This window comes from Mustelus asterias, chromosome 24, assembly GCF_964213995.1.
Source record: "Mustelus asterias chromosome 24, sMusAst1.hap1.1, whole genome shotgun sequence".
Lineage (NCBI taxonomy): Eukaryota > Metazoa > Chordata > Chondrichthyes > Carcharhiniformes > Triakidae > Mustelus > Mustelus asterias.
The window spans coordinates 25,313,595-25,374,542 of NC_135824.1; the positions used below are offsets into that span (position 1 = coordinate 25,313,595).

Below are 60,948 nucleotides of genomic sequence, written 5' to 3' on the forward strand. Positions count from 1 at the left end.
CGGAGGAAACCCACGCAGACACGGGGAGAATGTGCAAACTCCGCACAGACAGTGACCTGAGTCGGGAATCGAACCCAGGTCCCTGGAGCTGTGAAGCAGCAGTGCTAACCACTGTGCTACCGTGCCGCCCCACAGACTGTCAATTGGACTGTCAAAGCTGTCAAGGAGCTGCCAAGCTTTCAAATAACTCCAGAAATCATATAAACCCTATAGTGCAGAAGGAGGCCATTCGGCCCATTGAGTCTGCACTGACAATCCCACTCAGGCCCTATCCCCACAACCCTGCTAATCCCTCTAATTTATGTATCCCGCAACATTAAGGGGCAATTTAGCCGTCAAAAACTAGTTGGAACTGTCAAGACTCATTGGAACTGTCAAAAATGACAATGGATTTAACTCTGCTGAGCTTTAAATATTTTTTAAAAAACAGTCGAGTGAAAAAAAGTTCAAGGCTTGATATTTCATTCTATCTTGACATGAGCTTGAGGGATTGGTGTTGCAATGGCAGATTCTACAAACCAACATTATCAAAATAGGTGTCTGTTAGTGAACCATTTGATTATAGAATAACCACTGGTTATAGAATAGAAATATTTGTTTTCACAAGAGGTTACTTGAAGGAATTTCAATGCATTAAATGTTTTAATCAATGCGTGTTTTGTTGCTTAAAAGAGTAATGTCATCAAGTGACAAATACCTCTATCAGCATGGTTCCTGAGGTTTGCCCATGATGGATAGTAGAAGAGTTGGCATGGATTAGATAAGAGAAAAGGATGGTGGATGGGGAGCATGGTTTGGCATGAGTGGACACAGAGGCGAGAAAGGACCATGGGGATATGAGGGGCCATGGGGGTGGGTAGAGGGTACGAGTTGATGTAGGAGGTAGGAAGTACCATCAGGAGTGGACAGAGGGTCATATGGGTGATGAGGTGGGGCAGGAGGTGGCATAGGTTGGCATGTATGGGGCACGGGAAATTTGTAGGGAATTGCGGGTTTTAATATTTTTTAACTTAATTCCACAAAGTACCAAAGCACAGGGAAGACTTTCCACCCAAACAGAACTTGTTCCAGGGCCAGGGGGTCCAACTTCTAATTCAGTCTGCTGCTGCCCCTCCCCCCCCCCCCCAGCCCCCGGAACAAAGATAGGAACCGTGGGCTGCCATTTTTTAAAGGCCAGTTCACAGAATCATGAATTCTCTTGTCTCTGCACACCTGACCCAAGAGTGAAAGTCTGGGCCATTGTACTTAGTGCTTATTACTCGTCAAATATAGTCAGTGACATGGTCTGTAAAATGCATGCCAACATTACATGGTGCTGTGTAAGAACAGCCATTTAGAAATGCTGAGTGCCCTGCATTCTCTGGCAACACCTTTAAATTATTTAAATGAGTTGTCCTCGCATTGTATTGAGAAGTCAGCTTTTAATCCCACAAGCGTGGCCACAGGTCATTCAACAACCAGTGTGCTACCAAAGGAAAATGAATGGGTCCCAGGAATAAGAAGGGAAATCAGGTAGAATGTTGAAGGACTTGTACAATATGTCACTAGGGCAGACAATTAATGAGCATTGGTCAAAAGATAGATAAATCTGTTTTCACAGAAATAAGAGACAGAGATGTAATGAAAAGGCAGATGAGTAGGGTTGTGGATTGAGGTGGGCAGACGCTGAAATTGGCAGCCTGCTCCTCACATTTAACTGGATAATCAAGGGTCAAATAGGCTTTTTACCAAACCAATTGATCCTGATAATACATTGCCCCCTCCATAAAACCTGGGAAGTCTGGCAGGAGATGGCAGTCCAATTTTTAAAATGAAATTTTCAAAGGGCAGGTAGAAAGCGAGGGTTCTATTTTTGAGCGTTGCCCATTGCCAATCAGGGCGTGACTCCCCCAAGATAGAACCCATCCGAACCCTTAAACCCACTTCCCTACTAATGGGTTCCTGGTGCTGCTGGCACTGTTGAAGCTGCTGGAAATGGTCCAATGCTTGGCAGCTGCCAAGGGCGGGACTTCCCCTGAAGTCCCTCTTGGCCCTGGTTTTAGCCTGCTCACAGTGCATTACAGCTAATGGGCTGGCCAGCGTGAAGCAGGTTAGCTTCATGCCAACTTTGCTTCCGAGATTATGGGGTGCGAACTGTCCACCCCCTATAATATTCAACCCAATGTCACATAAAGAAACATCATCTGGCCATTATCATTGCTGTTTTTGGGAGCTTGTAAAACGCTAATTGGCTACTGTGTTTACTGCAACAGTGAATTTATTTCAAAATTACTTTCAATAAATCCTGTAGAGTGAAAGGCCCTGTGTAAAAACAAGTGTTTCTTTTTATTCTGTTGGGCCTAATGGACTTGTTTCTGAAAGATCTTATGTTCATTTTAATTGGTTTAGAATTCTAAATACTATTCACATTTATGTTGCTTTATGATGTAATCCACAAGTTACTGTGACATCAGAAAAGTAATCATGATATCATGAAGAAAGTGTGTGCAGTGAAGTACAATTCACTCAAAAACAACCTCATTTTACATATGGAAAGGATACTGACAGTGTGGTCGTTCAGAGACACCAATCAATATTCTACTTCTATCTGAGTGAAATTTGTTGTCAGGACATTGGTGAGCAGATAAAACAAAAACGACCTGAACCCTTACCTGTAAACCAAAAGAACCTAGTGTCAGGGAGATTATAATTCATAACTGATAAATAAACTGAATTCCTATCATCTGGCTTGCATGTGGATTATATATTTCTCACTTGCTTTTCTCCCCTCAACCCGAAAATATGAGTCGGGCTTTGTGGTCAGAGGCAGGAGAGCAGTGAGAGCTGCTGACCTTGAAGAAAGCACCCATAGAGTCATAGAAGTTTACAGCATGGAAACAGGCTCTTTGGTCCAACTTGTCCATGCCGCCCAGTTTTTAACCACTAAGCTCGTCCCAATTGCCCATATTTGGCCCATATCCCTCTATACCCATCTTACCATGTCACTGTCTAAATGTTTTTTAAAAGACAAAATTGTACTTGCCTCTACTACTACCTCTGGCAGCTTGTTCCAGACCCTCACCCCCGTCTGAGAGAAAAAACTGCCCCTCTGACCCTTTCATATCTCTCCCCTCTCACCTTAAACCTATGCCCTCTAGTTTTAGACTCTCCTACCTTTGGGTAATGATTTCTGTGGTATGGATTTCCCCTTGTCCAACTGCAGTTAAAAGTTGGTGCCAAGCCAAGGAGATTCTCAGGTGTCTGCAGGCAGGATAAGAAGCCAGCTACGTTGAAATATTTTTCCAGTGAGCAAACCAGCAAGTTAAAAGCACTAAATCCTTGCCTTTTAAATATCTGAAATATTTCAGATAATGAACTAAATGAGTAGGATTGGATTAAGATAAAAGCTAAAATGCCACAAGCAGATATTTTAAAAACGTATGGACTTTGTGTTTCATTATGGATAAATCTGCAAATATAAAGTTGGTCTTTTAGGGCCAGTGAAGCTGTTTAACGGTAATTATGAAATTATATTGGCATACCTTTGTCTTGGAAGATGATGGACTGTGACCTGGATGTGTATCACATCTGTACTGGACATTCCGCATTGTGTTGTAGAGCTTTAATGAAGGGTCATCCAGACTCGAAATGTTGGCTCTATTCTCTCTTCATAGATGCTGTCAGACCGGGTGAGATTTTCCAGCATTTTCTGTTTTTGTTTCTGATTCCACCATCTGAGTATTTTGCTTTTGTCTTACTGTCTCCGGGCACCCCGATCAGCAGCAAGAACTTCCCATGCATCCACTCCGCCCCCGCCTTCTTGAATTTTTGTTCGTAGGCATCCTTGCCTCATTGATGTGGGAAACCTGTTGGTCTCGTGCTGATAGCAAGCTTGCCAGAGAGCATGCCTGTGCAGGTGGGGCAATAACCTGTTTGGCTTACGTGACCCAGCCAATCGAGTCGCCACTGACTCGAAGGTAAACATGCTGGGCATCCCTGCATTCTGATGTACTTCCATATTCAACACTCTTATGACCCAATGCTCAATATTTGTCTGAGGCAGTGGAGGTGGAACCTGCTTAGCCATTTTTCTTAGCTTACAATGTTTGTCCGACTGTAATACTGTAAAGGAAGGTGCTGAGAACCCAACTTGGTACACACGGAACTCTGCATTTTTGGTGCTTTACTGTTGGTCCATACTCAACTTTCACTTGACAGCTGCTGCCATGGAAATCCTGGGGCTGATTTCTGCATCGAGGGACAGGCAGCTGGGAGTTGTTGATCCAAGGTATGAGAAAGTGTCAACAGCCTCCAGAGTGAGCTTGTCAGTGTTGATGAAAGGTGGAGTCTCTAAGTCCTACCAATGATTTTGGTCTTCCTGATGCTGATTGTCAGTCCAAACTCCTTGCAGGCTGTGAAAACAAGCTCTTGCAAGTGAACTTCATTATAGGATGCCAATGTGGCACCATCAGCAAACAGCAACTCACAAACTAGTTATGCGCTGTGATCGTGGCGTGCAGTCTTGCCAAGTTGAACAGTTTGTTGTCAGTTCTGGCATACAGGGAGACACTGGAGTACAAGGGTGAGGCACACACAGAGTTAATATGGGATTGAGTGCAGTACCCATCCACACAGTGACATAAAAAGACTCATGATCCAGACATTGGATTACATGCCAATAGCAAGCTTGCCAGAGATTATGCCTTTTCGGATGGGGCCATCATCCATTTGGCTTACATAACCCAAATTTAGAAGAATGAGGGGAGATCAAATTGAGGTATACAAGATGATAATAGGAATGGATAAAGTAGACGTGGAGCAGATGCTCCACGAGAGATCATAGTCTTAGGATAAGGGGTAGCAAATTTAAAACAGGAGAAACTATTTCTCCCAAAGGATTGTGAATCTGTGGATTTCGCTACCCCAAAGTGCGGTGAATGCTGGGACAGTGAGTAAATTTAAGGAGGAGTTAGACAGACTTTTAATTGGTAATGGGTTGAAGGGTTATGGGGAGAAGGCAGGAAAATGGGAATGAGGAGCATATCAGCCATGATCGAATGGCGGAGCAGACTCGATGGGCCGAATGGCCTAATTCTGCTCCTATATCTTATGAACCAAAAGAGGTTGTTTCTCCTTGTGGGAGAGACTAGGACCAGAGGGCATAATTTCAGAGTAAGGGATAGCCTCTTTCAGAACTGGCTCTTTGTCAATGATTATATGTGTGCCCCAAGATTATGACTTCAACAGGCTTTATTCACATTCCAATTGAGAATGGTTCTGATGAAATGAGAATTTCTTCCCTCAGACTGTGGTCAATCTGTGGAATCCTTTACCACGGAGAGCTGTAGCGGCTGGGCCATTAAGTATGTTCAAGGCTGAGACAGGCAGATTTTTAATCAGCATAGGAATCAAGGGTTGTGGGGATAGGGTGGGAAAGTGGAGTTGAGGATTATCATATCAGATCAGTCATGATCTCACCGAATGGTGGAGCAGACTCAATGGGCTGAATGGCCTACTTCTGCTCCTGCATCTTATGCTCCTATTGGATCAGTGTGCTGTTGAGCAGGGACATGATAAAACCTAGACAGAGAGATACCTCCTTGCTTGTACTCTTATTGCTTATAGTTGCAAGTAGTTGATAAAGGTTTGTTGTTAACGTACAAAAGACTATGAAGACTTCTTTAACAGACACTTCTTGTAACCAACACCATCACAACAGACACCCTCATTTGAGTTGTGAACTTGTAACACCAGTAAAAGTCCAGTTATTAAAATCCACTTCCCGGAACAAGGTGTAACTTTTTCAATAGTTTTTACAGTGAAATTAATAGTTTAAGAGTGGAAGTTCTCGTTGATTTTATAGATTTTCCATTAAATGCAGTTCAGGATTCTCAAACAGCGCAATATCTGGAGAAGCATAGAATCACTGACAGGAATATCTGGAATCCCACATTATTCAGCTTGCACTCGTGTAGACCCCGAGGAGGTGATCTTACCAAAAAATTTCTAAAACCAGGACTGGTGTGAAAACGGAAGAGTTTCAGATCCGTTTTTTGGTCGAGTTCAAATCTGCTATCTTATGCACTCAATGCATGAAGAAACAGCAGAAATGCTTTCTCACCTGTAGAGGGGGCGGGGCTTAACTCACCCAAACATCGGCCGAGAGCAGCAGAGGGCACCATTGCGCATGTGCAGGTCTCTAGCAGCAGAGATCTGTCACAGCCTCTGCTGGCCTCAGCCAGTCTCACACAAGGCATCCCACCCCCAACTACCAAGGGGGCCCGCGGCCAATTGCAAATCCCCATCCGCCTGGACCGATCCCAACTCCTTCCCCCCTCCTCCCCAGCAATAGGCCACCCAAAATCACCTGTGATTGGCCACCCAACACCCCCATGATTGCTGGTCCAAACCCCTGGCAATCAGCCGCCCGACCCCCCTGCAATCAGCAACCCGACCACCCTCCATGGCCAGCTCCAATCGTCCCCATCCCTTCCCCCACGATCCGTGATGCAAAGTGGCAATGGGCCCCCCTCCCTTCCCCCCCACCGATCCCTGATACAGAGTGGCAGCAGGTCCCCCACCTGCCCCTCACCAACCGGACACCTTCAGTCTGGCCCCGCCCCCCAGTAGGCCCACCCCCTCTGTCCCTGTCCCCTTGGCATGCCTGGTGGGCAGTGGCAGGTGCCTGGTGGGCAGTGGCAAGGTGTCAGGCTGACACTGCCAGGCTGGCACTGCCCAAGGGCCCTGACCTCCTGGAGGGCCTTAATGGCCTCTGGTTTTACCGGTGAGGCCATTACGACTGGTCCCCGTTGCTGGAGAAAACTTCTCCCCACGAGGTCACACAGGCAAGTGAGCCCGAGTGATAATGTCCCGGGCTCAATAAATCAATGTACATTCAGATTACAATATATTTAAATAAATTATTCAGCCTCGTGCCGGAAATGGTCACGAGCTGATCTTGCCAGATATCCGGTGATGGTAAGATCGTGAAAGGCGAGAAATCGGGCGCAAACATGATTTCTCGGCTCTCTCGTAATCTTACCGGCTCACACGGCCCATTGCCCACCAGAGCGCAAAGGTAAGATCAGCCCCCCTAAAGTTTTATCTGTATTGCCCAAACAGTTGGTTTTTAAATTGATGACAGTATAATAGAACATAGAAAAACTACAGCACAAACAGGCCCTTCGGCCCACAAGTTGTGCCGAACACATCCCTACCTTCTAGACCTACCCATAACCCCCCATCCTATTAAGCTCCATGTACTCATCCAGGAGTCCCTTAAAAGACCCTATCGAGTTTGCCTCCACCACCCCTGACGGCAGCCGATTCCACTCACCCACCACCCTCTGTGTGAAAAACTTACCCCTAACATCTCCCCTGTACCTACCCCCCAGCACCTTAAACCTGTGTCCTCTCGTAGCAGACATTTCCACCCTGGGAAAAAGCCTCTGAGAGTCCACCCGATCTATGCCGCTCAACATCTTATACACCTCTATTAGGTCTCCTCTCATCCTTCGTCTCTCCAAGGAGAAAAGACCGAGCTCCCTCAGCCTATCCTCATAAGGCATGCCACTCAATCCAGGCAACATCCTTGTAAATCTCCTCTGCACCCTTTCAATCTTTTCCACATCCTTCCTATAGTGAGGCGACCAGAACTGAGCACAGTACTCCAAGTGGGGTCTGACGAGGGTCTTATATAGCTGCATCATTATCCCCGGACTCCTAAACTCAATCCCTCTATTGATAAAGGCCAGCACACCATATGCCTTCTTAACCACCTCCTCCACCTGCGGGGCCGATTTCAGAGTCCTATGGACCCGGACCCCAAGGTCCTTCTGATCCTCTACCGTACTAAGAGTCTTTCCCGTTACATTGTACTCCTTCATCCCATTTGTCCTACCAAAATGGACCACGACGCATTTATCTGGGTTGAAGTCCATCTGCCACTTGTCCGCCCAGTCTTGCATCCTATCTATGTTCCTCTGTAACTTCTGACATCCCTCCAGACTATCCACAACCCCACCAACCTTCGTGTCGACGGCAAACTTACCAACCCATCCCTCTGCTTCCTCATCCAGGTCATTTATGAAAATGACAAACAGCAAGGGTCCCAGAACGATCCCTGGGGCACACCACTGGTGACCGAGCTCCATTTAGAAAAAGACCCATCTATACCCACTCTCTGCCTCCTTTGGGCAAGCCAGTTCTGGATCCACCAGGCAGCAGCCCCTTGGATCCCATGCCCCCTCACTTTTTCTAGAATGTATATTTCTCAATATTATCTTGCCTACATGGAATGCAGACTGCTTGTCATTGTAATTTGAAATGTTAATTAACAAAGAGGAATGTTGTAAACATTCACAAGCATTTCACATCATTATGATAAAATTATTTCTTGAAGATGCCACAATGGTCAGGCTGTGCCTCATTCCATGCACTCAACAGGGTGCTTTGCTGATATTTGGGTGCTCCTGACTCCCATCTCAAAGCGGAAACCTTTCAAATAAAATGATAACTTTATTAATGGTTAAGTGGCCAACACCTCCGAGCCTCATACGCTGATGGAGATGTCCTTTTTTTTTATCTCTCTGTTTTTCTCTTTTTGACATCAAGGCACGGAAATATCAAATACATTTCAATATAAAAATGTGTGAGGCAGTTTATTTTAGTGGGAGGAGTAAGGAGGCTGCACTCTTCTTGGCAAATAAATGCCAGGCAGAGAAACAAATCATAGAATTGTAGGATCCCTACAGTGCAGAAGGAGGCCATTCGGCCCAATAAGCCTGCGCTGACAACAATCCCACCCAGGCTCTATCCCCTTAACCCACATATTTACTCTGCTAGTCACCCTGATACTAAGGGGCAATTTAGCATGGTCAATTCACCTAACCCACACATTTTTGGACTGTGGGAGGAAACTGGAGCACCAGAAGGAAACCCATGCATACATGGGGATAACGTGCAAACTCCACACACTCACCTGAGGCCGGAATGGAACCTGGGTCCCTGGCGCTGAGGCAGCAGTGCTAATCACTGTACCACCATACCACCACTGCAAAAGATGGATCTAAGGGTACAGATTCACAAAACATTAAAAGTGGAAATACAGGTTAACAAGACCATAAAAGCACAACAAAGCACTGGAGTTCATTTTTTGCATCATGCATTTGCTGGACACAGCAAACTCTCACATGAAGGTCATTTTAAAACCCAAGAAGAATGATTCCTGATACAATTTTCAAGCTGCTAGTAGAAGAGCAATAGGTTCTACTGGTGTTCCAGTCAATGAGCAGAATTTATTGTTCGTGAAATGATTCTTGCTGGATGGAGAAGCAGAGGGAGCCCCATGTAGCCTCTATTGATGAACTGCCAAACTTAAGTGTCCTTTAGGCATTTAACTGGCCAGCGGCAGGCTTCCCACTCAGAGGCCAGCAACTCCCCATTGCCTATCAGCACTATCAGGAGCTCTAGCATCTTCTGGTAATGCCACCTTGGGATCTAGGCTGCAAATGAGTGAGTGCGGAATGGAGGTCACAGTGAGGGGTTGGTTGGCTATGGATGGGAGTGTGCAGTTGGAAGAAAGGGAAGGCGAGTGGCTCTGAGCAGGAAACTTCTTCCATGATGCCTGGCCCCTTGCTCAGGCAGTGAATGTCTTGCGGGACTTCCCTGGAAGCCCAAGTCAGGCTTCCCTCATGCCAATTCCCCTGTCCACCTCTGGTTCAATACCAGTGGTGGAGGGATGAAGCCTTTAATTGCCCACTTAAGGGTTTCAATTAGCATTTGTACAGATACGCAATCGGGCAGAAGTGAGAATGTGGCGGGGTCCCTACTTCACACTACCCATTAAATGGCTCCCGCCTCCAAACTCACTGGGTAGAAGAGCATCAAATTCTGCCCAATATTTCTTCATCAGAGCACGTTCATCATCTTTGTGGGACTTTGTAGAGTGAGGCTACTACCCACATAACAGCGAATGCACTTGGAAAAGTAATTAATTGGAGGTGAAGTATTTCAATGATAAGGCACAACATAATTGCAAGTTCTTTCTGTACTGATTCCTTGTTTTTGTGTTTCTTTTCAGCCTTCAAGCTACATGGAAACATTGTGATTTTTTGTTGATCTGACAAAAGAGAGTCACAAGTGATGTTGTTCTTTTACATTGGGTTATTTACCATCTAGTGATAATTTTTCATTAACTTATCGCAAGCAGGAGATTGCTGTTATTTGGTTAGTATTTACAACTTCCTAATATGGGTTTAACAGGATGGAAAATGTTAAACATCACTGGACTAAAGATTTAGTCAACCTTTAAGCAGAGGGACAGTCGAGGATTAACACTGGACATGATGTATCTTCTGAATAGTTATGGATACATTAGTGAAATGAAATTATCATGCCTCAATAGTACTGTACTTCTTAGGATCTGAAAAATAATATCTAATGCGGAATTCTCCAGTCCCACTCGCCACGGGAATCGTAGCGGGCGGGACATGAATCATGCAAAGGTTTGTTGACATTAGGTGGGATTTTGCAGCCTTCGGGCGAACGAGGCCGGAATATCCTGTCCCCTGCCTCAGATGCACATCAGAGTTAATCATTGAAAAGACACTTCTGCTTTGTCACTGTAACGCGAATAAACAGATGGATTTTCAGTCTTTGCTTGTTTTATTAGTTACAGATGTTTATTAGAGAACGCAAGGATATGTGTGTTTTTACAACAACAACTTGTATTTATGTAGCACTTTTAACATCACAAGGTGCTTCACAGGAGCATTATTAAACAAATTAACAGCAAGCCACATAAGGGAAGATTAGGATAGCGGCCAAATAAGTAGGGTTTAGGAAGTATCTTAAGGGAGGAGAGAGGTGGAGAGTTTTAAGGATGGAGTTCCAGAGTATACGGGAATGAAGGCAATGACAGAGCGATTAAAATCGGAGATGTAGAAGAGACCAAAATTAGAGGTTGGCAGATATTTTGGAGGATGGTGGGGCTGGAGAAAGTTACAGATTGAGAGCTGGCAGAATCAATTACACACTTTCTTTCAGGAACAGAAAATGCTGGAAAATCTCAGCAGATCTGACAGCATCTGTGGAGAAAGAATAGAGCCAACGTTTCGAATCTAGATAGAGACTGAAAACGTTGGTTCTATTCTCTCCCCACAAATGCTGTCAGACCTGCTGAGATTTTCCAACATTTTGTGTTTTTGTTTCAGATTCCAGCATGCGCAGTATTTTGCTTTTAACACACTTTCTTCCTATTGAATAGCTTTCTGACCAATGGATACTTTGAAAATAATTCAAGGTAGTAAAGGAGTCACCCAGATCCACTCAAAGGAAAATCCCCGGGCTGAAATCATCCGAACGAAACTCATTCAGGACTTTAATCTGTTGGATCATTTACAAGGATTGGTCATCAATGATCCCAAATATAACATGAATGATATTAAAGGTACTGTCGACTGACAACATTGACTTTATTTTTTTTTAAAACACAAAAACAAAAGAAAAATGCACAAACGTTTGCAATGTGAACAAAACACTTAGTTAAATGTCTTTTCAGCCAGACCAGAGTCGACACGTACAAAGTGCAAAGCACACATGTTTACCCATGCAATGCAAGCATAATATTACACAAGGTGGGTAAATACACTAAAGGAAACATCACCTTTCAATGCAGTTGTCTTTCTGGTTTTATTAATTTGAAATCAGAAATTGAATGCGGCCTCATTTTTGCAAGTGCGTACTTCTTTGAAATATATACTTAAATGGGGAGTTGACACTTAAATCTGGTTTGTTGAATTTTCCTCCATTGGGACATCTAACTGATGATATCGTGATTTGTGTCTGTTGAGTTTACTCATTCGGAATTACGACATACTGAATTGGAACATACCAGTGTGCTGGTATGTGCAAATATGCAGCTACATTCTACACCAAGGGTAACATGGTGGATCTAAATAGGCAGCAGAATTAACACAACTGTAAGCAACCTTCAAAATAGAAATAATGAAAGGGATATATATAAGGGCTACTGAAATTACCTGAAAGTAATTGGATTGAGATATTCAAATGATGAGGACAAAGCTTATATATTTTATAGCTATTATCAAACTTCAAGAGTAGATTCCCCCTCCTAGGGTTCCATGTCCTAAGAGGACATATTGGCAACCGTGGACTTCCACTGGACTAGTCCACGATTATGACTGGCAAAGTACTGCAGTGGTTTGCTGTTGCCTTCTGCAGTAAGATTGACCGGGAAACTCTCCCGTTCCTATTTGGGTGGCACAGTGCACAGTGGTTAACACTGCTGCCTCACAGGGCCAGGGACCGGGTTCAGTTCCAACCTTGGGTGACTGTGTGGAGTTTGCACATTCTCCCCATGTCTGCGTGGGTTTCCTCCGGGTGCTCCAGTTTCCTCTCACACTCCAAAGATGTGTGGGTTAGGTTGACTGGCCATGATAAATTTACCCTTAATGTCAGGGGCATTAGCAAGGTAAATGCATAGGGTTACAGGGATAGAGCTTGGATGGGATTGTTGTCAGTGCAGGCTCGATGGACCGAATGGCCTCCTTCGGCACTGTAGGAATTCTACAATTCTATGATTCTATTACCTGCCGTCAGGCATATTGGAAGGATATACAGGTTGATAATCAGTGCGGCCAGGTTATGAATGCAGCTTCCATGGTAATTAAGTCCTGAACTAGGACTTGAACCCAGAGGTAGGGATGCTACCACAAGACCTCTCACGAATAGATTAGCATCTAAAAATGATTGATATTGTTTTATGATGTATTGGGTGTTCTCAAAAGATGTTTGTATGGCTGTTAGCTTCCTCATTACCCTTTGCCGTCGGAAGCCTATTCAATGCTTCCAAACTTAGGCCCACTCAGTTTGGCTGGAGTCAAAATTATGCATAAACCTAAAGCTTTGTCATCACTCAATTTTGTTTTTTTACTTCATGAACGGTCAGCCTGGGATGGAAGCAGAGCCAGGCGGGATGGGATTAATGTAATCACACTTGATTTGTGTCATTTGACTAATTATAGGAGTATTACTATAGAACCATAAAAATATGTTCATATAAACAGAAGCGAGGAGGATTTCTTTGGTTGCAATGTGTTCCATGGAACTGGAAGATTTCCTCTAATCAGTATGATAGCAGAAGACATCTTCCTACCATGTTTATATTGCTAACACATCGCAGCCAGAGGAAACTCTATCTCAAGACTTTTATAGATACTGTGGAGTTGGGAGCACTGTTTATTTTGTTTTTTCCTTGTTTTTAAATTGGAGGCAAGCATCATAAGGTAATGGCTGGATACATCATGCAATTGGTAACTTGGTCCAAAAATCAGATCGATGTCTGATTTTTGTTTGCTCTGTAGTTTGTAAAATGTGAGATAGACCCCAGTAAGTATCCAAGAAGCTGGTTTTCTTGAACCTGAGCCTTTTAATTTGGAGGGATTGATTATTAAGTTTAAGAATTTCAGTGAATTTCCATGAACAAAACATGAATGAATTACTGTTCTTGTTGGAGTTTTGGACTTGGTCTAAAGATGACATTTTCTGGTAATTGTGAGTCTTGCTTGCTGCCTGAGTGTTAATCTGCGACTGGAGTAACGTAAGATCAGAAAATTACATAAGGTCAGGCGGTATGTTAACAATGTTAGCGCACGAATGTTTAATGGAATTATTTGATATTTCTCTTCTATATAAATAAAGGCAAAAGCCTTTACTCAGTAAGTTTTGCTTGAAAGTTGACCTCATTGAAATGTAGTTCCCAAATAAATCAAATGGCGCTTGTGGGAAGTGATATCAGGCAATTTGACTGCTGTATGGACTATCACAGTGTCCAGTGTTAGCCTCAGTCCTGTTCAGCGTATATATATAGATGACCTGTTAGCAATCACATCCCACAAGTTCACCTGTGATGGTGACCTCTGTTGTGCCACCCAGGCTCCATCTATCTGCACTCTGGACCAGATTCTTTGCAAAGTTGATAGTCTACTGCATAGCATGGCATCTCATGTTGAGTCCGTCTAACACAGGATTGCCCAATCTTTTCTCTTGGGATGAGTGCGGGGGTACATTTGCATTTTTTTCTCATTCGAGGGGCTGATGAACAAATTTCAAGTAAAAAAGTTAAGGAATTATGGACAGAAACAATTGCTGAGCAAAAGGAAACTGATGTCATAGCTAAAAATTAAGTTAAAAAAGAATAATTGATAAAAATGGACGGAGTGTTAGAGGGTCAGTGTATGTGTATCTGGCTCATTCCCAGTCTCGGTGCTCAGTCACTCACCCTCACCTGCTGTGAGTGGGTGCATGTGTATGTTGATGTGTGGTAGTGAGAGTGGGTGAGACACCTGAGACAGGGTGTAAAGCTGCCATTGACTCAATCACCCTCTTCCTCCCAATCCCCCCAAACCAAGCACACCCTCCCACCCACTCCTTCACTCTCGCCCCCTCATTCCCTCTCTCATTCCCCCCCACCCACCCACCCACTCAGTCCCTCACTCCCACCCTCACTCCCCCATCACCCCCACCAACTCACTCACATTCACACCCACATACTCCTTCTCTCCCTCCCACCCACTCCTTCCCTCCCTCCCATCCACCCATTCTATCTTACACCCACCTACTCACTCACTCTCTCACTTTCACCCTCTCACTTCCTCTCTCACTCTCACCCACTCACTCAATCTCTCATTCCTACAAACTCACTCAATCTCCCACTCCTGCACACTCACACAGCCCCACACTCTAACCCACGCACCCAGGACAAGCCTGCTCTAAAGCCATATCCAGTGGATTCCACCTCCACAATGCCAAAAAAAGAATTGCATAACTACATGGAAGGACAGAAATTAATGCATGATCTCAACCCAACATGTTTGGGAGTGGAATCCTGTTCTTTCAGGAACATTTAAAGAAAACAGCAGCAAAGGTCAAAAGCAGATATAACCTACTGGTCGAACTTGTTACTACGACAGCATGTCGTAGCTAAGCACCTGCCCTATCAAACTCCACAGCAGAGTACTGAGGACCTGTGGCATCACACACACACATATCTTGCTGACTCAATTGAATGTAACCACGTGCATCATAACTGGAACTCTCCATCCAAGGCCCCACATCTGGCTTCCTATCTTTGCAAACATCACTCCACCATACATCCACCAACTGACAAAAACCCAGAAGCTGGTTGAAACCATCCACCCTGCACTTCTATCACCATACCTTTACTCAGTAAGTTTTCCTTGAATGTTGACCTAAGGGCGACACGGTGGCACAGTGGTTAGCACTGCTGTCTCACAGTGCCAGGGACCCGGGTTCAATTCCTGGCTTGGGTCACTGTCCATGCAGAATCTGCACACTCTCCCCATGTCTGTGTGAGCTTCCTCCGGGAGCGCCCTTCCTGAGCAAGATCGACCAGCAGACATCCTTTGGATCAAGGAAATGGAAACACAGGAAGTCACAAACAAGTTCTTTGTGACACACCCTTAGCTTTTGAATGGCTAGCTTTGAAATCAATAGAATAGAATCATTGAATCCCTACGGCACAGAAGGAGGCCATTCGGCTCATCGATCCTGCACCAACAACAATCCCACCCTGGCCCTATCCCCGTAACCCCACACATTTACCCTACTAATCCCCCTAACACTGAGGAGTAATTTAGCATGACCAATCAACCTAATCGGCACATCTTTGGACTGTGGGAGGAAACCGGAACACCCGGAGGAAACCCATACAGACTCGGAGAGAACGTGCAAACGCCACACAGACAGTGACCCAAGCCGGGAATTGAACCCTGGTCCCTGTGAGGCAGCAGTGCTAATCACTGTGCCACTATGCCACCCCAAATGTCACAGTGCGGGTGGTCCTTGCTCTAAATAGGTTCAGGATAGCTGCGCAGTCACCGCTAAGATTTTAGTATAAACCCATTATGCACTTGTAAAAAGACACAAGGAGTGTCCCCTTACTGAGGAGTGTCTCTTCTACAGACTAAATGGCAGACTAATCATTTCAAACTCAACAAATGAGGAGGCTATTGCTTGGCTTCAGGGAGTGGTATTCAATAAATAACAACAATAGCTGCTTCACATGACAACGAACCTAGAGCAAGTTGTCTGAATGATGAGGCTCCACGGGTTAAAGTTAATCTTAATTATTACTCTTCCTTTTTAGTTCCTAATGAGTCACTTGCTGGACACCAACACTGTTTCATATCAGACATTGTGCTCCACATTGTGGGGCAGAATCTTCCCCTCTCCCCACAAGTTCCGTGTCAGGAAGTAGACCTGCTGCAGAATGGGACGGGCTTTTATGCACAATCTTGTGCACCCTGCCTCATTAGTTGTGCTAGCGTGCGCATTCTGTTTGAGTCTCGATGTGAGCCAGGCAGGAAGTCGGCTGCCCTGCCATCAGGTCCTGGTGCCCTGCCGGTGGGTCCTGGTGTCCTGCTGTCCCGGTTCTGGTGCCCTGTCATTGGGGAGTCTGTTTGGCAGCCAGCCAAGCATCATTCAATTGGGTCATGCGTCTTTTTGCTTTCCCATTGGCATGGAAAGGTAGTATGTCACAAAAGTGGATGTGTTGTCCAACTAATGGTTGAAGTGTGAGTACGAGTCATGTGTTCAAACCTTCAGGAATATTTTTAATCATTAGTGACATCCCATCCACCCCCCACAAGCCCCCACACTCACCTCCAATTTGCCTCCAGGACCTGGACACTTGGGACTGCTTGCTGTCCCAACAGTCGCCAGCACTTCGGTGGTGCTGTTGGGACTGAACATCTGCCATCCAGTCAGGTTGGCTAACAGCTCTCTGGAGCTGCTTTTCCTCCCATGTTCAGTTTAGAAATCCCACATCCAATTAATGAATGTTCATTGGCAAACCTCACCACCCATAAAATTGGAACATAGAACAGTACAGCACAGGAACAGGCCCTTTGGCCCATGATGCCGAACGTGATGTCAAATTAATCCCTTCTGCCTGCCCCTGGCCCATATCTCTCTATTCCTTGCATATTCCTATGCTTGTCTAAAAGCCCCTTAAACGCTCCTATCGTATCTGCCTGTTCCACCACCTCTGACAGCGTGTTCCAGACACCTACCACTCTCTGTGTAAAAAACTTGCCCCTCACATCTGCTTTGAACTTCCCCCCTCTCACCTTAGGTGCCTGCTCCCTAGTATTGGACATTTCAATTCTGGGAAAAACATTCTGACTGTCAACCTTATCTATGCCTCTCATAATTTTATAGACTTTTAAGAGGTCTCCCCTCAGCCCTCGCACTGTGCCGCCCTAAATGTCCAGAGAAAACAACCCTAGTTTGTCCAGCCTCTCCTTATAGCTCACACCCTCTAATCGAGGCAGCATCCTGGTAAACCTCTGCTGCACCCTCTCCAAAGCTTCCACATCCTTCCTGTAATGTGGCGACCAGAAGTGAATGCAATTCTGCCCTTGTATACTGTCACCACCAAAGCATTACGGTACACATCTTGTAGCGTACACTTATTACCTGAAATATGACTTTATAATTAGAAAGTGACAAATTTAAAATAATGGAAACACATTTATTGAAAACATATATAAAAACTCAAAAGAAATAATGGAATCAATACAAAAAGATTTATAGTGATCCTCACTCATTGTTCCTTAGATCCAAAGAAGTTGAACAAGTTGATGATTGAAGATCCCCTGCAGTTGGTCCGCTTTGATTTTAATCCAGTTCGAAATATAAATGTCTCCTCAAGCCACAGACAGAGAAACTGCCTTCAGAATCGCTATGTCAAGTACCCACCACTCAACATGTGGGCACAATGGATCCTGGATAGTATCCTTATCAAATCGATAGTCTATCAATTCTATAATATTCTTTAAAAAATAATTTAATTAACATTGGCTTTTGTTTTTGCAAAGGAAAGTTAATATTGCCTCGTATGATCCATGCAGCATGTTCAGAAAATAAAACCTCAGCAGGCCACATAGGATCTCAAGTTTTCCTACCTTCACATTGCTACTTGAGCTAATCATTGGGTCTCTATGTGAGGGAGGACAAGGCATTGTATTGAAGTTTTACCCGAAGGACAGCACCTCCATCAGCATTACACTCTCGTCTGAAGTGTCAGCCTAGATTAAGAAGGAATTTTCCCATCCCACCCCTGAGGATTGGAGGATAGCGAATGTGGTCCCGTTGTTTAAGAAGGGTAGCAGGGATAACCCAGGAAATTATAGGCCGGTGAGCTTGACGTCCGTGGTAGGGAAGTTGTTGGAGAGGATTCTTAGAGACAGGATGTATGTGCATTTAGAACGGAACAATCTCATTAGTGACAGACAGCATGGTTTTGTAAGAGGGAGGTCGTGCCTTACAAATTTGGTGGAGTTTTTTGAGGAAGTGACAAAAACGGTTGATGAAGGAAGGGCCGTGGATGTCGTCTATATGGATTTCAGTAAGGCATTTGACAAAGTCCCACATGGCAGGTTGGTTAAGAAGGTTAAGGCTCATGGGATACAAGGAGAAGTGGCTAGATGGGTGGAGAACTGGCTTGGCCATAGGAGACAGAGGGTAGTGGTCGAAGGGTCTTTTTCCGGCTGGAGGTCTGTGACCAGTGGTGTTCCGCAGGGCTCTGTACTGGGACCTCTGCTATTTGTGATATATATAAATGATTTGGAAGAAGGTGTAACTGGTGTAATCAGCAAGTTTGCGGATGACACAAAGATGGCTGGAATTGCGGATAGCGAAGAGCATTGTCGGGCAATACAGCAGGATATAGATAGGCTGGAAAATTGGGCGGAGAGGTGGCAGATGGAATTTAATCCGGATAAATGCGAAGTGATGCATTTTGGAAGAAATAATGTAGGGAGGAGTTATGCAATAAATTGCAGAGTCATCAGGAGTATAGAAACACAGAGGGACCTAGGTGTGCAAGTCCACAAATCCTTGAAGGTGGCAACACAGGTGGAGAAGGTGGTGAAGAAGGCATATGGTATGCTTGCCTTTATAGGACGGGGTATAGAGTATAAAAGCTGGAGTCTGATGATGCAGCTGTATAGAACGCTGGTTAGGCCGCATTTGGAGTACTGCGTCCAGTTCTGGTCGCTGCACTACCAGAAGGACGTGGAGGCATTGGAGAGAGTGCAGAGAAGGTTTACCAGGATGTTGCCTGGTATGGAGGGTCTTAGCTATGAGGAGAGATTGGGTAGACTGGGGTTGTTCTCCTTGGAAAGACGGAGAATGAGGGGAGGTCTAATAGAGGTATACAAGATTATGAAGGGTATAGATAGGGTGAACAGTGGGAAGCTTTTTCCCAGGTCGGAGGTGACGATCACGAGGGGTCACGGGCTCAAGCTGAGAGGGGCGAAGTATAACTCAGACATCAGAGGGACGTTTTTTACACAGAGGGTGGTGGGGGCCTGGAATGCGCTGCCAAGTTGGGTGGTGGAGGCAGGCACGCTGACATCGTTTAAGACTTACCTGGATAGTCACATGAGCAGCCTGGGAATGGAGGGATACAAACGATTGGTCTAGTTGGACCAAGGAGCGGCACAGGCTTGGAGGGCCGAAGGGCCTGTTTCCTGTGCTGTACTGTTCTTTGTTCTTTGTTCTTTGTCTGCCACAGGAATCGTGGCAAACCTGGCAAAGGTCTAATGACAGGGCAAAAGAGTAACTAGGGGGAGAATAGTGCGTCTTAAGGATCAACAGGGTCATCAATGCACGGATCCATAAGAGATGGGTGATAAATGAATATTTCTCATCAGTATTCATTGATGAGAAAGGCATAGATGTTCGGGAACTTGGGGAAATAAATAGTGAAGTCTTAAGGAGTGTACATATTACAGAGAAGGAGATGCTGGAAGCCTTAAAGCGCATCAAGGTAGATAAATCCCCGGGACCTGATAAGGTGTATCCCAGGACGCTGTGGGAGGCTAGGGAGGAAATTGAGAGTCCCCTAGCAGAGATATTTGAATCATCGACAGCCACAGGTGAGGTGCCTGAAGATTGGAGGGTGGCAAATGTTGTGCCTTTGTTTAAGAAGGGCTGCAGGGAAAAGCTTGAGAACTACAGGCCATTGAGCCTAACATCTGTAGTGGGTAAGTTGTTAGAACCATAGAACCATAGAAAATTACAGCTCAGAAACAGGCCTTTTGGCCCTTCTTGTCTGTGCCGAACCATTTTATGCCTAGTCCCACTGACCTGCACTTGGACCATATCCCTCCACACCCCTCTCATCCATGAACCCGTCCAAGTTTTTCTTAAATGTTAAAAGTGACCCCGCATTACCACTTTATCCGGCAGCTCATTCCACACTCCCACCACTCTCTGCGTGAAGAAGCCCCCCCTAATATTCCCTTTAAACTTTTCTCCTTTCACCCTTAACCCATGCCCTCTGGTTTTTTTTCTCCCCTCGCCTCAGCGGAAAAAGCCTGCTTGCATTCACTCTATCTATACCCATCAAAATCTTATACACCTCTATCAAATCTCCCCTCAATCTTCTACGCTCCAGGGAATAAAGTCCCAACCTATTCAATCTCTCTCTGTAACTTAGCTTCTCAAGTCCCGGCAACATTCTTGTGAACCTTCTCTGCACTCTTTCAATCTTATTTACATCCTTCCTGTAACTAGGTGACCAAAACTGTACACAATACTCCAAATTCAGCCTCACCAATGCCTTATATAACCTTACCATAACACTCCAACTTTTATACTCGATACTCCGATTTATAAAGGCCAATGTACCAAAGGCACTCTTTACGACCCTATCCACCTGTGACGTCACTTTTAGGGAACTCTGTACCTGTATTCCCAGATCCCTCTGTTCAACTGCACTCTTCAGAGTCCTACCATTTACCCTGTACGTTCTTCTTTGGTTTGTCCTTCCAAAGTGCAATATCTCACACTTGTCTGCGTTAAATTCCATTTGCCATTTTTCAGCCCATTTTTCTAGTTGGTCCAAATCCCTCTGCAAGCTTTGAAAACCTTCCTCACTGTCCACTACACCTCCAATCTTTGTATCATCAGCAAATTTGCTGATCCAATTTACCACATTATCATCCAGATCATTGATATAGATGACAAACAACAATGGACCCAACACCGATCCCTGTAGCACACCACTAGTCACAGGCCTCCACTCAGAGAAGCAATCCTCCACAACCACTCTCTGGCTTCTTCCATTGAGCCAGTGTCTTATCCAATTTACTACCTCCCCATGTATACCCAGCGACTGAACCTTCCTAACTAACCTCCCATGAGGGACCTTGTCAAAGGCCTTGCTGAAATCCAGGTAGACAACATCCACCGCCTTCCCTTCATCCACTTTCCTGGTAACCTCCTCGAAAAACTCTAATAGATTGGTCAAACATGACCTACCATGCACAAAGCCATGTTGACTCTCCCTAATAAGTCCCTGTCTATCCAAATATTTGTAGATCCTATCCCTTATCACACCTTCCAATAACTTGCCCACCACCGACGTCAAACTTACTGGCCGATAATTTCCCGGATTTCTTTTGGAACCTTTTTTAAACAACGGAACAACATGAGCCACCCTCCAATCATCCGGCACCTCCCCCGTGAATACTGACATTTTAAATATGTCTGCCAGGGCCCCTGCAAGTTCAACACTAGCTTCCCTCAAGGTCCGTGGGAATACCCTGTCCGGTCCCGGGGATTTATCCACTCTGATTTGCCTCAAGACAGCGAGCACCTCCTCCCCTTTAATCTGTAAATGTTCCATGGCCTCCCTACCAGTTTGCCCTATTTCCGTAGACTCCATGCCCGTTTCCTCAGTAAATACAGATGCAAAAAAACCATTTAGTATCTCCCCCATCTCTTTTGATTCCATACACAGTGTACCACTCTGGTCTTCAAGAGGACCAATTTTATCCCTCACTATCCTTTTGCTCCTAACATACCTATAGAAGCTCTTTGGATTTTCCTTCACTCTGTCTGCCAAAGCAACCTCATGTCTTCTTTTAGCCCTCCTGATTTCCCTCTTAAGTAGCTTCTTGCACTTTTTATACTCCTCGAGCATCTGATGTGTTCCTTGCTGCCTGTACATTTCATACAACTCTCTCTTCCTCTTAATCAGTGTTACAATCTCCCTCGAGAACCAAGGTTCCTTATTCCTATTTACTTTGCCTTTAATCCTGACAGGAACATGCAAACTCTGCACTCTCAAAATTTCTCCTTTGAAGGCCTCCCACTTTCCATTTACATCCTTACCAGAGAACAGCCTGTGCCAATCCACACTTCCCAGATCCCTTCTCATTTCATCAAATTTGGCCTTTTTCCAGTTCAGAACTTCAACCCGAGGTCCAGATCTATCCTTATCCACGATCAGGTTGAAACTAATGGCACTATAATCACTGGATCCAAAGTGTTCCCTCACACTCACATCCATCACCTGCCCTAACTCATTTCCCAATAGGAGATCCAATATCGCATCCTCTCTAGTTGGCACCTCTATATACTGATGTAGAAAATTCTCCTGAACACATTTTACAAACTCTACCCCGTCTAAACCTTTAACAGTATGCGAGTCCCAATCTATATGTGGAAAATTAAAATCCCCTACTATCACAACTTTGTGTTTCTTGCAGTTGTCAGCTATCTCTCTGCTGATTTGCTCCTCCAGTTCTCGCTGACTATTGGGTGGTCTATAATACAAGCCCATTAATGTGGTCATACCTTTCCTGTTTCTCAGCTCCACCCATAGGGCCTCTGTAGACAAGCTCTCTAATCTATCCTGCCTGAGTACCGCTGTAACATTTTCCCTGACCAACAATGCCACCCCCCCACCTTTTATCCCTCTGCCTCTATCCTGCCTGAAACATTGGAACCCTGGAACATTGAGCTGCCAGTCCTGCCCCTCCTTTAGCCAAGTTTCACTAATGGCTATAATGTCATATTTCCACGTGTCTATCCACGCCTTCAGCTCATCTGCCTTCCCTACAATACTCCTGGCATTGAAATAGACACACCTCAAAAAATTATTTCCACCACACTCTACCCTTCCATTTGTATACATGGGGAGGTAGTAAATTGGAAGGTATTCTGAGAGAGACAGGATCTACAGGCATTTAGAGACACAAGGACTGATTAGGGATAGTCAGCATGGCTTTGTGAGTGGAAAATCATGTCTCACAAATTTGATTGAGTTTTTTGAAGGGGTAAGAAGGGAAATGAGAGCAGTGCAGTTGATGTTGTCTACATGGACTTTAGCAAGGCCTTTGACAAGGTACTGCATGGTAGGTTGTTGCATAAGGGTTAAATCTCATGGGATCCTGGGTGAGATAGCCAAATGGATACAAAATTGACTTGATGACAGAAGACAGAGGGTGGTTGTAGAGGGTTGTTTTTCAAACTGGAGCCCTGTGACCAGTGGAGTGCCTCAGGGATCGGTGCTGGGTCCACTGTTATTGTCATTTATATTAATGATTTGGATGAGAATTTAGGAGGCATGGTTAGCAAGTTTGCAGATGACACCAAGGTTGGTGGCATTGTGGACAATGAAGAAGGTTATCTAGGATTGCAATGGGATCTTGATTAATTGGGCCAGTGGATTGAAGAATGGCAGATGGAGTTTAATTTAGATAAATGCGAAGTGATGCATTTTGGTCGATCGAACCAAGGTAGGACTTACTCAGTTAATGGTAGGGTGTTAGGGAGTGTCATAGAACAAAGAGATCTACAGGTACAGGTTCATAGCTCCTTGAAAATGGAGTCACAGGTGGACAGAGTAGTGAAGAAGGCATTCGGCATGCTTGGTTTCATTGGAGAGAACATTGAATACAGGAGTTGGGACGTCTTGTTGAAATTGTACAGGACATTGGTAAGGCCACATTTGGAATACTGTGTACAGTTCTGCTCACCCTATTATAGAAAGGATATCATTAAACTAGAAAGAGTGCAGAAAAGATTTACCAGGATGCTACCAGGACTTGATGGTTTGAGTTATAAGGAAAGGCTGGATGGACTGGGACTTTTCTCTGGAGCGTAGGAGACTAGGAGTGATCTTATAGAAGTCTATAAAATAATGAGGGGCATAGATCAACTAGATAGTCAACATCTTTTCCCAAAGTAGGGGAGTCTAAAACGAGAGGGCATAGGTTTAAGATGCGAGGGGAGAGATACAAAAGGATCCAGAGGGGCAGTTGTTTCACACAGAGGGTGGTGAGTGTCTGGAACGAGCTGCCAGAGGTAGTAGTAGAGGAGGATATAATTTTGTCTTTTAAAAAGCATTTAGACAGTTACATGGGTAAGATGGGTATAGAGGGATTTGGGCCAAACATGGGCAATTGGGATTAGCTTAATGGTTAAAAAAAAGGGCGGCATGGACAAGTTGGGTAGAAGGGCCTGTTTCCATGCTGCAAACCTCTATGACTCTCTACCCTCGCGCGGGATTTTCTGGTTTTGGGACGAGCACGGGTGGAAAATCCCACCCTAAGTATTTAAGTCTCTGGAGTAAGATTCAGACCCATAACTTTCTAAGTATTGCCAGATGATATCAGATACGGTGGGTGGTCCAGTAGCACAGTGGTTAGCAAACCTGCATCATAGTGCCAGGGACCTGGGTTCAATTCCGGCCTTGGGTCACTGTCTGTGTGGAGTTTCCCCGTGCCTGTGTGGATTTCCTCCGGGTGCTCCGGTTTCCTCCCACAGTCCAAAGATCTGTGGGTTGGGTTGATTGGCCATGCTAAATTGTCCCTTACTGTCAGGGAGACTAGCAGGATAAATACTTTGGATTACGGGGATAGGGCCTGGGTGGGATTGTTATCGGTGCAGGCTCGATGGGCCGATTGGCCTCTTTCTGCACTGTAGGGATTCTATGATTCTATGATATTGGACATGTTGTGGTTACTGAATACTGCTGCGACTACCAGGGCACACCTAAAGAATGAGAAGAGGAGCCTACATTAGATTGTTGTCATATTGACAATCTTGAAACAATAGCATACAACTGAATAACTCAGATGGTTTGGTGGTGTTTCAGCATATACATATGCTGGAGAATAAACAGTTCTCCGAGCCTGTACATGTTTCCTCTGCAATGCTTATATTTGATGCACCTTCGGCACACACTGTATCCGAGGTTGCGAAAAAAGTTAAGGATGAGCATTCCTTCAGAATTCAGATAATTGCTTTCGCTTTCTGTTCTGTGTATTTCCTCTGTCCAGGAAGATCTTGATTGGAAGATGACCCCTTCCAATCCCAGATCAAGTAAGATCATCCTTCTGTCAAGGATATTGGGGCTTGAAAGCTACATCAGTAAAGCACCTTTGAGTTGTTGCATCCATTCTGCTTTCCCAATAATAGCTTTAAAGGTGGCCAGAAGCCCCTTAAATGCTGTTGACATTGGTGAGCCTATCCATTGATCCCAATGCATCCAATACATCATCTAATGTGTCCCAGGGGCACCTCAATTTTATGTTAATAAACTATTACACAATAGTGAATGGTCAAAGAAAACAATGTTGTCAAAACTGCAACACAAAACACACTGAAACACAAGAAATAGAAGCAGGAGTAGGCCACAGGCCCTTCAAGCCTACCCCGCCATTCAGTACAATCACAATTGCAAAGTCACACCCATAATCGGGAATGTTTCCAATATGTTTGGTACATGAAATATTTGCTTCACCTTCCCAGTGTATTAGAGATTTTATTCAGAAAGACGTGTTGCTTTTGAACATGTTTCTTTAGTAAGGTTTTAATGAATGATAATATGGAAAAATGTAACCTCTACAAGTAGTCAGTAATGAAAAGCTGGGCTGATTTCAATTATAGAATCATAGAATCCCTACAGTGGGGAAGGAAGCCATTCGGGGCCATCGGGTCTGCACCAACAACAATCCCACCCAGGATCTTTCCCCATAATCACACGTCTTTGCCCTGCTAGTCTCCCTGACACTAAGGGACAATTCAGCATTGCCAATCAACCTAACCCGCATATCTTTGGACTGTGGGAGGAAACCGGAGCACCCGGAGGAAACCCATGCAGACACGGGGAGAACGTGCAAGCTCCACACAGTGACCCAAGGCTGGAATTGAACCCTCACTCTGGGGCTGTGAGGCAGCAGTGCTAACCACTGTGCCATTGAGTAGTAAGGTTGGAACATATTCATCTTTTTACTTCTTCAGCCCCATTATTTTAACATTTTCTTAAATATTTGTTTCCTGAAAATGGTTTTGATATTGTGATGGAATTCAATTGATTAATGGATTTGACAAAAATATGCTGTAAATTTTCCTGATCAGTCAAACAGGTTCATTTTTCAGAAACCTAATTCTGTATCTCATTATCCTCAACACTATTGTATTTGGTGTTTTAGTAGGTAAGAGAAAAAGCAATTTCCCCTCCTTCAATTTATGTTAGATTTAGACAATCCAAATACAAAATTAATGAAACAGGTTGATAACAATGAGGTTACAATTGGGAGCAATTGCTCCTTCCAAATGCAGTGAGGTGCAGTAATACCGACGATAATCACCTCGGGAATATAAAATAGATAATTGGCTAAATCACCTGATGAGTAGCAATCACCATTGGATTGCTGCTCCACTCTGCTCCTCCCTTCCTGTATCATGAAGAGGGGGGGGGGGGGCAGTGGGGGGCAGTGGGGGGGGGGGGGGGGGGGGGGTGGGGGGGGGGGGCGGTGGGGGGTGGGGGGGTGGGGAGGGGTTGGGGGGGTGGGGGGTGGGGTGGGGGGGAGTTGGGGGGTGGGGGGGGAGTTGGGGGGTGGGGGGGTGGGGGGGGGAGTAGGGGGGAGGGGGGTGGGGGGACGGGTGGGGAGAGGGGGGAGGGGTGGGGGGGGGCTTCAATGGCCTCTGGTCATCACGTCAGGTCCCAGTTGGTGGGGACTATACGTGATCCTCACCGGTGAGGACCTTGATCGATGAGCAGGAGAGGGGCATACTAATTTCAAAGTGTTGATTGTTATATTTTATCAGCAGGCCACTTTCTTCCAAAGGTATCTATCATTTTGAGAGATTTAAAAATATCAGCTTTGTGTTAAACCCTCACAGCAAATAGCGATGATAGAAATTAATGGAAAATTTTGAAACTTTTAAAATTCTGGTTTACTACATGTATTGTGAAATAAGTAAAACATTATAATCTTGTAGCATTTTAGATAGAGTGTAGACCCGTACCCATTTTTCTCTCTGATAACTTTTTATAACGCGATGATACATGATACTTTCTCAGATGTCGCTAACAAACAAGGGCCAAAATTCCATGCCATAAGGACTATGTTAATGATCATCGAATGGTGCATTCTTTCAGTTTTGACATGTGAAATCATACTCAGGTGGCTGCACGACTTTGTAAATTTTTGGAAAAGTGGCTGGAATGTGTTTGACTTGATTACTCTAATTACGGTAAGATTTTGTGATTCAGTGGACTTCATTAGAATTATTTAATTCTCCTTCCTCCTTCACTTAAATAGAGGCTTCACTTATTTAATGTTCTTGTGATGCCCTGTATAGCTTGAGAAATAAAATTGCCAATATGGCCTTCTCAGCCAGTAGCAGTCCCCTGTCAGTGATAGCGTCAGGATCAACTCTCTCAATGTAAAAGCAAATTACTGCGGATGCTGGAATCTGAAACAAAAACAGAAAATGCTGGTCTGACAGTATCCGTGGAGAAGAGAACAACAGAGCCAATATTTTAAGATAGGATGATTCTTCGTCAGAGCGAAGAAAAGGTCAGCACCTGCTGAATATCTAGTGAGGAGGGGAGTCCCGGAGAGAATGCTAGCAATTGACATGGTAATATATTAAAATGAGCTTCCTGGGGTCCTGTGGCATACTTCACGCTACTCTGCCGGCGAGGAGATTGGAAGATCAGAACTCGAAAACTCGCTGGCACAATTTACATTTTCTGAGTCTCTCCGGAGTTTGAGCATGTGCTGCCATTCCTATGGACAAAGAGAGCTGGCTCAAAATTGCCTCCCTGAATGAACTGGGTGGCACGGTGGCCCAGTGGTTAACACTGCTGCCTCACAGCTCCAGGGACCTAGGTTTGATTCCCAGCTTGGGTCACTATCTGTGTGGGCTTTGCACGTTCTCCCCGTATCTGTGTGGGTTTCCTCCGGGTACTCTGGTTTCCTCTCACAGTCCAAAGATGTGCGAGTTAGATACATTGGCCATGCAAAATTGCCCCTTAGTGTCCCGGGATACGTAGGTTAAAGGGATTAGCGGGTTAAATATGTAGTGATAAGGCCTAGGTGGGATTGTTGTCAGTGCAGACTCGATGGGCCGAATGGTCTCCTTCTGCACAGTAGGGATTTTATGAACACAGGACCAACATATATTTTATCCATCACATTCTGCAAACTCCAAACTGCCTCTTCCAATTTTACTGAACCTGCTCTTTTGACCACTTTGCATTGAGTTTCTGAAACGCGGTCATTTATAAAAATTAGGAAAAATGGTGCCCCCAACACTAAGCCTTGGCTACACTCCTCAATAATTAACCCCACCCTGACATGATGCTAATAATGAGTCCTAATTGTTTTCTACCCTTTGGCCAAATTCTTATCTATTCACAGGGACCCCACTCCTTTAAATTAAACTTCTGTATGAAATTTGCCCAATAGATCTGGAAATTTAGGTATTCTATTGAGCTCCAATCCCACAGTCCATTTTGCTTTTCAATTCCATAGGAAGCGAGGACATTTCTCAGGCGGGTTCTTCCTGTCCTAAATCTGTGTGATGGATTGTTTACTGGGATACAATTGGACAGATATTCCCTCAGTTTTACATGGAATGAAAATAAGACCAGTGGATCTGTAGTTTCCTGTGTCTGTTTTGTTCCCCTTTTTTGCATATGGGCACTATATCCAATCTGATTCCAATCTACGGATTCCTCACCTATGTCTAGTAATTCCTTAGGGTTATCAGATTCCTACAAATCTCCTCCTTGTCCTCTCTCAGTATCCTAGGATAAGTAGGACACCACAGTGGCACAGTGGTTAACACTGCTGCCTCACAGCGCCAGGGACCCAGGTTCGATTCCCGGCTTGGGTCACTGTCTGTGTGGAGTTTGCACATTCTCCCTGTGTCTGTGTGGGCTTCCTCCGAGTGCTCTGGTTTCCAGTACAAAAATGTGTGGATTAGGTTGATTGGCCATGCCAAATTGACCTTAGTTTCGGGGGGATTAGCAGGGTAAATATGTGGGGTTACGGGGTTAGGGTAGGATTGTTGTCAGTGCTGCTCGATAGACTGAATGGCCTCTTTCTGTACTGTAGGAATTCTATGATTCTATAATATCATCTATCCAAGGATACTTATTTGTAATGAGGTCTTTTAAACCGTTTTAATACTTCCATCTTACTTGTTTCATTAAAGTTGGTTATTTTGTTTAGGTTATCACTGTTTTGGGCAGCTTGATGCTCCGTTCCTCCCTGAGTAAATATATGCAGGAAGCACTAATTCATCATAATTACCATTTTGTGTTCATGCTCCATTTAAACCCTGTTTACATTCTTATAGTTTTCTCACCTTAGAATAGTTTAATAAAAGCAAAATACTGCAGATGCTGGTAAACTGAAATAAAAACAGAAAATGCTGGACAAACTCTGCAGGTCTGGCAATATCTGTGGAGAGAGAGAAACAGATGTGACGATACTGTGCCTTAAGAAATTTATTTTAATCATGTTTCTCTGCAGCTTTTTAAAAACAGGCCCTTATGTTATTGTTGCCACGATGTCTGAGCCAGTGTCCTCCAATTGTTGCTAAAGCAATATAATAGGCATCTTGTTTATTTTTATCTGGGCTAATATAGTGTCCTGGAGTTTTCTGACCCTTTTGAAATTGTTGGGTGGAGCATGGTCAGGTGCTGGCTTTGGACAGTGTTTTTCCCACAGGAGAAATCCAAGGTTTTAGTTTCACTTTGTCAAAAGCTGTTTGGACTGCAGACTGAAAGTAAAGTTTCTTTCCTCTCTCTCTCTGGAGTGAAAATTCTGCTGTCGGTGAGTTGCTAGCTAGAAGCTAAAATCAAGCAGCGTCTCTATCTCTCTCTCTCTCAAGGACTGCTTAAAGTTCCAGGACTGGGAAGTCAGAGTTTCATTTCAACATCCAAAGGGCCAATTCACAGCAGGTGTTAAAAAGCTACAATATCCAGCATCACATGAGCATACTTGCTTTCTGTGCCAAGCCTAGAACGGGGGTGCATGTTTGTGGAGGTTGTTTGATTTGGAACAGTATACTTCGCTGTTAATGTTTACAAAATATCATGGGGCTTTTTTTTGTAATTGGTAAAAGTTATGCTAATTTTCTTATTATATGTTAACTGTTTGCTTAAATAAATTTTGTTTGATAAAAGCTTCCTAGTGGGACACTTGAATCATACCTGGAGTGAAACATCTAATGCTCGTCCATGCCAAAATCAAAGTTGAAAACCTATGGTCTAGATTGACTTCATAAAACCCTTGGAGTTTCTGACCTGGGTCAGAACAGAGTTAACATTTCAACCCATATGATCCCTCTGCAGAAGTTCTGTAGAAGGGTCATATGGACTCACAACGTTAATTGTGTTTTTCTCTCCACAGATGCTGTCAGGCCTGCTGGGTTTGTCCAGCATTTTCTGTTAGAATAATTAAATATTGTTTAACTTTTGCTGCCATGATTCTTTTGCAGTGCCTCTTTTTTTAAAATTCATTTCTGGGATGCCGGCATCACCATCAAGGCCAGCATTTATTGTACATCCATAACTGTGATTGAGAAGGTGGTGTTGAGCTGCTTTCTTGAATTCCGTGTAATGTAGGTATAACCAAAGTGCTTCAGGGGAGGGAGTTTCGGGAATTTGACACAGCAATGATGAAAGAATGACAATATATTTCCAAGTCAGGAAGGTGGGTCACTTGGAGGAAAAGTTGCAGCTGGTGGCAGTATTTCCATGACTGTTGCTCTTTTTCTTCAGTGGTAGAGGTCGTGGGTTTGGAGGATGCCATTGAAGAAATCTTGGCGATTTTGCACTTTGCCTGCTGACCATTCTTTAACGTTTTCTTCATTTTCTTAGGGTCATCCCAGTGAACCTCTTCCTTTTTTCCTTCCTGTATTTGTAGCAGTTGTTTTTCATCTGTATATCAATTATTTTATATATATTCTCAGGATCACACTTATTTAGCCTCATCTTATTTGTGCTAAGGTTGCATTTATCCTTTGAATGGATTATGTTTGTTTCTACTGAGACTATTGAGCATCTATTTCCAATTTATTTGCTTTGGCTGTTCTGTTGTTTCCTGGAATTTAGCCCTGTTCAATGTATATACTTGATTTCTGGTCTTGGGTATCAGCAGGATCCATATCAGTCGGTGAAGTCAAAACTAAGACATAGGGTGGGATTTTACAGCCTCGCTCATCCTGAAACCGTAAAAGCCCGCCCGTGGTCAACAGACCTTTCCATGGTCCGCCCCTCGTCCGCTCCAATTCCCATGGCAGGCAGGGTGGTAAAATTCCAGCCATAGAGCTTTTCCATGTGAGAGAGTTTATTGACTTTGTTCACTCATTAATAATGCCATTCGTGGAAATTTCTTGGTGCAAAGATCCATGAAATTTAGGGAAAAAGGCCTGTTGGGGTTAAATTCAATCAAAAGAATAGGCCTCTTATAGCACTTCACCTCCGCCCAGTGTCTCAGCCACTTTCCTGGTTTCTGGAACTTTCTATTCTTTAGCTTACAACTGATTTTCTGTCCTTGTGTGTTGTCCCATCTGTTCCAGCTGTTTCTGTGGAATGTTTTTTGTCTATGGGTTATCTGGTTCCAAACTGAAATCCAAGTGCTTCCACTTTTCGGGTGGACCTCTGGTTGCTAAGCTTTTTTTTGTACCCTGTGTTTGCTTTAGGGATATGAAACCTTACAATGATGCAGGCAAAGATCAAAGGAAAACTAAAACTGAAATTATTAACCCTTTCTTAGCACACAAAGACAGAAACACAAAATTAAGCTCACTTAAACTTGTATCTTATTCCTAACACACACAATACAAATATAAATTACTTAAACTATCTCTATTTCCCAATACAATGTCTTATTAATTACATTATTCTGGTTTAATGGCAATTACATGTGATGAGTATTTATACACCTACAAATGGGGATAACTGGAAGATTGGAAGGATGGAGGAGTGTTGACTGTGAACTAAGTCTATATACACTCTCCAGCAATGAAAATAGCTTGGTCTTTATTTTAATTTCACCAAATGGTGTGGATCCAGTTAATAACATATAGAACAACTATGGCTCTAATTCTCCGATCTCGTTCACCCCTTCACTGCCAGCGTGAACAGAGAATTTGTCGCTCAGCCAAATTTTCATTGACTGACTGCAGGAGGACCGGAGAATCCCAGCCACAGGCGAGGTCGGAAAATTCCAGCCAATGTTCACATAAATCTGCTCCACCAAACTCTCAAGTGCACTGAAGGAAACTGCAATGTTTATAAAACTCATGAATATTTCTGATTCTCTTTTGAAACCAGTCTCTCGTCCCAGAGCTCGTCAAAGGAACTCATCTGAAAACTAGCATTGAACTTCACTTCTTAAAAGTTATTCGAATCTTCAGAGCTTTACGTTCTTTGAAAATGATGAGAAGATTTCATCAAGTGCGGTTGATTTTATTGGCTATGACAAAAGCGTTCAGGGTAAAGTTACATTAATTGCCTACAAATGTGGGTAAAGTGAATGTACGTGGGCAGCACAAATCTTACATTTGCAATTTAAAGCTGACATAATTAGTTAAAGTTCCATTGACAGAGTCTGTTAGAATCTTGGAATCCTGTTTAGCTCTGAGGTGTAAACTTCAAATCCTGACCATCACCAAGACCACTTATTGTGATCGCCCCAAAATTTTATGTTTCCACCTGTAAATGAATCCTTCTGCCAATTAAGCACTCCCAAACTTTAATGTTCAACTGCTCCCTGCTAGCCTCTCAACTCAACCCTTCTGAAATTCAGTTGCACATACCCTATCCTACTTTAAATCTGTTTATCCATCACATCTGTCCTCTCCGACTTCCCATTTTCCCCAATTTTCCCATCCCGCTGCAGTGAATGGAGATTTGGCTTGTCACCAAAATCTCCATCTTTACTGCAGCGGGAGCTTGGCGTGAGTGGGCAGTAAGATCGCGCCCAATATCTTTGGGCTAAAAATTTGATATCCATCCAATCATGATGTACAATTAACCTGTGTCCATTCAAACATGGGAAGAAGCCACACTTGAATTGAATTGACTTATTATTGTTACATGTATTATACATATATACAGTAAAAAGTATTGTTTCTTTCATGCTATACACACAAAACATACTGTTCATAGAGTACATGGGGGGAAGGGAAGGGTAGTGTGCAGAATATAGTGTTGCAGTTACTGATAGGGTGAAGAGAAGGATCAGCTTAATGTGTCAAAAATCCGATGGCAGCAGGGAAGAAGCTGTTCTTGAGTCTGTTGGTACATGTTTTCAGACTTTTATATCTATTTCCCGGCGGAAGAAGGTGGAAGAGAGTATGTCCAGGATGTGTGGGGTCCTTGACTCTGTTGGCTCTTTTCCCAAGGCAGCGGGAAGTGTAGATGAAGTCAATAGAGAGGAGGCTGGGTTGCGGATGGACTAGGCTACATTGATACTGGCTACATGAGCTGTAGGGGTGGCGGGGGTGGGGTGGGAGGGGGAGGTGGCAGGTTTGTGTGAAGCTAGCACTATTTAAAATTAGCTTGCTTGACCTTAAGCCAGCCCGTACCTCTTAAAGGTCAAGGTGCATTCTGGTTGCAGCAAGGACTGGAAGCAGGTGGTGGAAGAGTGTCTGATCTACAGTAAGCGTGAAGATGCCATAAAATGGCAGAAAGCAGGCACACAAAGTTTGATGCAGTACTTGAGGCCTTAGTACAGGAAGTGAAAAGTAATAGAGATGTCCTGTATTCACACAAAGCCAGGGGGCCGTCCAGACAAGCATTAGAAAGGAATGAGAGCAGATAGCCACAGATGTCATGGAGAACCCTGAGAACACATAAAGTTTAATGATCTCATGTGAAATGTCAAGATCAGTAAATTTATCTTCCAATGCCATATTCTACCAACTGAACCACTAGCCTGACATACTAAGGCTATGTATGGCCATATGTACCATACCACTTCACTCACCTACCAGCATTTTCTATCAAACATGCTCATTATCCACGTCCATAGCTTCACCTCACTATCACGTATTTAGCATTGCTTGAAGCCTCACACCGACACCACACAGCATGCACACACTGCCTGCTATTCAAACATGGCAACCGAATCACCCACGCACATTGCACCACACTCACTGATATACTTCCCTCTTGTCAGACAAGGTGGAACATATCTTTCCAGCAGGAGACAGGCAGAGTGAAAGGCCCTTGTACCATATCGGAGACAGTAGTCGCCATAATTGGAACAGTTGTCATTAGGCCTTGGACAGCAGTGGCCCTGAGAGCATAAAAGATGACCGCACATTCCGACCAAATCTTATCTCCTCATATTTCACTTTCTTCTCCTCACACAGCCTCTACATGATGCAGATAGTGTCAGCATGCATTTTTTATCTTCACCATCATCCTCCCCCTCATTCCAACCCTGCCCTGTGCCTTTCTCTTTTCAGATATTCAAGAACTGCCACCTGACCAGGTAGTAATGCAGAAGGCTAAAGGCCAAAAGGAGTGTGAAATGGCATGGGCCTGTCGGGGTCGGCAGGGATAGGATACAAAGAACAAAGAAAATTACAGCACAGGAACAGGCCCTTCGGCCCTCCAAGCCTGCACCAACCATGCTGCCCAACTTAACTAAAACCCTATACTCTTCTGGGGACCATATCCCTCTATTCCCATCCTATTCATGTACTTGTCAAGACGCCCCTTAAAAGTCACTACCATATCCACTTCCACTACCTCCCCCGGCAACGAGTTCCAGGCACCCACTACTCTCTGTGTAAAAAATCTGCCTTGTACATCTCCTTTAAACCTTGTCCCTCGCACCTTAAATCTATGCCCCCTAGTAATTGACTCTTCCACCCTGGGAAAAAGCTTCTGACTATCCACTCTGTCCATGCCTCTCATAATCTTGTAGACTTCTATCAGATCTCCCCTCAATCTCTGTCGCTCCAGTGAGAACAAACCAAGTTTCTCCAACCTCTCCTCATAGCTGCCCTCCATACCAGGCAACATCCTGGTAAATCTTTTCTGTACCCTCTCCAAAGCCTCCACATCCTTCTGGCAGTGTGGCGACCAGAATTGAACACTATATTCCAAGTGTAGCCTAACTAAGGTTCTATAAAGCTGCAACATGACTTGCCAATTTTTAAACTCAATACCCCGGCCGATGAAGGCAAGCATGCCATATGCCTTCTTGACTACCTTCTCCACCTGCATTGCCACTTTCAGTGACCTGTGTACCTTTACACCCAGACCCCTTTGCCTATCAATACTCTTAAGGGTTCTGCCATTTACTGTATATTTCCTATCTGTATTAGACCTTCCAAAATGCATTCCCTCACATTTGTCCGGATTAAACTCCATCTGCCATCTCTCCGCCCAAGTCTCCAACTGATCTATATCCTGCTGTATCCTCTGATGGTCCTCATCGCTATCTGCAAATCCACCAACCTTTGTGTCGTCCGCAAACTTACCAATCAATCCAGTTACATTTTCCTCCAAACCATTTATATATATTACAAACAGCAAAAGTCCCAGCACTGATCCCTGAGGAGTACCACTTGTCACAGCCCTCCATTCAGAAACGCACCCTTCCACTGCTACCTTCTGTCTTCATTGACCGAGCCAGTTTTGTATCCACCTTACCAGCTCACCTCTGATCCCATGCGACTTCACCTTCTGCACCAGTCTGCCATGAGGGACCTTGTCAAAGGCCTTACTGAAGTCCATGTAGACAACATCCACTGCCCTACCCTCATCAATCATCTTCGTCACTTCCTCGAAAAACTCGATCAGGTTCGTGAGACACGACCTCCCCTTCACAAAACCATATTGCCTCTCACTAATACGTCCACTTAATTCCAAGTGGGAATAAATCCTGTCTCGAAGAATCCTCTCCAATAATTTCCCTACCACTGATGTAAGGCTCACCGGCCTGTAATTACCTGGATTATTCTTGCTACCCTTCTTAAACAAAGGAACAACATTGGCTATTCTCCAATCCTCTGGGACCTCCCCTGTAGCCAGTGTGGATACAAAGATTTCTCTCCAGGCCCCAGCAATTTCCTCCCTTGCCTCTCTCAGTATTCTGGGGTATATCCCATCAGGCCCTGGGGACTTGTCTACCTTAATGTTTCTGAAGAACCCCAATACCTCCTCCCTTTTGATCTCAACATGACTCAAACTATCTACACATCCTTTCCTAGACTCATCATCCACCAAGTCCTTCTCTTTGGTGAATACTGACACAAAGTACTCATTTAATACCTCTCCCATTTCCTCTGGCTCCACACATAGATTCCCTCCCTTGTCCTTGAGTGGGCCAACCCTCTCCCTGGCTACCCTCTTGCTCTTTATATATATATAAAAAGCCTTGGGATTTTCCTTAATCCTGCTGGCCAATGCTTTTTCATGACCCCTTTTAGCCCTTCTTACTCCTTGCTTAAGTTTCTTTCAACTTTCCTTGTATTCTACACTTGCTTCATGTGTTCCCAGCCTCCTAGCTTTGACAAATGCTTCCTTTTTCTCTTTGACTAGGCTCATAATATCTCTCGTTATCCAAGGTTCCCAAACATTGCCATACTTATCCTTCATCCTTACAGGAATGTGCCAGTTCTAAATCCCTATCAACTCACACTTGAAAGCCTCCCACATGCCAGATGTTGATTTGCCCTCCAAGCATCTGCCCCCTATCTACATTCTTCAGTTCCTGCCTAATATTGTTGTAATTAGCCTTACCCCAATTTAGCACCTTAACCTGAGGACTACACTTATCTTTATCCTTTAGTACCTTAAAGCTTACTGAATTGTGGTCACTGTTCCCGAACTGCTCCCCCACTGAAACGTTGGCCACCTGGCCAGGCTCATTCCCCAATACCAGGTCTAGTATGGCCCCTTCCCTAGTTGGACTATCTACATACTGTTTTAAGAAGCCCTCCTGGATGTTCCTTACAAACTCTGTCCATCCACACTGCTAGCACTAAGTGAGTCCCAGTCAATATCGGGGAAGTTAAAATCTCCCACCACAACAACCCTGTTACTTTTACACCCTGCCAAAATCTGCCTACATATCTGTTCCTCTATTTCCCGCTGGCTATTGGGAGGCCTGTAGCAAACCCACAAAATTGTGACTACACCCTTCCTATTCCTGAGCTCTACCCCATATTACCTCACTGTATGAGCCCTCCGAGGTGTCCTCCCGCAGTACAGCTGTGATATTCTCCTCAACCAGTGTGTTCATAACGCAGTCAAATAGATTGAGTGTCAACCTGCAAAATATTGTTGTAATATGTATGGACTCTTGGGATGGCGGGCGCCGGGTGCTCACGATCCTGAAAATTCAGGCCCAGAAGTTATGGGTTAAATTATGAAAGAAGTTTGAATAACTTTAGTTTGCATTGCCTGTAGAGTTTAGAAGGTTGAATGTGATCAATATGTATTTAAAATGATAAAGGGAATTGATTGGGGAGATGCAACAAAGTTATTATCTCTGGGAGGGATCCAGAACAAGAGGGTATAATATGACCTAGAGCTAGGTTATGTAAGAATGAAATCAGCCGAAAGGGCAGTGGAAATAGGTAAAATATCCTTCTTGAAAGGCTGTGGTTGCTAGGTCAGTTGCAACTTTCAACACTGAGATGGCTACCTTTTTGTTTTGTGTTGGTATAAAGGACATGGAGCAAAGAATGCAAATGGAATTGCGGTACTGCTCCTGCTCCTGTTCCTATTCTATGATGTGCCAAGTCCATGATTCTGTCCCGAAACCTCGGCGGGCTCCGTTTGCATCCTTCCACTCTGCTCTTGTTGGCTTCGATTTATAGCTTCTCAAGAGGTAGAATTTCTTGTGGTGAAGGCCATCCCACCAGCCAAGTCTCCTCCGACATCACAGATATTTTGTGGGCCATACAGAAATCTCATCCACACCAGATTTTACTGAGCTTTTGCCATGGTGCTTAGTTGGGTTGGAGGTTCAGTATTTCTGGCTGCTGCCAGATTTTCCACCCTCGTTGCTGCACTTTAAGCAACTTCATCATGGATGCATGCCCCAGGCTCAAAGAAATTTAAGGATAATTTTGAAGTCCTTGGCTATTCAGAAAAAGTGGTGATTTCAGGATACTTTGACTGCATGGTGATAATTTTACCATCTGCCTCCTGTCTACTTTGTTGTCACAATGAGTATAAAACTAAAGGCATATGCTGTGTTGTGTGCTACAAATTGACAATGAACTTTTTATCCATTCTAGGCAATGACGTTCATCTTGCTGTTAGTGTTGATATTTGCATACATGTTTGCGGTCGTTGGAGTGAACCTTTTTCGTAGTTACACAGAATCTGATAAGCCAGGACTTAAGTATCACACAGCTTTTTGGTAAATACATTTAAAAAAATATTTTAAACATTATATTAGTTTTGCTTTTCGAGAAAATAATCCTTGCTATAAATGATTTATCTCAAAATAACTGTTACGAGTATCCCAATTAGGGATGTTATGAAATCCATTGAGTCTGTGCAGATTGTTACATTTAAGGTGTGAGATGTTCCAATGCATCATGGGGAAGCCCACTATCGTGGCCAAGCCAGGCTTGATAAGTGGCATGTAGAGTGTTAAGTCTGAGACTGCCAGAGAGGTAGCTCCAAAGAAGTCACACGGAAAGGCAAGCCACAGGAACAATAGGGTTTATTGATAAACTGTACTTCTCGCACTCCAGGTCCTGAGTGGCTGTAGGGGCGGTTTCCTGGGCATGTCACACCACGCCCCGGGTCACCTGACCCGTCCTCTTAGAGGACTACACCTTGCATGCATAACACGGACAACATGAGGTAGTCAGTGATCTTCCCGAATGAAAGCCAAAAAGGATGATCTACTGGTCTATGGATGTGGACACACAATGGAAGAAATCAGAGCTGACCATGATCAGAATTTAATAAGACTGCTGGAGAGAGTTCTCCAGATGAACTTGAAGCTAAACTTAGACCTTTGGAGAGTCGGTGCAGACTCAATGGGCTGAATGGCCTCCTTCTGCACTGTAGGGATTCTATGATGAAAAGGGGAATGTCTGATTGACACTTCTGGCTTTCTGTATTCATATGACTCTGTAGACTGCCTTTTCAAGGCGGTTTAAGAGCTCTCACTGAGACAAGGCACTAATGTAGCTCTGCTGTCCTTATACACATGAAATCCCTTGAATCCAGTATTACATGACATGAAGTTTCAACGACTGTACAACAAGTGAACTCCAGAGTGAGATTTTCTTGATTGTTGAGCACCAGTGATAGCAGATTAGATGTAAAATCTAATCATTAGATTAGAATCATTAGATGCAGACCCTTTCACAGGTTTCTGACAAATAATGTTGCCGAATGACCCAGTGAGCAGAGAATACACTTTTCTAAGATGGTGTTTCTAAAGCATTTAAATAGATTACAAAGGAAAAGCTTGTGATTTCTGTTGATTGATGATAACATTCCTATCAATGGGATAAATGATGTTACTGGAAGCAGCTTGGCTTTGGTCATTTTAGAGAATCATAGAGTCCCTACAGTGCAGCAGGAGGCCATTCAGCCCATCAAGTCTACACCAACAACAATCCCACCCCAGGCGCTATCCCCGCAATCCTACCTATTTACCCTGCTAATCCCTGACACCAAGGGCAATTTAGCATGGCCAATCAACGTAACGCGAACATCTTTGGACTGTGGCAGGAAACCGGAGCACCCAGAGGAAACCCACGCAGACACGGGGAGAACATGCAAACTTCACACAGACAGTGATCTGAGGTCAAAATTGAACCCGGGTCCCTGGCACCCACAGTGCTAACCACTGTGCCGCCATGCTACCCCATTATGGCAGCAATGATAGATTACTGGCAACTTCACAGTTCTAATATCTCTGGCTATGAAGGAGGTTGCCACCAGGTCATCATGAAATGGATGGGTCAGGAAACAGGAAGTTACATAGTGAATGCTATGGAACAGTGATCTGACTTTGGTTAGTTCAATTGGCGGAGATAAAAAGAGTGAAAAGTAGGAAGGTGATCAATAATACATAAGGGAAGAAGATGGGGGTGGGAAATATATATGTTTGTTTACTTTGACATTATGTAATAGAAAACAAATAACTTTATACCATTTTGATTATTTTTACCAGTGGTATTTTCAGCACATTGCAGACCCTTTTCCAATTATTTACCTTGGACCATTGGCACGCTTTGCTTACTGATATATGGCAAGTAGATGAAGTTGACAAAGTTACAACTGGGATGTATATAATGCTTTGGATTCTGATTGGCTCCTTCATATTCAGAAATATAATTGTAGGGATAATGGGTAAGCAATGCATTGTGTACTTTTTTGGCTAAGTATTACCAATATAGAGAAGATGAGATGTTAAGAGACTTAGTGCTTATCTATTTCAAATAACCAAAATGATTAATAGTATTTAAGAGCATTTTAGCAATCGCATCCTGTAATTCATTTAGCAACTAATTGTTTTGATTTATCATCCAGGAGCGTACATCAAAATATGTAGTCAAAAAGAAGGGCTTGCATTTCTGTGGCACCTTTCACAACCTCAGGATGTCCTTTAGTGTTTTACAGTCAATTTTTTGAAATTTAGTCTCTGTTGTTCATAATGACCATAAGATAGTGGAGCAGAATTAGGTCATTCAGCCCATCGAGTCTACTCCGCCATTCAATCATGGCTGATAAGTTTCTCAACCCCATTCTCCTGCCTTTTCCCCGTAACCTTTGATTACCAATCAAGGACCTATCTATCTCTGTCTTAAACATATTCAATGACCTGGCCTCTGCAGCCTTCTGTGGCAATGAATTCCATAGATTCACCATCCCGACTGAAGAAATTCTTCCTCACCTTGATAATGCAGGTAACATGGCAGCCATTTTACACACAGAAAGATCCTACAGACAGCAATGTGATAATGACCAGATAATTTGTTTCAGTTATGTTGATTGAGGGATAGATGTTGGCCGAAACACCAGGAGATAATTCCCCGGTTCTTCTTTGAAATAGCAGAAAGTGCAGCCCAGCTGAGAGAGTAGTTGGGCCTTTGGATTAACATCCCATCCAAAACACGGCGCCTCCGACTGTTCAGCACTTCCTCAGTACTGCACTGAAAGTGTCAATCTAGATTTTTCTGCTCAAGTATTTTGGGTGGGATTTGAACTCACAACATACTGACTCAGGAGCTAGAGTGTTATAGACTGAGGCATGGCTGAATCGGGAGAGTATTTCCCAAACAATTTGGGGCATTTTAGTGCCGCCCCCACGATAATAGTTAGGTGCAGGGCCGGGGAGAAACATTAGGGGCCCTGTTGCTTCTTCTTTTCCTGACCCCTTATTCCCCACACCACTGACCAATACTTAACCCTCCCTCTGACAAAACCATGCTGCTTATCCCTGATCAAGCTTTGCCCCTCCAAGTGAAGGTAAATGCTCTCCTTTAGGAGTTTCTCTAATAGTTTCCCTACCACTGACATGAGACTCACTGGTCTGTAGTTCACTGGTTTATCTCTACAACCTTGCTTAAAAAGCAGAACCACATTAGCTGTTCTCCTGTCATCTGGCACCTCCCCCGTGATAGAGTCATAGAGGTTTACAGCATGGACCCAGGTCCTTTGGCCCAACTTATCCATGCCGCCCTTATTTTTTTTTAAAAAACCCCTAAGCTAATCTCAATTGCCTGCATTTGGCCCATATCCCTCTATACCCATCATACCCATGTAACTATCTAAATGCTTTTTAAAAGATAAAATTGTACCCGCCTCTACTACTACCTCTGGCAGCCTTGTTCCAGACACTCACCACCCTCTGTGTGAAAATATTGCCCCTCTGGACACTTTTGTATCTCTCCCCTCTCATCTTAAACCCATGCCATCTAGTTTTAGACTCCCCTACCTTTGGGAAAAGATATTGACTATCTACCTTGTCCCTGCCCCTCATTATTTTATAGACCTCTATAAGGTCACCCCTCAGCCTCCTACGCTCCAGAGAAAAAAGTCCCAGTCTATTCAGCCTCTCCTTATAACTCAATCCATCAAGTCCCGTTAGCATCCTAGTAAATCTTTTCTGCACTCTTTCTAGTTTAATAATATCCTTTCTATAATAGAGTGACCAGAATTGCACACAGTATTCCAAGCGTGGCCTTACCAATGTCTTGTACAATTTCAACAAGACGTCCCAACTCCTGTATTCAATGTTCTCTCCAATGAAACCAAGCATGCCGAATGCCTTCTTCACCATTCTGTCCACCTGTGACTCCACTTTCACGGAGCTATGAACATGTACCCCTAGATCTCTTTGTTCTGTAACTCTCCCCAACGCCCTACCATAAACTGAGTAAGTCCTGCCCTGGTTCAATCTACCAAAATGCATTACCTCGCATTTGTCTGAATTAAACTCCATCTGCCATTCGTCAGCCCACTGGCCCAATTGATCAAGATCCCACTGCAATTGGAGATAACCTTCCTCACTGTCCACCATGCCACCAATCTTGGTGAAGGGGCACTTGATGAAGGGGCAGCGCTCTGAAAGCTAGTGGCTTGTGCTACCAAATAAACCTATTGGACTTTAACCTAGTGTTGTGGGACTTCTTACTGTGTGTACCTCCCCCGTGACCAGAGAGGAATTGAAAATTTGGGTCAGAGCCCTTGCAATCTCCTCCCTTGCCTTTCACAGCAGCCTGGGGCACAACTCATCTGGATCTGGAGATGTATCCACTTTTAAGGCTGCCTACACCTCCAATACATTGTCCTTCTCTCCTGCTGTGTACCATCTACCGTCTGTCCTCACCTGATGAATTAATGCTCCTCCAGCACTACTTTCAGTAAGCACTGAGGGTGGCAAGGGCACCAAGTATACTCTGCATTTGGGACTTCAATATCCATCACCAAGAGGGTCTCATTAGCACTACTGATAGAACTGACTGAGCCCTAAAGGACATAGTTGCTAGACTGAGTATGTGGCACATGGTAGGGGAATCAACAACAGTGAAAAATCTAATTAAGCTTGCCCTCACCAATCTCCCTGTTACAAATGCATATGTCCATGATGGTATTGGTAGGAGAGACCACCGGGCAGTTCTTGTGGAGGCAAACTTCCCTCTTCACCTTGAGGATACCCTCAATTTTGTTGTATGGCACAACCACATTACTAAGTGAGATAGATTTTGAATAGATCTGTAAAACTGGGCATCCACGAGGCACTGTGGGCCAACAACAGCAGCAGAGATTACAACCACAATCTGTAACCTCACACCTGGCACATCCCCCACTCTACCATTACCATTAAGCAGAGGGACCAACGTCGCATAATATTCGGCACCATTTGCGATTCCTCAGGTACTGAAGGAGTCCACGTCCACATGCTGCAGGATCTGGACCACATTCAGCCTTGGGCCGTTAAGTGGCAAGTCACATTTGTGCCACACGTGCCAAGCAATGACCATCTCCAACAAGAGAGAATCCAACCATGACTTTCAATGGCGTTACCACCACTGAATTCCCCATTATCAACATCCAGGGGTTGCCATTGACCAGAAACTGAACAGAAGCAGCCATATAAATACTCTGGCTACAGGAGCAGTTCAGAAGCCAAAAGTTCTGTGGAGAGTAACTCACTTCTGATTCGCCAAAGCCTGCCCACCATCTACAAGGGACAAGTCAGGAGTGTGATGGAATACTCCCCACTTGCTGGAAGAGTGCAGCTCCAACACCCAAGAAGCTTGACCCCATCCAGGACAAAGCAGCCTATTTGATTGGCGCCCCACCCACCACCTTCAGTATTTTATCCCTCCACCAGTGACATGCAATCACAGCCGTGTGTACCATATGTAAGATGGGCTACAGCAACTCATCAAGGATCCTTCAACAGCACCTTCCAAATCCGTGACCTTGACCACCTAGGACAAGGGCAGCAGATGCATGGGAGCACCACTGTCTGCGAGTTCCCCTCTGAGCCACATAGCATTCTGACTTGAAATGGTATCACTATTCCTTAACTGAAAACACATACACGTACGCACGCACGCATGCATGCACGCACACACGCATGCACACACCTAAGAGTATTGTGTGTAATTTTGCAACACACGGACTACAGTAGTTTAATTCATGTTGACAGTTCTGTGCAGTACTGTAGGTGTGCTGCATTTTTAGAGCTGTCTTTTGGGTGAGTTGTTAAACTGAAACCCTATCTACTTTACAAATTAATGTATAAAAAAACGCAAGGGAATTCTGGTATCCTGGCTAAATTTATCCCTTCAATAACATTACTAAAACAGATTATCTGGTTGTTCATCTTAGCGCAGTGCGTTGAATTTTGCTGTGTGCTATTAGGCTGATGCCTTTGCCGACATAATCACAGGGATATTCTTCAAAAGTGCTTCGTTGGCTGTGAAGATCTTTGTGATGGCCTGAGGACAGGAATGCAACAACTTTCTTTTGCTGCTTGCAGAATGAGATGCTACCTTATAGAATGGAGAACCTGAAGTCCTTTTGAGAAGGTCACCTGTACCATTAAGGAAATGGAGGATGGCAACACTTAGGGCCTACCAAGAACTCCGCACCATTGTAATCCTATCATATCTAGTTATCTAATAATGCTGTCACTCACATGCTGACATTTTGTACTCAACTTCAGAAATATTATGTAAAGTACATTGCAGGGACAGTGCTGATTGAAGCTATTAATTTGATTGAAGATATTAAGTTGGCATATAATGGGTCTAATTTAATGCACCAATAGCCAGGAGAATGCAATTGGAAAGTTTGTGTTTTGTGCACAATGTCCTTTATGTGTCAAAAGTAATTTTAAATCAAGTAGGCAATGCACACATTTCACTAGATGGCGACTTATTGTTAAAAGAAATATCTGAGCTATAATTTCAAAATTCCTTTGCAAACATTTTCTGTAGTTTTATATATTTTTTTATTTTTATGCACAGTGAGCAATTTTCAGACCATAAGGAAAGATCTATCAACGCAGATTAAGCAACTTGAAGCCCAACGAAGAGCTGACCATTTTAAACTACAAATGATGCAGAGGTACACTGCTATGTTACGTTCTTGTCTGTATGGCATTGACCATATATAAAACACAGGTCATTTATAATAATATGCTGCATTGTATATTTACTTAAGTGATTTCTTTTTACTCAACAGTATGTCATTTTTAGAAATGGGTCATTTTCGTGCCACCCACACTTAATATAAGGAAGTTTCAGCTCTGACACAGCAGGAATCCCGATCCATACTCTTGATTATTATATAATGATCCAAACTGGTTGCTGTTGTAGATTATTTTACTCATTCACAGTTTTGTGGCACTGCTGGCAAGGCCAACATTTATTGCCATCTCTATGTTCCCATGAGAAGGTGGTGGCATAGAGGAAGATGGTTCATAGAAATCATAGAAACCCTACAGTGCAGAAGGAGGCCATTCGGCCCATTGAGTCTGCACCGACCACAATCCCACCCAGGCCCCACCCCCACATATTTTACCCGCTAATCCCTCCAACCTACACATCTCAGGACTCTAAGGGGCAATTTTTAAACCTGGCCAATCAACCTAACCCGCACATCTTTGGTTGTGTTGGAGTTCAAACATCTCAGTCTCCAGACATTGCTGCAGGGGTTCATTAAGTGTCCTAGACAAAGCATTTTCAGCTGCTTCATCAATTATCTTCCTTCCAACCTAAGTTCAAAAATATAGATGTTTGGTGATGATTGCATAATGTTCAGTATCATTCACAACTCCTCGGATATCGAAGCAGCCTTTTACAACATACAGTAAGATTTAGACAATATTTAAGCTTGGGTTGTTGAGTAGCAAGCAACATTCTCACCACACAAGTGCCAGATAATGGACTATCTCCAATAAAAGAGAATCTGACTGTCTCTACTTAACATTCAATTCCATTGTTGAATCCCTGTCATCAACATCCTGGAGGTTAGCATTGGCCAGAAACTGAATTGGACCAACAATATAAATATTGTGGCTAAAAGAACAGATCAGGGGCTCAGATTTCTGTGGTGAGTAGTTCATCTCCTGCTTCCCCAAAGCCTGTCTACTATCTCCAAAACAGAAGGCAGGAGTGTGATGCAGTATTTGCCCTTTGCCTGGATGAATGCAACTCCAACACTCAAACCGCTTGACACCAGCCATGACAAATCAGCCCACTTAATTGGTTCCCCTTCCACCACCTTAAACATAAATTTCCTCCACCACTGATGCACTGTGATAGCAGTGTGACCATCCACATGGTGCACCGCACCAATTTACCAAGGCTCATTAACAGAACTTTCCAAACCCACAACCTTTACTACCATATCAATATTGTATTGAATGTTGGAACAGGCTCAACAGGCCATATGGTTTACGTCTGCTCCTACATCTTATGCAGGGCAGTGGACACAATCTGGGCAGCAGAACATCACCAGTGGCAAGTTCCCCTCCAAGTCCCACACCATTCTAAGTTGGAACTATACTGCTAGTCCTTCACTGTCATTGGATCATAAAACTGAGCTCCCTTCCCAACACCATTGAGGATGCATCGACACCACATAGACTGCAGTGGTTCAAGAAGGTGGCTCACCACTCGCTTCTCAAGGGCAATTAGGGATGGGCAATAAATGCTGTCCTAGCCAGTGACCCCCTGACCCTGTGAACAAATAAAAAATGTAGCAATTGTGGCTGCAGCAAGCGACAAATTTAAAGTTTATTTATTAGTGTCACAAATATGCTTACATTAACACTGCAATGCAGTTACTGTGAAAATCCCCTAGTCGCCAAACTCTGGTGCCTGTTCGGGTACATTGAGAGAGAATTTAGCATGGCCAATGCACCTAACCAGCACATCTTTCGGACTGTGGGAGGAAACCGGAGCACCCAGAGGAAACCTACAGAGACATGGGGAGAACATGTAGACAGACAGTGACGCAAGCTGGGAATTGAATCCGGGTCCCTGGCGCTGTGAGGCAGCAGTGCTAACCACTGTGCCACCGTGCCGCCCAGTGAGGACCTGCTTGCTGAAGAGCAGATGACTTGCACATTGTTCCTTGTTGGGGTTAAGGTAGGACAAATGCTTCAGGAACATCCTAAACAGATATGGTCTGCTGCTGAGAAACATTCTTCTTTCCTCACCCCCCTCTTCTGGAAGATTTTCCTGCCTCTGTTCAAGGGTGATGTCCACTACTGCAACCATGTGCAGAGAACTCAAAATCAAGCAAATGTTCTTTAGTACCTGTCACATCATTCCTTGTAGAGTTTTGCATGTGATTAACATCATGATCTGCCTGCTGTGCATAATTTCCACAATCATTAGCTCCAGGCACACTAAAGCCCTCACCAAAATAGCATCTGGTGTGATTTGTGACCATTTTGGTCCCAAATGCAACCCATTGCACCCAAAAACATGCTCCCAGGATGAATTTTGACCCCAAGAATAGTTCCAGTGTCATTAGGAGTTGGTAGAAAAAGTAATAGAAATGCCTTGAATTCATATGTAGTAGTGCCTTTTATGACCTCAGGAAGTCTCAAAGCACTTTCTTTATTCGTTCATGGGATGCGGGCGTCGCTGGAAGGGCCAGCATTTATTGCCCATCCCTGAGGACATTTAAGAGTCAACCACATTGCTGAGGATCTGGAGTCACATGTGGGCCAGACCGGGTAAGGACGGCAGATTTCCTTCCCTAAAGGATATTAGTGAACCAGATGGGTTTTTAAAACAATCGACAATGGTTTCGTGGTCATCATTAGACTTTCATTGAATTCAAATTTCACCATCTGCCATGGTGGGGTTCGAACCCAGATCCCCAAAGCATTACCCTGGCTCACTAGTCCAGTGACAATATCACTACATCACCACCTCCTCGAACTTCAATGTCAATGAAATATTTTAGAGATGTAGTCTCTTCTGTAGTGTAAGAAAACATGGCAGGCAATTTGACCACAGTAATGACGTGCAAACAGTAATGTGATAATGACCAGATTATCTGCTTTAGTCGTAGGGGTAGATATTGGCCAGGACACTCGGTTGGAAGCCTGCCTTGTGTTGCTTAGCTTCTTGAAGAGGCAGTGCCAGAAATCCAGGAGGAGTTGCTGATCTGCATTTTTGGACACATGTGTTATGAGGTGGGGGAGACCACATGGGCAGGGTAAAATAAATTTACATACTTCTGTTACTCATTCTCAGGCGGCTGAGCCAGCAACTGAGCTTGAAAGATCTCCTGAGCAAAGGGTAAGTATCTTGCAGTTCTTACTTTAGAGATAAAAGTGAATTACATATTAAGTGATAGTGTTTAAAGAGCATTATGTGAAGGCCAGTGGCTTAACCATTTAAAAAGGATATACGGACTGAGTTTGTTTTCTGAATAAATGTGATGCCTTTGGAGTCTGGAAATCTATCTGTTTCCTTCTTGAATATATTCAGTAACTTAGCCTCCACATCATTCTGTGATAGCGAATTCCACCCTCTGAGTGAAGAAGCTTCTCCTCATCTCAGTCCTAAATCCTGCATCCTGAGACTGTGATCCCTTGTTCGAGAACATTCCTGCATCGGGTCTGTCCAACCCTGTCAGAATTTTATACGTTTCAATTAGATCGTCTCTCGTTCTTCTAAACCCCAGTGAATACACACCCAGTCGACTCAATCTCTCCTCATATGACGATCCTGCCATCCCAGGAATCAGTATGGTGAACTTTGCTGCACTCCCTCTATGGCAAGTATATACTTTCCTAGATAAGGAGAGCAAAACTGTGCACAATACTCCATGGGGGCGATTCTCCCAAAAGTGCTGAATTGGCGAGAAAACTGGTCTGGATCACGACTGTTTTTTCAGTGCAACTTTAGACCTGAATCCCGCCACTCTGTGCACTGCAGAGGTCACAATCGTGAATATCATTAAAAATCCAGGGGGTGTGGAGCCTATTCGCGCCAGAGCCTGACAGCTCCGGAACTTTGCGCACATGCAGTGGCCCCGATCTGTCGGCCTCCCCGATCGCTGGCCAGCCCAGGACCTCCACAGTGCTACCCCTCCAGCCACCGCCCCCCCCCCCCCCCCCCCCACCCCCCCACAACCCATGGCCCGATCGCTGCCCCCACAACAATTCCTGAGTCAACCCCGACCTCCCTCACCCGTGCTGGAGCGCCCCGATGTCCAGCCAATACCCCGCAGCAGTGGCAATCCCCCCACCCACCCCTACCACAGCAGACCTCCCCCCCACTAACCCCCCCCACCGGCAGACCAACCCCCCTCCCCCCAACTGGGGGCAGAACCCCCAAACAGAAGGAAGGCCCAACCCAGCAGACCAACACCCCCAGCCCACCCCAATCGCTGGCCTCCCTCCAGATTAGACCGATCCCCATGCAAAGTGGCAGCGGGACCCCTCAGCCCTGCCAATCACCCCCTAGACCCCGCCCACAATAGGCCCCTCCCCCTTGGCACTGCCCCATGCCCAGTGGGCAGCGCCAAGGTGCCCCCTCAGTATGGGCACTTTGCCCCTTGGGCAGTGCCAGGGGGTACAGGCTGGCACTCCCAGGGTGCCCATGCCCAGGGAGCACCACCACCCAGCCACCTGACCCCCTGGGGGGCCCTGATTCCCCTCCCCTTCACTCCGGCGGGGTCTCCCGCTAGTTCCCCAAATGCGGGGAGCTAGTTTAAACCCCGCCAGGTTCCATACAGAGCCCGCTAATTACATTTAAACTAAATTTAAAATATATTTAAAACAGATTAAAGTCACTTACCTCTCTTCCTGCTAGTTTCCAGCGCAGTTCCGACTGCACCTGTTCCCTGGCTCTGTGAGGCATGCATGCGTCGGGAATGCATGTGAAATCCTGTGAAATGGCCGACACGCGATTCTCCTGACCTGACCCGCCAGAAAATCTGCGGGTCACGATGGGAGAATCGCTCTCCCCCATGTGTGGGCTCACCAAAAGGCCCCTTACAGCTGCAGTAATACATCCTTGCTCCTGTACCCAAATCCTCTTTCAATGAAAGCCAACATACAACTTGCCTTCTTAACTGCTTTCTGTACCTGCATGCTTGCTTTCAGTAACTGGTGTACAAGAACACCCATGTCCCTTTGTATGTGAACATTTCCCAATCAATCATATTTAAATCATATTCTGTCATCTTGCTTTTCCCACTAAAGTGGATAACCATTTATCCATGTTATACTGCATGTGCCATGTATTTGCCCATCCACTCAACTTGTCTAAATAACCTTGAAGCCTCTTAACATCCTCCTCACCACTCACCTCACCAAATTTTGCATCACTAACGTAATTAATCACCATCATTCGAAACTTAGAAACTAGAATCAGGAGGAGGCCACTCTGCCCTTCAAGCTTGCTCCGCCATTCATTTTGATCATGGCTAAGCATCAAATTCAACATCCTGATCCTGCCTTCCCTTCCATATCCCCTGATCCCTTTAGCCCCAAGAGCTATATCCAATTTCTTCTTGAACTTAGACAATGTTTTGGCTTCAACTACTTCACTTGACTTTAGTTCCATTTCTTAGCAGGTTGAAATATTGTCAAAATGTTACTAATTATTCCTTACATTTTCAGCAGGTTAATAATCAATTTATAAACAGAAAATGATCAGCAGACCAAGGCATCTTACCTGCTGAGTTTTCCAGTATTTTCAGTTTAGATTTCTGTTTTCCAGAATCTGCAGTATTTAGCCATTTTTAAAGTCATTTTGGTGGCCTCATTTTTCATTTTAGAAAGATAATGATTAAGTTCCTTTTGTTAAATGATCCTGGCCAGAATTCTCCGACCTCACCTGTGGCTGGCATTCTCCAGTCCCGCTGCAGTGAATGGAATCATAAAATCCGGGCAGTGCTGAAGGAGGCCATTCACACCATCGTGTCTGCACCGACTCTCTGACAGAGCTTCTTATCCAGGCTCCCTACTCTATTCCCGTAACCCTGTGCATTTACCCCATTAATCCCCTTAACCTACACATCTTGGGACACTAAGGGGCAACTTAGCATGGGCAATCCACCTAACCTGCACATCTTTGGACTGTGGGAGAAAACCGGAGCACCCAGAGGAAACCATCGTTAAGGATGAGATTTCTAAATTCTTGGAAGTGCAGGGTCGGATTAGGACAAGTCAGCATGGATTTAGTAAGGGGAGGTCGTGCCTGACAAACCTGTTAGAGTTCTTTGAAGAGATAACAAATAGGTTAGACCAAGGAGAGCCAATGGATGTTATCTATCTTGACTTCCAAAAGGCCTTTGACAAGGTGCCTCACGGGAGACTGCTGAGTAAAATAAGGGCCCATGGTATTCGAGGCAAGGTACTGACATGGATTGACGATTGGCTGTCAGACAGAAGGCAGAGAGTTGGGATAAAAGGTTCCTTCTCAGAATGGCAACCGGTGACAAGTGGTGTCCCGCAGGGTTCAGTGTTGGGGCCACAGCTGTTCTCTTTATACATTAACGATCTAGATGACGGGACTGGGGGCATTCTGGCCAAGTTTGCCGATGATACAAAGATAGGTGGAGGGGCAGGTAGTATTGAGGAGGTGGGGAGGCTGCAGAAAGATTTAGACAGTTTAGGAGAGTGGTCCAAGAAGTGGCTGATGAAATTCAACGTGGGCAAGTGCGAGGTCTTGCACTTTGGAAAAAAGAATAGAGGCATGGACTATTTTCTAAACGGTGACAAAATTCATAATGCTAAAGTGCAAAGGGACTTGGGAGTCCTAGTCCAGGATTCTCTAAAGGTAAACTTGCAGGTTGAGTCCGTAATTAAGAAAGCAAATGTAATGTTGTCATTTATCTCAAGAGGCTTGGAATACAAAAGCAGGGATGTACTTCTGAGGCTTTATAAAGCACTGGTTAGGCCCCATTTGGAGTACTGTGAGCAATTTTGGGCCCCACACCTCAGGAAGGACATACTGGCACTGGAGCGGGTCCAGCGGAGATTCACACGGATGATCCCGGGAATGGTAGGCCTGACATACGATGAACGTCTGAGGATCGTGGGATTATATTCATTGGAGTTTAGGAGGTTGAGGGGAGATCTAATAGAAACTTACAAGATAATGAACGGCTTAGATAGGATGGACGTAGGGAAGTTGTTTCCCTACGTCCATCCTAGCAGGGGAGACTAGGACGCGGGGGCACAGCCTTAGAATAAAAGGGAGTCACTTTAGAACAGAGATGAGGAGAAATTTCTTCAGCCAGAGGGTGGTAGGTCTGTGGAATTCATTGCCACAGAGGGCTGTGGAGGCCGAGACGTTGAGCGTCTTCAAGACAGAAATTGATAAATTCTTGATTTCTCGAGGAATTAAGGGTTATGGGGAGAGAGCGGGTAAATGGAGTTGAAATCAACCATGATTGAATGGTGGAGTGGACTCGATGGGCCGAATGGCCTTACTTCCGCTCCTATGTCTTATGGTCTTATGGTCTAAACCCATGCAGGCACGGGGAGAATGTGCAAACTCCACACAGACCCAAGGCTAGAATCGAACCTGGGTCTCTGGCGCTTTGAGGCAGCAGTGCTAACCACTGTGCCATCATGCTGCTCATTGTGCCACCATGCCACCTACTATGCCATCCACAGAGTTTTGGCTGAGCACCAATTTCTCCGTTCTCACTGGCAGTGGTGGTGGGGCATACATCAGAGAGTTCCGGCCCTTACTTTTGATTTGGGGTGAGAAAATGTCCGCAGTTTGTGAAATATGCAGCAGAAACTTACATTGTCAATAAAACTGATGGCTTAATGGTTGCCATTGAGTGCAGAGTTGGGTCAAGCATATCAGGAGAGGCTTAAGTTCTGCCTTGATCCATCCTGAGTGAAGTGACTACAGCCAGGATAGCTAAGATGGGTTGGTCTTGGTGCTCCTGGCCAAGGAAGGTGAAGATTGAATCCATTTCTCAGTTCCTGATGCTGTCCAGTGATTCATACTGGAATGTGTAGAAGAACATAGAATAGAATCCTTACAGTGCAAACGGAGGTCATTCGGCCCATCATGTCTGCACCCACCACAATCCCACCCAGGCCCTATTCCCATAACCCCATCTATTTACTCTGCTAATCCCGTGACACTTGGGTCAATTCAGTGTGGCCAATCAAGCTAACCCGCACATCTTTGGACTGTGGGAGGAAACCGGAGCACCCGGAGGAAACCCACGCAGACACGGGGAGAAAGTGCAAACTCCACACAGACAGTGGCCTGAGGCCGGAATTGAACCTGCGGGTGCCTGGCGCTGTGAGGCAGCAGTGCTAACCACTGTGCCATCGTATAGATATCTGGACATCTGGAAAATTGAAATTCCTGTTGATAATTTAATAAATGGCATAGGTGAAAAGAAAATCCCACCTTCTGTTCCTGCGTGATTATTTCCCTTAAAATCAGCAGGGAGCATGTCAACCTTTTGATGAGCATAGGGGCTGCGTTATGTTCTGGTGTCCTCTGTGAAATCCATTGACACTCACCACCTTTATGAAGAAAGATTTGCCATTTTGGTGAATTAGTGGAATGTATGTGGAAGTGAGCTAGTCCCTTCAAGTGAAAGAGGGAGACAACTCAAGGTGGGACAAACTAACTTATACAGAGTACATTGCATCATTCTACTACTTGCATAATTCTACTGCTTTCTTCTACTTGCTGTCAGCAGAGATAAACCGTCAGAGTCTGAATTAAATCATCCGAGTGAAATGGATTTTAGAACAAGCAGCCATGCGAGTCATTCAAGTGAGGTATCTTACAAACCTGCAACTAAAGGTAAGAGGTCATAGAATAAGAGAAACCCTACAGTGCAGAAAGGGGCCATTCGGCCCATCGAGCCAGCACCGATAACAATCCCACCAAGGCCCTATCCCTGTAACCCCATGCATTTTACCCTGCTAATCCCTGTGGCACTAATGGCGAACTCTGGTGGCACAGTGGCTAGCACTGCTGTCTCACAGCGCCTGGGATCCGGGTTCAATTCCGGCCTTGGGTCACTGCTTGTGTGGAGTTTGTATGTTCTCCTCGTGTCTGTGTGGGTTTCCTCCGGGTCCTCCGGTTTCCTCCCATAGTCCAAAGATGTGCAGATTAGATTGATTGGCCATGCTAAATTGACCCTAGTATTAGGAGGATTAGCAGGGTAAATAGGTGGGGTTATGGGAATAGGGCCTGGGTGGGATTATGGTCGGTGCAGATTCGATGGGCCAAATGGCCTCCTTCTGCACTGTAGGGATTCTATGATTGAATTTCGCATGGCCAATCCACCTAACCTGCACATTTTTGAATTATTGTAAATAATTTGAAGTGTCAATTTGTTTAATAGCTTTCAAAATATATTGCAAATTTTAAAATACTGATTTTTCCATTTGTACTAAACAGCTTTTTACTTAATGATACAGATTGTTGAATTCCTCTTGTAAAGTATTTTGCCTTCAATGTGAGACTGTAGACCATAAAATCAGCACTGTAAATTTATATTCAGAAATGCAACCTGATTCAAGGTTAGATCGTTGGATTAGACGGCACCTGTGGACAGAAACAGAGTCAATGTTTCAGATTGATTATAGCTTATTAATTAGTGTCACAAATATGCTTACATTAACACTGCAATGAAGTTACTGTGAAGATTCCCTAGTCACCACATTCCGTCGCCTCTTCGGGTGCACTGAGGGAGAATTTAGCATGGCCAATGCGCCTAACCAACACGTCTTTCGGACTGTGGGAGGAAACCAGAGCACCCGTTGAAACCCATGCAGACACAAGGAGAACGTGCAGACTGCACACAGACAGTGACCCAAGCTGGGAATTGAACCCAAGTCCCTGGCGCTGTGTTCCTTGAATTACTTTCTTTCCATGAAAGTGGAAAGTGGAAAAAAATTAGGTGATGTGACAGATTTTAAACAAGTTCAGTGGCATGGAGAGGGAAGGAGGAAGGGGAAGAACTAAATGGAAAGCTTTGTGATAAGGTGGAAGACTGCAGAGATTAAATGACAAATGGGTAATGGCACAAGCCAGAAGAATTAGTAATCGGACAAGCAAAGACATAAAATATGGCTATAGTGAAGGTGTAAACAATAGGAGAATCATTACTAATGCAGGTTTGATGAACAAAATTTGGCAGAACAGAATTGTCTGAAAATCAGACATTTTTAAAAATTTACCTCTTGATATTCAGTTAAGTGAAATTTGGACTTGTGTCCAAACAGTGGGACAATTCGACTAGGCACTAGTACTCAATGGCGCCCCGGACTAGATATCAGCTTCCCTGCTTTGTTTGCAGTGGCATGTCAGTCTAATTCCCATGCTCTGGGTTTACTCGGCCGACCTTCAAATCCAGCTGATTTTTCTGAGAGAGTTTTAAAATGGCAATTTCTAACCACTGAGCTATTTAAAAGTTTCCCATGACTTGCTTTACCTTGGCATTCAAAAGGTTTAGCTCACCCCTGCTGGGTCTGCTGATTCTGCACTCTGAGAATTGAAACTGTACCTCCAACAAATCCCATGGAGTCTTCTGCTGCGGTGGTGAAATTTAAGTGTCTGCCTTCAGCTTCCAAGCCTTTCCTTGGACCTTTACTCTGGCAATTTTGCTCTATGCGACTTCTTGAGCTTGTCTTCAAGTCAGAATGCTGCCTCTGCACTTTCTGCGAGATTTTGGGTTTTTCCATTCACCATGTTGGAATATTGGATACATTTGGTAGACCTTTGTATTCTTAAGTAGGTTAACTGTATGTATTTATTAACTACAAGAGCTATATATATATAACAGTTAAGTGTTTAAGCTTGGAGCTGTCTCCATGTTTGCTTGTGCACACAGCTCTGACCAAGACAAGCATCACCTTGAGGTGTGGGTCATGTGCTCTCTTACATGTGTGGGTAGTACTCAGCCCCATGTTGAACCAAATGTACCAGACCCATTTACTAAAGTTCCCATTTCTCATACTTCTGCTTCCTCACAAAACCATGATAAAGTTCCCCTGTCGCCACCTTCCATACCACTAGCCTCCACGTTCCACGCGTCATACCCGGCCGTTTTTGCCATTTCCAGCATGATGCCACCACAAAGGACACACTCCCCTCCACTCCCCTTTTAACATTCGGAAGGCACAGCTCCCACAGTGACACCAGGTCCACTTCTCAATCACCCCCTCCCCCTCCCGTGGTGCCTCACCATGCAGGGGCAGGAGGTGAAATATCTCCTTCCTTCACACTGCCCAGGGTGCCAAACACACCCTCCAGATGAAACTTGTACTTGCACTTCTTTCAATTTAGCATTCTGTACTTGCTGCTCATGATGTGGTCTCCTGTGCATTGGGGAGGCCAAATGCAGACTCAGTGACCACTTTATGTAACATTATTGTTCATTCTTCAAACTGAACAGTAGTTGCCTGTCATTTTAATTCTCTGCCCCACTTCCACTCTGACCTCTCTGTACATTGTTCCAGCGAGGCTCAACAGAGACAGCAACAACTCGTATTTATATGGATTCGTTAACACAATGAAATATCCCAAGCAAATGCATAGGAGTATTGTAAAACAAAGTGTGGCATCAAATCACATAAGACACACAGTATTCCTCCACACCCAGCTTTCAATGGCGGAACAGTGGCACAGTAGTTAGCACCGCTGCCTCACAGTGCCAGGGACTTGGATTCAATTCTTGAGTCTTGGGTCACTGTCTGTGCAGAGTCTGCACGTTCTCCCCATGTCTGTGTGGGTTTCCTCTGGGTGCTCCGGTTTCCTCCCACAGTCTGAAAGATGTGCTAGTTAGGTGCATCAGCCATGCTAAATTCTTCCTCAGTGTACCCGAACAGGTGCCATGTGGCAACTAGGGGATTTTCACAGTAACTTCATTGCAGTGTTAATGTAAGCCTACTTGTGACACTAATAAATAAATTAAACAATGGATTCACATCTCCCCGTTCTGGTAGTTGTAATGTTGAGTGACCTCCTCACTAAGATCCCTGTGACTACTAGTGCCTGGTTCATGAGTAGAATCACAAAATTGATCATGTGCTTTTAGCAGTTGGAATGCCTAGTGATTATGTGTGAAAAACATGATAGACTGTTGGTTTCGTTTCTACACAGACTGGGAGAGTTACGTTCGTAAAAATATAAAGCTGATGAAAAGTAACGCGGCAAGAGAGAAGGTGATCTGGCCAAGGGATTCCTTGTTTCATTACTATGAACTACTTGAACAACTTCAATACAATCTGGAGGAACGGAAGAAACTACAATTTCTTGCAGGTTGGTGCAATCATTGGTGGTAAATGAATGGTGAGCGTGGTAATGGAACACAGGAGCTGATACTAGCTGCTGAAGAAGAGATACAGACATCACCAGCTTCCTTCCATCCTCCAGGGATAAGGGACTTTAGTTACGTGGATAGATTGGAGAAGCTGTGGCTGTTCTCCTCAGCCGCCAGAGGAGATTGAGAGGAGATTTGATAGAGGTGTTCAAGATCATGAAGGACTGAGTAGATAGGGAGAAATTGTTCCTCTGGTTGCAAGGGTCTAGAATCAGAATTTATGTCACACTATTTGTAACTCCCACAGTTGCGTGGACCTGCAGAGTTTCACTGGCTGTCTTGTCTGGAGACAATACACATCTTTTTAGCCTGTCTTGATGCTCTCTCCACTCCCATTGTTTTGTTTCTTAAAGACTGGATTAGTTGTAAGTATTCGCATTCCAACCATGTAAATTGAGTCTGTGTCTTATAAGTTCTGTTTGTGAACAGAATTCCCACTCACCTGAAGAAGGGGCTCAGAGCCTCGAAAGCTTGTGTGGCTTTTGCTACCAAATAAACCTGTTGGACTTTAACCTGGTGTTGTTAAACTTCTTAAAGGGTCAAGAACCAGAGGACATGGATTTAAGATGATTGGCAAAAGAAGCAAAAGCAACATGAGGATATTTTTTTCTTTAGAGAGTGAGTGGTTAGAGCTTGTAATGCACTGCCCGAGAATGTGCTGCGGGGAGATTTAATCATTGCTTTCAAAAGAGAACTGATAATTATCACAGAATCACAGAATACTACAGTGCAGAAGAGGCCCTTCGGCCCATCGGGTCTGCGCCGACACATGAAAGGCCCTGACCTAATCCCACTTGCCAGCACTTGGCCCATAGCCTTGAATGTTATGGCGTGCCAAGTACTCATCCTGGTACTTTTTAAAGGATGTGAGGCATCCCGCCTCCACACCCTCCCAGGCAGCGCATTCCAGACCATCACCACCACCCTCTGAGTAAAAATGTTTTTCCTCAAATACCCCCTAAACCTCCCACCCCTCACTTTTAACTTGTGTTCTGTCTGAAGAGATAATATTTTCAGGAGAAAAAGCCAGGGAATGGGACTGAGTCAGTTGCTTTTGCAGAATGGTGGCACAGACTCCCAGACCAGAATGGCCTTCTTCTGTAACCCACATGATTCTATAACCTACGTGTCAAATGCCGGCATCTTTATTATGTCATATAATCAATGTCATGTAATCAAGATATATCCAAGTAAGGAAGAAGGATTCTAGGAAGGGGATAAATCAACTATGGTTAACCAAGGAAGTTGAAGATAACATTAAACTGAAAGAAAAAACATACAATACGGCAGAGATTAGTGGTAAGCCTGAGGATTGGGAAAGTTTTAAAAACCAACAAAAGATGACCAAAAAAAGATAAAGAAGAGATAAACTGTGAGGATAAACCAGCATGTAATATAAAAATGGACAGTAAGAGCTTCTTTAAATATGTAAAAAGGAAGAGAGAGGCCAAAGTGAACATAAGCCTCTCAGAGGATGAGTCTGGGGAAATAATAATGGGGAACCAGGAAATGGCAGAGGAGTTAAATAAAAATTTTATTCAGTCTTCAAGGTGGGAGACACTAATAATGTTCCAAAGTAATGAAATAATCAAGGGGCAAAAGGAGGGGGAGGGAGGAAATAAATACAATAACTATCACAAGAAAAAAAAATACTAGGGGAACGAATGGGGCTAAAGGCTGATAAGTCTCTTGGATCTGATGGGTTGCATCTTAGGATACTAAAGAAAGTAGCTACAGAGATAGTGGATGCACTAGTAGTAATCTTCCAAGAATCCTTAAATTCTGGAAAAGTCCCAGAGAATTGGAAAACCCCCAATGCAACACCCTTATTCAAAAAGGGAGGAGACAGAAAAATGGTAACTGTAGGCCAGTCAAGCTCAACATCCGTCATTGGGAAAATGTTGGAGTCCATTGTAAAGGATGCTATAGCACTGTGGTTGAGAGAGGGAAATGTTTATCCCTTTACTGGACAGCCTGTGGCAGCACCCAGACCCTTGTCGGAGTGGGCAACCTTATCAGATCCTGAATTTGCCTCCCTTGAAACATCTGACATTGCCAATGGTGTGGGAAAACCAGCAAACCTTCCAGCCCTAATATTATCAGACCCCCATCCACCTCCACCCCCAACATCAGCAGGATCTGAAAATCCAACTCGTCAATGGTGTTATTCTCTCTCTACCGATGCTGCATAATCAATTATTTCTAGCATTTTCTATTTGTATTTCAGATTTCCAGCAGTGTTTTGTTTTAGTTGAGAGGTGTTTGAGATGGTGTTTATTTGTTCGCCTCTGTCTGCGGTCTAACCATTGGCTTTAGCTGTGTCTCTCTCCATTTTACACAACTTTATGATCAGGAACCCAAGTTCAGTTTGTCTGCAGTAAATGCTACAGCACCTTGGTAGCACGGTGCGATGGAGCTGAAATTCGGCAAGCCTTGTCTCACTGTTAGGGGTATGTACAGGCTCCCAGTGCTATTGTAGTTCCAAAATAAGAAGATAGAATTATTTCCAGCTGTACAAATTAAACAAAAAGCTCCAGGACCTAAAGTAGGTTCAGATCGTGGCACTGTGAACATTAGCCAAAAGAAGGAAGGAATCTTAACTCTGGAAATGAAATGAAATGAACATTCTATCTATTGTTGGAAAATTTCAGCAGATCTGACAGCATCTGCGGAGAGAGAATAGAGCTAACATTTTGAGCCTGGATGACTGTCCAAAGGGTCATCCAGACTCGAAACGTTGGCTCTATTCTTTCTCCACAGATGCTGTCAGACCTGCTGAGATTTTCCAGCATTTTTTGTTTTTGTTTCAGATTCCAGCATCCGCAGTATTTTGCTTTAGTCTATCTAGTGCATTTGATACGTGTGCTTTTGTTTTCTGCAGCTCAGTCCCTCCTGAATATCCATGATGTGTAAAAAGACTTCAAGATGTAGGTGGCCAAAATGTCTATGCAAGAAAGTAAAATGCATTTATTACAAACTCTGTGGTGACAATGTTTGTTAAATAAGTTATTACCCAATGTTGCAACTTAATCATTTCAATTCTACTCGATGTACCATTTACTTTATTTACACTTTCACTCTTGTTGCTGTAATTTTTCAGTTATTTTTCTTGCATAAAGTATATTTTTTGGTGGGGGGGGGCGGGTGGAGTGGAGGGGCAACGCACCTATTTCCTGTCTGTTTGTGGGAAGGTCCAAAGCCTCCCCTTGACATTTCCTTTCATTCTGTGACTCAAGAATGATAGACCCTGTGACACACATGCTTGAATTTTCACTCTTACAATCAGGTGGCACAGTGGCACAGTGATTAGCTCTGCTGCCTCACAGTGCCAGGGACCCGGGTTTAATTCCAGTCTTGGGTGAAGTGTCTGTGTGAAGTTAGCACGTTCTCCACGTGTCTGCTGTGTTTCCTCCGGGTGCTTTGGTTTCCTCCCACAGTCCAAAGATGTACAGGTTAGGTTGACTGGCCATACTCAACTGCCCCTTAGTGTCAGGGGAATTAGCGGGTAA

At 44.3% G+C, this 60,948-nt stretch overlaps 1 protein-coding gene across 1 annotated transcript; it reads left to right on the forward strand.

Moving 5' to 3' along the window:
* The first annotated feature begins 17,704 nt into the window (after positions 1 to 17,704).
* Positions 17,705 to 60,511, forward strand: LOC144511056 (cation channel sperm-associated protein 2-like). Its single transcript, XM_078241028.1, has 11 exons — positions 17,705 to 17,814; positions 26,250 to 26,318; positions 27,191 to 27,363; positions 32,465 to 32,626; positions 38,398 to 38,522; positions 40,302 to 40,480; positions 45,115 to 45,214; positions 48,364 to 48,408; positions 53,804 to 53,910; positions 57,220 to 57,378; positions 60,321 to 60,511. Exons 1-11 carry the CDS (start codon positions 17,790 to 17,792, stop codon positions 60,350 to 60,352), a joined length of 1,176 nt encoding a protein of 391 aa, XP_078097154.1. The 5' UTR covers positions 17,705 to 17,789; the 3' UTR covers positions 60,353 to 60,511.
* Positions 60,512 to 60,948: the final 437 nt, after the last annotated feature.

Bases quoted from the DNA above. Each gene is read 5' to 3' on its own strand.
- LOC144511056 (XM_078241028.1), top strand. From the start codon at position 17,790: ATGTGGGCACAATGGATCCTGGATA. The intron at 40,481-45,114 runs GTAAGCAATGCA...TTTTATGCACAG, and splicing joins TATAATTGTAGGGATAATGG to TGAGCAATTTTCAGACCATA. The intron at 57,379-60,320 runs GTTGGTGCAATC...TGTTTTCTGCAG, and splicing joins GAAACTACAATTTCTTGCAG to CTCAGTCCCTCCTGAATATC.